The 71,804-nt window shown below is 41.2% G+C and overlaps 2 protein-coding genes across 4 annotated transcripts; one reads left to right on the top strand and one right to left on the bottom strand.

Annotated features, from left to right (window-relative positions):
- Positions 1 to 14,819: 14,819 nt before the first annotated feature.
- TMEM100 (transmembrane protein 100) lies at positions 14,820 to 20,456 on the bottom strand. 2 transcript variants are annotated; one of them, XM_017646958.3, is made up of 3 exons: positions 20,359 to 20,456; positions 17,523 to 17,634; positions 14,820 to 16,050 (listed from the first exon to the last, which is right to left on the bottom strand). In XM_017646958.3, exon 3 carries the CDS (start codon positions 15,982 to 15,984, stop codon positions 15,580 to 15,582), a length of 405 nt encoding a protein of 134 aa, XP_017502447.1. In that variant the 5' UTR covers positions 15,985 to 16,050; positions 17,523 to 17,634; positions 20,359 to 20,456; the 3' UTR covers positions 14,820 to 15,579. The 2 variants fall into 2 exon arrangements, with proteins under 2 accessions (XP_017502447.1, XP_017502453.1); XM_017646964.3 differs by having other exon boundaries at positions 17,523 to 17,620; positions 20,359 to 20,453.
- A 21,119-nt stretch (positions 20,457 to 41,575) lies between these two features.
- PCTP (phosphatidylcholine transfer protein) lies at positions 41,576 to 69,610 on the top strand. Of its 2 annotated transcripts, XM_017646943.3 has the most exons (6): positions 41,584 to 41,841; positions 60,446 to 60,563; positions 63,151 to 63,230; positions 66,173 to 66,344; positions 67,210 to 67,277; positions 68,399 to 69,610. In XM_017646943.3, the coding sequence occupies exons 1-6, from the start codon at positions 41,707 to 41,709 to the stop codon at positions 68,462 to 68,464; spliced, it is 639 nt and encodes a 212-aa protein (XP_017502432.3). In that variant the 5' UTR covers positions 41,584 to 41,706; the 3' UTR covers positions 68,465 to 69,610. The 2 variants fall into 2 exon arrangements, with proteins under 2 accessions (XP_017502440.3, XP_017502432.3); XM_017646951.3 differs by lacking the exon at positions 67,210 to 67,277 and having other exon boundaries at positions 41,576 to 41,841.
- Positions 69,611 to 71,804: the final 2,194 nt, after the last annotated feature.

Below are 71,804 nucleotides of genomic sequence, written 5' to 3'. Positions count from 1 at the left end.
GAATTCTTTGCTTTAATGTCAATCACATTACTTACTCTTTTAGATAAGTGTATATTTTGTTGTTGTGGTTGTGCAACAATTCCACCTTACCTCCTCATTTGAAGGAGAATCTTCCCATTATGTTATTCTTGGTGGGAGGTAGGGTCAAATGCACCATCTCTTCCCTCCTTGCTTTCCAGATAGAGCCCTGAGTTAGACTTAGCTAGTCAAATGCTCCCAGCCAGGACTATGAACGCTGACTGAGTGGAGCAGCTGGAATTCATTTGCAGCAGTGGTGGGTGTTGGCTGTGTCCTCTGGTTGTTGTAGCAGCATTCTGGTTAGGTTCTTTTTGCTTAAAGACCATTGTGCTTCCTGCTTCTGGGTGCTGAGGGAGTACCCTTGCTGCCTACCTTTTTCTAAGCCTGGTCCTCCAGCTTTCTCGTGGTTCTGAAAGCCACTAATATTATTGCAATACATTCCCATTGTCTTTCCAAACAGAGAAGATTTCTGTTTCTTTAATCCCCAAGAATCCTCATTTCCATATCCCTAATGTGCCTAGTTTTCACGACTGTCTCTTTGCTATGCTAATTCTGTGTCTGGTCTGCTTTTCTTACTTCTCTCTGCTTTTCCATATCCAGCCTAAAGCCTATTTTTCTCCATCATTTAACATTTTCTGCTTACTTCCTATGAGCCATATCCTGGACTAGGAATATACGGCAGCAAACCAGATAAAGACACAGCCCCTCTGCTCATTGAGATGCCACACATAGTGAAAAACAAACATATGAAGAAAAATAACATTTCAAGATGGAGATGTGTGCTATGTCCTTCATTAGGGCAGGAAGGGAAAAGTTCTTATTTACGATAAACTTCATTAAGGAGGGAACCTGGCAGCTATTGCACAGGAGAAAGGGCAGGTGCAGGCACAGGGTGAGCATGAGCAATGGCAGGCAGGTGCGAAAGGCAGTCCTGAGCAATGGCTGACATTCAGTGTGACTTGAGCATAGGCTATGAGGGGAAGGAGACTAGTGGGAAGGAAGGCTGGGGAAGTGGTTCATATCTGACAAGTTCAATGATGTGGGTTCCACCCTTTAGGCCATAGTCTCCAAACCTTTTTGATCACATCTTCCATCAAAACATGTTGAGCTTCCTTCCGAATATATATGTACATACTGATAAATCTTATGCAGCATTATGATGGATTCACATATGAAGTACTAATTATATCAATTTTATATTTAAGAGAAAAAAGTAACAATAAATGCAATACTAATATTATCTTCCTGCAGCCCAAAGATTGTCTTACTTGGACTGAGTCTGGTGTTATTAGAACAGCTGATGGGCAAAGGTATATTTGCCTTTATGTAAGATAATTCTACCAGCAGCATGGAAAAAGGACTAAAGCAAAATCCTTGAGCTTTAATATATGTAAATTCCACCTGGATTGCTTTAAAAACAAAGAACCAGAGTCCCCAGTGATTTAGTGGAACTGAGCAATGTTCATCAATAGCTACTAATATTATAAAAAGGCAGCCAGACATTTAGTGCCCCCAGATGGAAGTATTTGATACTTCATACGACCTAGGAAGTATTGTCACCAAAAACATCAAATCTGAATATGATCAAGGCTTTAATAAAGAAAGCATTAACAATTATTACATAATTATTAATAAATAATAATATAGTATATAAAATATAAAAATTGTAAAATTAATTATTATATAGCACTATTACGTATATTAAAGGAAATACAGGGGTCAAAGGACATGTTAAATGATACTGCAAGGATGTAACCAGCGAAATACAGACTGTGGGAAACTCTACAGGAGAAACAATCCAATTTCTTCAACAATTAAGGAAAGGTGGGAGGAGGAGTAGGGGGGAGAAAAAGTGCTAAGTGACAGAGCTGTCAATTGCCATGTGGGGAAGTTATTTGATTTTTGATTCAAATTGTGAGACAACATGGGGAATTTTAATACTAATTAGGTATTTGAAATAAAGGAAATGTCAATTTTTAAAGGTATAATAATTGTGTTTAGACTTTTGAAATGTCTTTATTACTTAGAGATACACACTAGAATATTTATAGATGAAGAGATATGTTATCTGGTACTTGTTTCAGAAGAATCTGGGATAAGGGGTTTAATCAAATAAGATTGCTAATCATTAAAGTTGGATAAAGAGTACATGATAGTTCATTATATTTTTCTCTTTACTTTTGAATACGCTTGAAATTTTCCTGATTAAAAGTATTGTAAATCCAGATTCCTGGAATTCATTGCCTCCCCCAGAGATTTTGATCCCATAGATTTAAGGTGGTACTCAGAAGTCTAAATTTTTTTAAAGTGTCCCAGAACATTTGAGATCAGATGGCCCCTAGACTGTGATTTGAGAAGATTAGACTCAGTACAGTGACTTAAAAGCAGGAAACAAAGTAAAAGAAACCGGCAGTGTCTTTAATAAAGTCAGTACTCAAGATAAGCATCTGACAATTTTATTTGATAATTGTTTACAAATAATTGCCCCCAATCCTAATACCGTTTGTGTATAACAACCATTCAGGGTGTGATTACTGGCACTGTTTCATGACATGGGCCTTTTTTACTTATAAGATTTTGCAAGAGTCCCCTAAATGCTTGCCTCATGAACCAAGGCTAATTCCCTGATTAGATAATCATCCTTGTGAATGCTTTCTTCCTAATCACAATGGTAGAAGAGATGTTGCCAGACCTTCCAGGAAGGGAGAGACACCCAGCTGTGACCCATGAAATTGGCACCAGCACTCACTCCACCCCTTCCAGGAGGAAAGGCTCTTAGAACCTGGGAAAGGGGAGGGAGTAGAGGGGTGACTGTCCATCCCAGTGCTGTCATGTCACATCACATCTCACACGCGCCCCACCCCTTTTTTCTTTCCACTTTTTGAGACTTTTTCAACTGGAGCGTGCTCTAGGCCCTAGAGTTGTACAGTGGGCTTGGGTGTGTGACAACGGCAGGGCCAGCTGTGTCCTAAGGCAAGCTGACTGAGAACGGGGAGGTCCTGCTGTAGCTCCGCGGAACATGAGTCCCTCTCCAGCAGTTGACCTGCAGGTGGCCCTCCCAGCAAAGTTCCCATAAAATGCCGCTGCTGGCTGACACTGCCTAGGACTGCAGGCATGCTTTCCATCCAGGCAGAGCTCTGCTGGCCCACCAGCAACAGAAAAGCTGTCTTCAGCAGTATCTCCTTATCTTATGCAGCTCCAGGCTGCACACCAGTCTGGGATCAGCTCACCCCAGGGCAGGTAGATGGAGTAGCCCGCTGCATCTCAGCCCCTCCCTGATACACTACAAAATGTCATTGTCTGCCTCTCCTGCACAATCTAGGAAAACTTCATTGTGCCCCACTGGTAAGGAAATGAAACAACACTAGCCAGAGGTGGGCACGGTCTGTATCTGATTTCATGGACAGAGATCTTCAAGTTTAAGGTCTCGGTGACTTACCCAAGACCCCTAAGCTCATGGTCAGAGTTAGATCAGATCATCTTGCTTTAGGTTTTTATGCATGTAACTGCCTCAGAAGTTCATTGTTACTGGCCTTGATGGAATCAGCTTGCCTTTAAAATCCTACCCTGTTCCTTCTCCCTGAAGGTAACCCACATTCCCACCAACATGCACTGTGTGTATTTCCCTGAACATGCCCACTTGTTCTCATATATCACCTTTTTCTTTCACTTTTCTTCTTCCTGAAATGCTTTCTTTCCCTCAACTCCAATTTCTTGAATGGAAATCCTGCCCCAGCTTCAAACCTTGCAGGATTCATTCCCTCACTGTCACCCATAACTGACATTCCCCTCCTATGCATCTTCATCCCATTCTGCTGATAACTTTTTTTTTTTGTCACTCATTTGTTTCCTTTCTTTGTATTTTTCTAATTATGGCCAGGTGTGTACTGGCTGTAAGAATCCTGTTAGGTCACAAACTCCTTGAGCCCGGTAACCATTTGTTACTCAACTTTTTACTTCCTCCATCATTTACAACAGTGCTTTATATATAGTGGGGGGTTTGGTGGTGCTTAAGAAATCTATTGACCTGAATGTATGAAATCCTGAAATGGGTATAACTTAATTTTCATTTATTAAAATATAATTAAATGTACTGGGGAGGTTGGATGCTGTAAAGGATTAGTCCTATAATTAATCCCTACACAGTTCAAACAAAAACTCCTTCAGCAACATCGTGTTATGTCTTTGCTCTTTCTGTATTTGCATGAACTAGACACATTGAGAATGAACTGTCACGATGTTGAATGTCTTGCTCCAGCTTCTTCACTTTACACAGAGCAACGGAGCTGCCTGGGATGTATACTGGGATGCTCAGCCCCAACCTTCCTTGCCTTTTTATGATTCCAGATTAGATTGCGTCTGTAGGGAGGGAAAGGGTAGCCCTCTGGAGAGATTAATAATAAGGTCTGAAAGATGAAGATCAAAGAGCAGCTTTGGCTGCAGACCACGTAGTAACCATAGTAACTGGCAGAGGTTCTCTGATCTCCACGCTCTTGGATACCCCCTGTAATCTCACACTGTGTTTTGTCCCTTTCCTGGGGTCAACACCCTTCTCAGTTACCCTCCACCCTTGTTTCTCCAAACTCCACCCTCTCTGAAAAGTTAGGTCTGTTGTTTATCTGCATATAACCTACTGCCTAGCCATCAGCACCACCACGAAAAGTTTTACAAAACTAATATGAAACCAGTTTTTAGTTGGTACTTAAGTTCAGGGAAAGTCTGTTTAAACATCTCTTAAAAAGTCTATCCAAAATGAATAATCCTAATCATTCTCCTACAGTATTTAACCTCACTAGCTAACCTATAATCAAGTTATAAACCTTATAAATGTTTGTCTTTCAAATCATCTGTTGAATACTGTCTAGGATTTACTCCCAGATAATCTGGTGGTAAATGGGAGTTGAGGGGAGATCACACCAAAACTGGCTGGCCATGAGCTGTTCCTTGTTGAAGCTGGTTGATGGGACCTAGGGGTTCATTTATATAAATCTCTCTTGTTTTAGTATATGTTTGAAATTTTCCTAATGAATTTTTTCTTTAAATTATCTATTTTGCCTTCAAGTTCTGCCTCCACAGAATCTTAGTGCGGTTAACTTTTCTCTGCTAGAAGATAGGAACCACTTAGTGAGGTCATCTGCCTCCTCTGCCTTTCTTATTATCCCAACTTGTATCATCTTCTTTCCTTGACCTCACTTAGAGTAACAGGGGTCTGTCTACTTGCTGAATTGCAAGAACTATCCACTGAGTGGCCCAAGAATCTTGGGCATTGCCAGTCTGAATGCTCAGACTCCTTTCGTAACCATTTAAAAATATGCCATGGTAGTGGTAGTTCCAAGCTTGAGGGTTTAATTTTCACTGGGGACTTCAAATACTGCCGCTGGGCTGCAAATAGAAACTAGGATGGTGTCTTGTTTGCAAAAGTTGCTGTGTTCTTTTTCTCTTTCCTCATTCCTTCTCTCTCTTTCCTTTTTCCTCTACTGGAGCAGCATCTATTGGTGGGCAGTTACCAATCTGAGGATATAAGAACCTCGTTGTTTCCTGGAATTATTTCCAGGAAATCAATAAGCAAAGCTATTGGGAGTGTTAGAAATGACACAGTAAATTGGCATCATGTATCCTTTTTTTGGAGACTTACACTATTTTGTTGGTCTGGAGGAAAACAAGCTCAGAAAGTAAATGTGAGACTGTATGAAGAGGTGACACTCAAATTGTGCTTTGCAGATGTTTTGGACCCAGCAAGTCAAACAGGGCATTTCTGTGGATCATGAGCAGATGGACTTGCCATGTGATCCACAGCAGAGCCATCATGCACAAACCACGTCCAAAAATATTATCCCTCTCCGTGGGCGATTCCCTACATCAGTCACTGGCAGGCATCCCTTGGAAGCTGCTCTCCTGTGGTGCTGCCTTTCTCTACAGCTTGTCAGATTCCATGAATCCAAAGAGGCTTCATGAGCAACCAAGAAAAACAGAATTAAAAAAAGAGTAGTCCAACTGGTTGGAACCCTGGGCTGTGGAGGAAGATGGCCAAAGAGGCTGGATTTGCAACTGTCAATCATCTTCCTCATTTTGCACTGGAAAGGCATTTCTTTAATCCACCTGTTCAGTTATTTATCATGCTATGTGTTTCCTCTTAATTGTTACTCAGGCAAAGCCTTCATGCTGTAAGGTGACACCCTAGTATTTTTTCATGACCTTAGGCAAAGTGATTGACACTAGATCCTGGAGTCAGATGTTCCTAGTGACGCAACTTGTCCTCCCAGTAGCAGAAAAGCTTCCTGCCATGATTAAGTTAGACCTGCGAAAGTGCTAAAATGTGTTGTCAGCCTTCCTCTGATGCAAGCACTTTTATTTTAGAGTCTGGTTGCAGGCGAGCAAAGCAACATAAATCTTGCCTCCAAATATTCCGTGTCTCTCTGGACTGGCCATTCTATGCAGAAAAGCAACATGTGCTGGACACTTGAAATGCCAATGATCACAGTCCCACCTTCTCCAACTTGGCGTTTTTCTGGCTGAGCCCCACCCCTTTTCTATTTCTCTTCTGGGTTCATACAACAATGTGATCACAACTGATTTATGGCTGGCAGGCTGCCAGTCTCTGAACCCTCATTAACTATCCCAGTCAAGCAAAACAAGAAGCAATCCATTCTGTATTTGAACTTGAAATGGAAAATCATCTGTGTTTGCTTTTTCTCGATAGGAGGCTGAGATGGAGCAAAAGTGTAACTATTTGTTTTGGACGTGGCCTATGCTTCCCAGTGAAAACGCTTGAGAACATGCAAGCGATGGGTGTTAGATCCACTGTGACTCCACGCTGGCTGATCCATTCCATGTTAAAACAACACAAAGGGCTTTCGCAATGCCGCCTCCTTGGGTTTTCTCTGCTACTCTTTAGAGTTCCTAGGCAAAGGGTATTTTTAGGATGTAGCGGCCTTCTGAGTGATTAGTCTCAATTATTACTGATTCATTAATTTACTGATGTACCACAAATAATGCAATGAGACCAAACGTATATGGCCTGTGAAAGTCTGTATTAACTTAGAAACTAGGAAAGGGAAACCAACAGAGAATGTGTTGTACTCTCATTACTTTTATACTCAAGACTCTAGCAGGTATTTATTCTGAATTATCATAGGCACCTTGTTTCCACTCTATCTTGATAACAGAGGTATGGGAATCCCAATATATGTGGTGACACATAGATTGGGAAATTGACCCTATAAGCTTTTGTTGCTTTTATAGAAGGTTTATGCCTAAACTACCTTAGCCAGACATATGTTAATTTAGTAACAAAATTTCTCTTTTTACTGCTTGGATTTCCAACACCTAGATATATTTAACACATTGTACATGCTTAGTAAATAATGGGCAAATGAATGAACGGTGAAGAACCCAGTCTCAGAAGCGAGCTGGCCTTAATCAGCAATTCCCTAACATTGATATATACCAGAATCACTTACAAGGCTTCATTTTTATTTGTAATGTTTCTCCAAGTACCACTTTGTTTTCTCCTCCTATTCTCTATTCTTTTAAAGTTAATTTTTGCTCATTATAATAAATCAAACAATGCAGAGGAATCTAAGGAAAAATTGTCTCCTTTTTCCTGAAGTAACTCCTGCATGGTATGCATATTCTTAACGATTCACCATGTGTTTTTCTATAATATTTCTTTGTCTAAATGAGCTCAAATACACTTCCAATTTATTTTATAAGAATGGCGTTGCATGATAAGTATTAGTTTATCACAAATGTATATCAGACACCCTTCCATATCGATATTAGTACTTATCAATCTACCTCATTCAGTTTGTTAGCTACATAGTATATGTAATACAGATGCACCATAATTCATTCAAAGGTTGTTGCATGCATGTGTCTGCAAATGCTGGAAATGCAGAAATATATATTCTCATGGTTCTATTACATCTATGAATTCCAGTAAGTTTTTAGATAGAATAAAGAACATACACATTTAAGTGTTAATAAAATATGACTGTATTACCCAATATCTTGTCCTTAACAGCACTATATTTATCAATCATCTACTTTATTATATATCTACTGAGAAATTAAAAGGTATCCTATGGTGGTTATTAATATGCATTTCCTGGGACATTTTGTTTTCTTGTTTGTAAATACAGATCCTGGGTCTAATCTATAGACCTTGAATCTACTGAGCCAGAATCTCTGGGTTCAGCACCTACAAATCCTGGTGTTCATAGAGATGCCAGGTGGGTCTGATGCAGTCAGTGCTTAAATGGGTGTTTGGGAACCACTGATCAAGATGATCTCTTGATTGAAACATAAGCTCTATTGAGACTTAATTTTCCATTATTTAAAAGCAAAAAAATCCTCAAAAGCAACAAGGGCTGGTTAGTGAAAAATATGCATTGTATAATCATGTTATATTTTCTGCGTGATTTAAAACTATATACTTATTTTAGATCTTGATGCAAATCTCAGTTCACCACCTTAGCTTTTTTTAATGTCTGTGTCCAATCAGAAAGTACAATAAAGCATAGTTATAGCCATAACCAGTTTCAAGGCTCATTGAAACATCCTTAGCTCTATGGCCAGGCAGCACAGAGCACCAAGGGAGAGCATTCTCGAGGAACGTACAATGCCCAGGTTAGTGAGGCGGCAGCAAGATGGACCAGAAAGACAGAAGACCTGGATCTGGGTGTGTGTTATTTCTATTATGTATGAACTCTTTGGTCAGAAGCAAACCATTTAACCTCTCCAAACCTCAGCTTCCTCATCTAAAAATGAGAATAATATTTCATATAGCTATGGAAAGAGTTAGCAAGGTGATGTAAGAGAAAATGCTATGTCTACATCAAAGCACCATGCAAATGCTAACTGGCCCTCTGTCAGTTAGCTTGATAGCATCAGGATTAGGTCTGAGATACGTACATTTGCATATGAATATGCTGAACATAAACGTCTGATTGAGAAAACAAAACATTGATACATACATGGATTTAGAGGGGGTGGGGTCCTGCCAGATACTGCCAGATGCAAATTTCTGTGTCAACTCACTTTCTTTCAGTGTTTGCAATTCACTCATGAGGTAAATTGCCATTTTCCTACTGATGTCCCATTTAAACTGGTTTTCTTATAGCTTCTATAGCTTTATATGTCATACAAACTCACTTAAAGCATGTATCAGCTGTGCTTTAAAATTAACTTTTAAATAGATAATAGTACCTCCTAATATGTTGAGTACCAGTCATTGACATAAATCACTTTATATCTATTAACTCAATTAATACTTAACTACAATCCAAAAGGTGCACCAGTCTTAGTCCCTCCTTTTGTTGATGTTGAAACCGAGGCACAGGGAAGTTGACTTGTACAGAGACCCGCAGCTACGAAGAGGTAAAGCTGAATTCCAAGTCCGGGTACTTAATCTTTAGAGTTCAGGCCTTCATCCACAGCACTACCCTGTCTTCCGGGAAGATAGTTATTCAGATGATGAGGCAGAGGAAGATTTAGTTATGATATCTTTTATTCATGACCTCCATAGTGTTCATCAATTAAAATGAAGGTTTCTGCTCAACTAGATGTGAACATGTGATTCTCTAGTTGTAAGTTTGAGCCCCGTGTATATCAAACTTACGGACTCTCTTTCCTTGGACCGAATTTTACAATTGGTAAGTGCTGCTTACACGTTATTTCATTCTTGCCTCATGACGACCCAGTGAGGTGGAGAGGCTGAAGGCCAGCTCCCCAGGGCGTCTCCCCGCGAGCATCCCCTGATGGTGTTCCTTCCGGGAGTTTGTTCTTCCTGACTGCCTTTGCCTGGCTCACTCCTCTACCTGCCTGGTCTTATCAAAGCCTTTTTTGATTCCCTCTCAAGTGTGTTAAATTTTCCCACTATGCACTTCTGACACACCCCGCTTCACTTCAGGCTGAGGCTGGCTGATATTCCGAATCTTGAATTTTCCACACAGGAAACTCAAGGAGGCACAGAATGAAAGTATTAGCTCTGGTGGCACATGTGGCCAGGATCCTTTGTCAGTCCCACATCTGCCAGCAGGAGGGTCTTGATATTTGTAAAATGCTCTAAATATATGGAGGTAATTATAAGACGTGGCTTCAGATAGCGAATGATTCAGTAGTCATCTACATTTTAGTCCTGGTTTCTCAAAACTGTTGAATCACTCTTCAGCTTCAGCTTAGGCTCTTGACCCTGTGTTGCTCAGCCTCTGCTTGGTGCATTCACTCTGGAACCAGGTGTTGAAAGGTTGCTGCTGTGCGCCAGGGTGAGGAGGCTCTAGCATTTGAACGCAGACCTATTCTACTGTGTGTGATCTCAATCAGTTGGTTTAATCTGTGACTCTGTTTCCTCCTCTGTAAAGGTAAGATAATAATTGTAGCTATTTCACTGGGTTGTTCTGAGCATCCAATGAGATCATCCATGCAAAGCTCAGAGCATTTTATTTGGAGCGTAGTGAGTGCTTGATAAACTCTGTTGCTAGCATTGTGAGCTGAGCTCCTAGTCTCTGGACTGGTTTCCTGGTCTTCAGACGAGAATTTCTCTCTTGCTGCTTTGCTTCTTAAAAGCCCAAATCTAAATCTTGTTTCTCCACACTCATCTCTTCTCCCATCTCTAGGCTGCTCTGCCCTATTACAGCCCAAGTCCTGGTGCTGCATGTCTTTCATGAACCTATACTTTAAAAGCAAGTGTTAAACTCACCAGAATGCCTGAATGGAAGAGATGGGAAATACAAACAAAATCAATGATGATGTAATGCCTCCCAAATGCTCTTATAGTACTGGTAGGAAAATAAATGGATTCAACCATTTTTGAAAACTGTGTACCAGTAAAGCTGAACACTTTAATCTAGGAATTCCTTTAATCTAGGAATTCCACTCTTAGGTCCATACTTAAAAGAAATGGGTACCTCTGTACACCAAAAATAACATGGAAGAAATTTCACAATAACACAATATTAGTTATCTTTTGCTGAATAACAAACGGTCCTAAAACTTAGCAACTTAAAACAACAAACATTTAGTATCTCAGTTCCTGGGTCAGGAATCCAAAAGTGACTTAGCTGAGTGAAAGGCCAGTTTATCCATTAGGCATAGAATGTGCAATGCCCAGTGCCCACAACCCTTGTCAGCACAATTTCCTTCTTGCAATAAATGAGATATATCCATCTTCCCGCATTCTTCCTCCCTCCCTCCTTTCCTTCCTTGGCCACAAAGATAAAAGTGACCAGGCCCACAAAAACCTAATCATGTGGCTCTGGCTTAGTGGTTCTGGCTGAGGGTCTTTCATGAGGTTTTGGTTAAGCTTCCCACTGGTGACACAGACACTGTAAAATCCCACCGTGTGGGGAATCCACTTTCAAGTTCAGTAAGGAAGTTGCTGGCAGGTGTCAGCTCCTCTCTGGCTGTCGGCTGGAGACCTTACCACACGGGCGTCCTCATGGCTGCCTGGGTGTCCTCCCCCCAGAGCAAGCCGAGAGAGAAGGAGAGACAGGGATGGAGGGTAGGGGGAGACAGAGGAACACCAGGTTGAAAGCCTGTGTCTTTAGAACCCAGCCCTGGAAGTGATTACCATCATTTCTGCCATGTTCTTTTGGTCAAACTGACTCTGAGATGATGTATGAGGGGTGTGAATACCAGGAGACAGGGATCATCGGGGGCCATCTGAGAGGCTGGCTACCAGGAGAACTATTTTTAATAGAAACTAGAAGCTATCCAAATGCCTATTAACAGTAGAAAAGATAAATAAATGTTCGAGTACTTGAATACTGTTATATACAAGATGAAGTACTAAAGTTAGAGAGTAGTGTAAAAGTCAAGTATAAACAAGTAATCCTTGAAATTTCCTTAGATTAGCCTTAAATTTACAGGATGCCCTTGGAAGTTCAAAAGCCAGAAACCAGGAATTTATGTCTTTTGTTTCACTTTAGCTTTCTGCCCTAATCTTTTTTTCTGTGGGGCAACTTAGGCCAAAATAGGCTTGAATGGCAGTGAAGGGAAAAAAAGGATTTTTCTCTCTCTTGGTCTTTTACATTGAGGGCACCTAAGTGAATTAAGCATACCCTTACAATGACTCCAATGTATGCTAAAGCACTTAAAATTATAACTGTGTTAAGAAAATATAAGTTATGATTCATCTTTGGAATATATGCTTTCCTTAGACTATTTTGGGTCTAGAAAGCCTTTGTGAATAATGTCAATGTTAAAGTGACTGATTAAAGCCATTTAACTAAAACAGGGGGCTGCTTGATACTTACTGACATGTTGGGACAATAAATAGAGAAAGAAACTGAAGTCAACATTAGATATTTTAAATAGCAATTTTGCAATTATGTAGTCCTTTATAAATCATTTCTTAAAAATTAACCTTATTTAAAGATGAGGTTTAACTTCTCAAGGTCACCCGATTAGTTTAAGAGGAGAGCTGGGATTCAGAACTAGATCTTCAGTGTGTGTGTGTGTGTGTGTGTGTGTGTGTGTGTGTGTGTGTGTGTGTCTGCCTGCCTGGGATTCAGAACTAGATCTTCAGTGTGTGTGTGTGTGTGTGTGTGTGTGTGTGTGTGTGTGTGTGTGTGTGTGTGTCTCTGCCTGCCTGGGATTCAGAACTAGATCTTCAGTGTGTGTGTGTGTGTGTGTGTGTGTGTGTGTGTGTGTGTGTGTGTGTGTGTGTGTGTGTGTGTGTCTGCCTGCCTGCCTGTCTCTGTCTCTTTCTCTGCCTTTTACGGGGCTGGTGGTGGTACAAAGAGGTAGGTTTGAGGATTTGTGATCTGGTTCTCCTCAGCTTACCCTCTGGCCTCAGCCACCTGCACTACCCACCTGTCCTTGACTACCTTCTCCAAGCAAGACCCCCTAAATTAGCCGAGGGAGCAAGGGAGGAAGAACTGGGTGCTCTGGTTCTCACGTAGGCAGAGACCTTGCAGCTTTGCAGGGGTATATGCCCTTTAATGTAACTGAAGGCTCCCTAAACAGGGCAAGTCTTTCTTGTCCTCATGTGGATAACCCAGAAGTAGCCATTGTGAAGTGGCTTGGGGAGAAGGGCTCCATGGAGAATCTCCTCCGATTCTTCACATCTGGGACAGAGATTTGCTCTCTCCACCGAGGATCCCATTGAAGTCCTTACAATGGAAGTCATTCCAGGGTTTCTTTCGGAACTCGGGTAGCGGCATGAGGCCCCCTGGTGGCCTCAAATAATTCATGAATTCACTTCTCAAGCATTTGAAGCATAGGTGTGGCTGGAGTAGTAAAAGGGTAAGAAATACTCACTTAGAGCTGGTGCTTTACATTAGAGGCAGGGCAGATGACCTATTTGGAGAGTTGGGAACTAAAATATTTTCTTTTAAGAGATTGAGAAAAGTGGACTTGTAATTCTAGATAAACTACTTAGAGTTTTCATTCTTTAGTTCATTTAACACTTATGGAGTACCTACTCTGTGCAAGACAATGTATTAGGCATCACAAGGGGTAAAACATTTTTCAGAAGATGCATCATGCCTTTCTAAGGAGCTTTGCAAGAGGATGAAACACTTATGACACCAACGTGGTAGAAAATGAGAGGTGCCGTCAGAGAATAAGTAAGTAAAAAACCGCTCTTGAAGGAGCAGATACTTTGAGATAAAAGGAATGGCTTCTGGGAAGAGGCTGCATTTAAATCGAAGCTCTAATGAGAAGCAGGATTTGGATATACCAAGGTGGAGAGGGAGAGGATAGCATGAAGAAGGAGGAAAGGCACAAGTTTGAACATACAAAGAGGCAAGAAGGCAGGAAAACCAAAGCCTGATCCCGGAATGGTGAACAGCCGGGTCTGGCTAACTCTTGAGGTCTCAGGTTGAAGTAAGAATGAAAGCTGGACACATCTGTTTGCATCAGACAGTGGAAAACCTTGAACATTTGCCTGAGAAATTTCTTCAAGTAACAGGCAGCCTTTGAATATCTTTGAGCAGAAAAGAGTATGTCAGAGTTCAGACCCCACTCCTGCTGAAGTAAACTCAATGCCATATACTTGCATTTGGTCCAGAGGAGTGTTGATCTGCCTGTAAGATAATCGTGCTGTATTCTGCTGCACTCAACAACTGCGGACTTGTACCATCTGACCTTCAAAGCCAAGAGAAACCAGGCCATCAAGCTATTCCTCCTAACACAGCTAGCTGAGTACCGCAAAACAGAACTAGAGGGCTCCTGCCATATTTAATTAAATTCGTTGATAGAATGCCTTTCATGGAAAGTGCTCCCAATGTCTGTTGTGTTCTACTTTGTATTTCTAAGCTTTTAGAAAAGCCTCATGGCTCTTTTCCCACTCTAGTTTCATGTGGTTAAGGACCAGGGGTATTTCTGGCTGGAGTCACAGGGTAGAATGCTAGCTGTGTGCAGAGTAGCTCAATATCCACGATAGTCAAGCATAATCCTATTTACATTGTATTAGAACTCAGTTAAGTAGCCTGAGAAGCTACACAATGCCTGGCATATAGTTGGTGTTGAAAAACATGTGAAGCAGATATTTAACAACTGATTTAGTAAATAGGTAACACACACTGAGTAACACATTATAAAGTTCCTGACCACAGGCATTGATTTCCTAATAGGGAATGACAAAGAAATCTTTTAGGATGTAGTAAACATAATTCATATTATTCTTCAGAAGTCATGGAAAAAATGATAAAATAAAAATCTTCTAGTTAAGTTAGGAAGAAGGAAGGAACCTGTCCATTTGAGAGAAATATAATCGAGATATTGCCCACGAGGCAGGGAAAGATGGGCAGTTCAGAACTGCAAAAAAACCCCAAAACTAACAGAAACATCCCTTTAAGAAGTTTCAGCAGCAATGCATATTTATTATTTTGAATAAAATGTACATTAAACTTTAATATAAAAGTCACCAAAAGTGCTATATTGGATTATTTTAATATTAATTTAACCCCCATCTCAACTAGTAGCTACACCTTTTCCATTTTTTTTCCTTTTTACACATCATTACAGTCATCTAAAACTGTCCAATGTTAAAACATAAAAAATATTAGTTTATTCTTCAAGAGGAAGTACCACTGGTGAAGAGTTACTGAAAGTGGAAAAACAGATGCCAAAGAATTGACTTACTGAAAAGAATTTATCACAGAATTTCATAGAAATATGCAAAATCCAAGGCAATTTAGACTCTCGGCAGGACGTTTTAATAATACAACTTCTTAAAAGTGTGAGTTATTTCGAGGCAGGTTGCTCGTATGTCAGAACTGTCTATTTTCTCATTTTTTTCTTGGCTACTTTCCAAAGTGAACCAAACGTTGTCCAGTGCTGTGCAGCACCCATGACCCCATTTAATGTAGAGAAAAAAAGCTGATTTTTCAGTCTTAGAAATAGCCCTTAGAGTTAAGTTTGTCATTAAAGAAGAGCCAAGTGGTTCCTGAAAAGGAGAACTCCCTTCATCCTTCCGTGCCTAACGCATGCCTGCGCCTCTCAGCTGCTCCACGGCCAAGTCCATTCCCTCCTGCGCTAGTTCTGGGCGAGCCGGTTGGCACAGTGAGAGAGGGTTTTTCAGGCTACTTCTCCTCTCCCATTTGGTCTCACTCTGTCCTAAGCAAACAAGCTTCTCTGATTTGCCACGAGAGCCGTCTGACTCTCCCGCCTCTTGACTTTCTTGCTTCTCTGTCTCACTTTCCAGCACAAGGCGCTGGAGGCTAACAAAAAGAGTCCAAGTGACAGAACGACCAGGCCAAAGATGGAGATGATGGAGCCATGGGAGTTGAAGCTGTAAGCCACGGCAGTGACCACTGTCCCCGCGATGAGAACCACCACTGCGAAGGGGATGATGCAGCGGTAGCAGGAGAGCTCGGCACCCCCTGTAGCAGCCGTCAGCTGACTCTCACTAACCAGGGGGGCTGTGGTGACCGTGACTTCACCGTTGGGGCTCTTCTCCATTGTCACTGGCTTGGGAGACTTGGGGGTTCCCAGGATCTCCTTTATGGGCTCTTCATTCATTTTTCCTAGTGGCGTTTCCTAGCTGAGTTCACGGACTAGACCTGGGGAGCCTTACCCAGGTGGAAGCTGTGGAGGAGAAGACAGGATGTCAGATAAACACATGAGAGTGGGCTGTGCAAGGAGAAGTCAAGAGCTGTGAAAACAACACGGTGCTCTCTTCTAGGAGGCACAAGTGCATATGAATATTAGCTTTAATGTTTTTTTCTAAGTGTTTATATTCTTTTTGCATTGGGCAAAAAGCAAGATAAAGCAGATAGCCATAAAGAAAGGGAAGGTATAAAAAGCAGGAAGCACTTTACAGTGTTTAGTACACCCTGGAGGTCTACAAATGTTTTACAAGCCTTTCCACTTTGTGTATTGCTTCTCTTTCCTCTAAATACACAGAAAAGCCTCAATCCTAATCCAAAGACAGCCTCATTTAAAAGGAAAATAAGCTATAAACAATATTTTGCACAGTTCATTCCACAGCTCATAGCCACTTAGACTCTGCCAGTGTTTCCGGGCATAACATGCATTCTTTCTAAACTATCACCCATTCACTGCCCACCGAGTCAGTGTCAAGGCCAGCAGCCAGCGTACAAATGATGTTCTTTTACATCAAATGACAGTTAGCAAGTCTGTATTGTGCTACTAAACACAGCACATGTGTCCCCAGACTGTAGTCCGGGCACAGTTCAGCAAAGATTCAGTGACAGTGTTAGGATTTGTGACCTGAAATGTGGCAACATCCTCCAGTGCATTTGAAAAAGGAAAAATCAGAAACAGTATCAACAGTTTTGTAAAATATGATTTTGTACTTTCTTACATGGAAGATCAACTGTTAAGAGTAATTAGCCGTCAGTTCACAAATTTGCCATTAAACTCAATAAGGAATTTTGATATTATGTGCACCATGACCTATTAAAAAATATGCATGCTAGATTTTCAGTAAAGTTTTTCAAGTTTTCTTTTTATACCCCCCTTTTCCCTGTGTACAAAATTTGCTGTGATGCATCTCTCTAAATATTTTGAACCTGAACATTTCAGGACCAAATCTGAGACTCCTGGTCAGAAGCATCTGGTTGAAATGCTCTCTCTGAGACACCAGTGAATACTCTTGTGTGCTGCTCAGACATGTTAAGTCATTCTTCTTTGTCCTCAAGAAGCAACTTAGTGGCTCAAGAACTGAGCAGTTGCCTTACAAAAGGAGCTTAACAGGAAAATACCTGAAACTATTTCAATGAGACTGATACTTTGAATTTATTAAGCATCCACTGAAAACAAACGCAAGCCCCAACCCAATCTCACAGGTTCTTCCCTGCCTTGGGAGGTCAAAATATCACTCCCTGTGCAATGAAGCTAACTAGTAGAGCTGCTATTTGCATGTAACTTTAAGTCACCAAATTAAAATCACTGCTGCCCAATGATACCCTAAATATTAGCTAATGCAGTCAAAGGATATTTGAGATTATGTCCGAAAGAAAATAATGTTCTCCCCAAAGCTGAAATGAAAGCTAACCTGAAAAGGGAGCTCTGTTCCCCAAATTACTTACACATACCTCGGAGAGAAGCACTCCATTACCAGGGAAACCTCTGGACTCGGGAGGGAAGAAACAGCAGTGTTTGAGCTTCTCCGGTCAACTTCTGGGAAAAGAGCCTGTAACAGCCCGTCTGTCAATAAAGTGTCAGAATAGGGATCTTCTCTGGGGAAGAGGAAAGATATAAAAACACTGCACTCTATGGTGTTAAGTGCTGGAGTTCCTTCTTTCCCTTTACCTCTGTTCCTGAATGACGCTTGTCTTTCCCTCTCTCTCTTTTATTTCTTCCCCCTCTGGATTGCCCCTCCCTGTCATTTTTTTATCTTCATTCTTTTCCTTGCCAGCAGATTCCGAGCTTTGGCTTCCCCCAACACTGTTCAGTGACATGATAAGTCAGAATCATTCTAGAGTCCCCAGAGATGGGAGCCAGCTTTTACTTTTATTTCTCATGCAGCATTTACTAAACAGTCTGTTTTGCATTACTCATTTTTTCCCCAGCCAACCTCCAGATCTTCCTCCCGCCCATCAGGCATTTTCATAAGAAAATCCCCGAGTCAGCGCTGCAGACCCAGCTGAGGGGACAGAGCAGAAGGGACAGATACTACAGGGCTGCAGGAACAGCTGTGAAGTCACCGGGCAGCTGAATTCAGCCTTTAAGCCAGCAAAAATCCATGTTCCTAGGTTTCCCCTGTATTCTTTATATATATATATATCCTGGCCATGTGAGGCTTAAAACCCCTCATGTTTGATGTTAATTCATTTAGGAACAAAGAGGGTGGGAGATACTAATGGATAAGGGGAGAAAACAGTCATCTTGATTTAAACGCAATTACTTATACTTATGCCAGGAGGTCAGTAACTTTGGCAATGCTGAAATCATCATTGTCATTTATGCTCATCTACTGTGGACACCTAGTATGCCCATGTAATGTGCACACATTAACATTAATTTTCACTAGTTCACTCATGAGTTTATAATTGAGTTTGTAGCTTATGAGGATCAGAGAGTTCAAGTAATTGGACAAAGGTCACAGAGAAAGAGAGAAATCCTTGGTTTGAACCCCAGTCTTTCATGGACATATGAATTATGTGGGCACACACATCAAATATAGAATCTGATTTAATAGGTGTGCAACAAGCTCCTGACTGCTGCCAATCTGTTGCTCCTTGGCCAGTTTTAAGGAGTAAGGTATCTTAACCATTCAAATATATATAGTTTCATATGTCATACTTTCAGTAAAATTAAAGGTCTAAACCCCACCTTCTCCCCCTAAATGGCCTTACAGGTTTATACTTTTTTACAGGTAAGCTATTTGAAATTTTAAAGCCCCAGATTACCTTTTGAAGGAAAAAATGAAGTAATACTGGAAGATTATTATAAGCTCGTCCCTGTACCTCTGTAGCTAAAAGTTATCCATCCTCTATGTTTTAATCTATACTACTTTTAATTGATACAGTGAATCTATGAATGTAAATTCAATTTTTAGAAGAGATTTGCTTTCCTTCTTTCTCTTGCGTTGTTAGATTTGTTTAGCTGCTGCGGAGGGCTTAGATCTTCTCAGCTACTCTTAGCCCACAAGTAGTAACAATACCTTAACAATATCTGTCATAAGGGGAGAGGTACCAGAAGTCTTTTTTTTTTCTAAAATGGAAGCTATAGGGAGGGCTTCTTCATTTAAAAATATTAAGTTGAAAAGTCCCTGAGACATTGCTTGAGTCTGGGGATCCCAGCCTACAGAGGACAGTGAGTACCTGCAGGCCCCCCTCTGTCACTGGCATCCCACTTTTTAAATGTGGGGCTTAACGAGACAGAGCCATCATCCAGGAGAAGTGCCGTCACTTCGTGTTGAAGATGAGGACACTTAGACCCAGGGCATTTCAGCACTTGCCAGCGTTGCCCTGGGAAGAGGGTGATGTTAGGGGCCACAGACACACAAATTGGAGGTTCATAAGAAGCTCTTTATAGGAGCAGCAGCCCTCCTGCCTGCAAACTGTGGGCTTTGGGATGATTCTTTCCACTCCCCAGCACGGGCCACTTCCCCCCAGGCATCCAGTAACCCCAGTGAAGCTCTAAATATCACTTTATCCTGTTGCAGAGCATGTTCCCCCATCACCAAGGTCGAAGTACAGGAATCGAACTTATTCAGAAAGAAGCCAGGGGCACCTCTTTTCAGTGGTGAGCCCGAGGCCCAATCCAGCCTAAGAGACAGTGAGGTATCTGTGCCCTAGGAGTGTGGGCGGGGCTGCCATTACTTCTTGTACCAGAGCTTTCTTCAGGCTTTTCGGGCTTCAGGTGTCACACTCACCCTAATTCTTCTTCACAGAGAGTGCCTAGATACACAGAAGTGTATTTCTAGACTGTAAGTAGGCAATTAATAAGTTGTATCGATAAATACAAAGAAGTAGAGAGCTTCGGGATACAGCGGAAAATTGTATCTGAAGAATAGGTACCCATCATTATACCCACAAGCACAGGCAGTTTTAATGTACTTTTTTGCCTCTTCAAATTGAAATTCAAACAAAGTTTCTCATGATCAATGCCTAATGTCTCTGAATGCTTTTCCTTTCTTCTACTCTGTGCCTGTAAGATGTTAAACACTCCCGGGAATTTCTTAAAAGACACCTGCCCGCAAATGCAAAATCTCATCCACAGTGCAACCAGCCTTCTTTCTACAAGCCTTCCACAGGAGAGGAAATCTTTCTGGTTCTTTTTAAAACACATGGTTGCAGGAGATTCCCTTAAGATTGAAGAGCTTTTCAGAAAGTGTCCAATGCACAAATTAAATCTATGCCTCTCTCCTCAGGCATTTAACATTTCTCTCCCAAGTATTTCCAAAAGCAAGGCAAAGATTCTTACCTTTCCCAGCCAGAATCCGACTGAGACAGCTGCCCGCTCTGGCCAACTCCAGCCAGAGAGGGGGATGCAAATCACCGCGCTAGGGACCGTAAACAAAGTACTCAACAAAGCTGAAACACATTTAAGGGACCGGAGAAAAAATGGTGAGAGGAAATCCCTGAAATGCTGTTGTATTTTGCTCTGTTTCCCTCTCTGAGAATATAGTTAATGTTTTATAAGAGAGAACCAAATTTGAAAAGAATGTCCTCCTTTGTTTGTCTCTCTTTATATCCTCATTCAGGCTTTCATTTTCAAGGATTTCCCTCTTCACAGCCCCCACCCTGACACTGTCCCTCTGTGATACTGTGAACCTGCAGAGAAGAATTTGTAATCGTTATTCTATATTTTTAGGCTGGTGCGGGGTTTGGGGTGGAAAGAGGGATGGTACGCTAATCTCTTTTACCTGTGACATGGAAGAAAAAGGACGAGTAAAGGAAGAGAAGGTTTAGCGGGTGAGAAAAGCATCTGCACCTGGTGTGGACCCTCTCCCTGAAGCTGGAGGAGCAGCCTCGTCAGCACCTTCATCAAAGGATGGCAAGACTCCGTGGGAATGGCAGTGCCCTGGAGAGCCACATCTCCGAGGAACTGGGCCAGCCGTCCACCAAAGGGATCATCGATATCAGAGCTAGGGAGGCTTGATGTTTGGGAGAGAAATCTCCCAACTTGAAAACTCTCATTTGACTAAAAAATAAGATCAGAAACAAAATTATTCCAGTGCAGGGGATACAGAAGTGGAGAAAGGCAGGGAAGATGGTGAATACCATTAGGAAAAGGAGAGTTTTGCCTTTAGTAGAAGCCAAGGTTCTGTCTCACGGTTGGCAAGGGGGACATTTTGATTTTGCCATTGAGTATATGCTATTGAAGACCTGAAAATCTCCTTTGGGAACACACAAACGGTGCATTTTGTGAAGAACACCTCGTGTGTGTTTGATTACTCCCCCATATTTACTTTCAGTTTGCTTTTGCTTGGTGTGGTTGGGTTGGCTGATTTCCAGCAGCCCTGAGATGCCAGTTCCTTCCAGCTCTCTGTCCAATCACTGCACGCCTTAGATCTCGGTCATGGCTCAGTCCAGTTGGATTCATTGAGATTTGGGAGGCTGGCCAGGTTCTCTCCTTTCCAATGCTTCTTTTAAGGGCGTGTCTGCATTTGTGTTCTGGAGTCATGGACATTTTGGAAAGTGCTTGTGTGTTCATTTGGGTTAACTGGTCATGTTATTATTGCTTCCCCCCACCCTTCCACCCAGGCACATTTCTTTGATGTCTAGGACATTAAATACAGAGATCTGATAGTGCCAAGAGGAACAATGGGTATGCCTTAGAAATAAATACACATTTTACTAATTGATGGTCAGTTTCTAGCTACCAGAAACTCATCAAATTCAGCAGACATAGAAAAGCAAATATACATATTTTAGATGCACATCCTCATCACCATTCTCTTACCCATTTTGTTCTGAGTAACTGTGAAAAGAGTATGTAAACCAAAAAATAAGAGTCGCTGATATCAAATGACCAAGTGGGACCGTAGAAGGACTGAGAAAATTATCTTTTGCTTCAACAAATACTAATTGTCACTCCAGCCTTAGACGAGATAAATTAATTTTCTTGTTTTAAAATCTGAATATGTGTGGAAACTGCTATGACCCTGATATATCCCCGTGTATCTTGCATAACCCTTTATCATTTATGTACACTATTCTTCGGAGGCCTGTGATGGGGAAGTGCAAAGGTAAAGAGTTGTAGCAAATTAGGCTGACATTTTCCCAAAACAAGTACATACCGCTCAGGTTGGCCTTCCCTAGCAGGCTGTGGATCATGTATTCAGGGGCTTGTAGTAGGAAGCCCACCATACTTGTCTTTTTTCAGGGAAATAAGGGAAGGGAAAACAGTGACCACACCTCTTTTCCATTCTTGCTTAATACCTGACAATCCAGGGCCCTACTCTGCTTTTTTTACAGAAGCAATCACCCCCTAGCCTCTGGCGACGAATGTCACGTGTTCTGTCCATAAAATGGTGTGCACATCGTGCGGCCCCTATCTACTCCTAATCGGTATATCATTTCTAGGCTTCAACACTGATCTGGTGCTGGGAATTCAAAACCACCCTGCAACATGCAAAGTTTTCTAAAAACTAACCATCTATGACACCCTGTAAGGGTCAATTAGCTTTTCTCTGTTCCTTTTTCACACAGCAGAATACACCTTCTGACCTGGTGAGGTACTTCCCGGCTGTGCAGTCCTGGTCTGGAAATGCCTCACACAGGATGGGGGCATCAGCGCTCGCCCTCTCTCGAATGATGAAAAATACAGCTGACCGTAGATTTTAAGCTCTGTGCTTGGGTAAGAGGAATGTGAATATATTTTCATGAGCCGTTTTTGTTATCTCCATTTTTTTGAAGAAAGAAATGGAGGTACAGGACATTAGCATTCCCAGGTTTGACTCCAGAGCCTGGGCTCCTTCATTCTGAGCTGACCCACAAGACATGCTCAGTTTGAAGAGGAGAGGAGCACATTGATGCTTACCAAGTGTCTCATATGAATATGTGCTATCTGCATACAGACCCTACATCAGGTATTGGTTTTTTATTTTACTGATGAAGAAAATAAACTCAGCAAGGCTAAGTTCTTGCCCAGGACCTACTACTAGGGAGAAGAGCAAGGCCAGGATTCAGGTCCAGGCATCTCTTCTGGGTCATGCTATGAGGACTCTGTTGCTAATTATTATTTATCAGATCATGTGTATAATTCTAAGTCCCACTTTCAGGATGACATATACTCAGTAGGTTTAGTTTTGGAAAAGTGATCTGTAAAGGGGTAACACTGTGTATGTGTCCCGTGTGTGTCGCTTCATATACGCCTGGTATTGACATAGAGCCATGTTACTGAGCAGGTTGGGGTAGGTTTGTGACACGGGCCTGGTACCAGTGGACTCTGTCAAAGATACCAGGGCAGTAGGGGCATTTTAGAAGTCACCCAGGCCATTCCTTTGCTTTTAGGAACATTTAATTTCTACTGATATTTACTGTACTCCTTTTGGATGCAGGAACTTATTCAATGCTCCAGCTAAATGAATGCAGACCAGTAAATAAAGCTTGGTCTCTACTCTCAGGGAGCTTATAGTCCAGGACAGGATGGCCACAGGGCAACCAATGTGGGCAAGCTTTTTACTAGAGGGAGGCCCGGGGAAGATTAAATCAGCTGAGTCAAGGTGGGAGGGAAATCTTCACGGCACACAGACCTTGGAGCATAAGTAGGGGAGGAGACGATGCAATTCCAGGTGGGAAGAACAGCTTATATAGAAATGTAGCTCTGAAAAGCATGAGTCTTCTGCAGAGAACTTTGAGTAGCCTCTGTAGCTGAGTTTCAGAGAGCATGGGGCAGGCAGAGAGAGGCCAAATAAGAATGCAAATGGTTTATGGTGAAATTCCTGTCTCCATGTCAAGTCTGGGCTGTATTTTGAGAGCAATGTGTTTTTGAGCAGGGCAGCACAGTCAGCTCTGGGCATTACCAAAAGTAGCCTAGCATTAGAGTGCTGGATGCACTGCAGAAAGTCAACACAGGTAAGGAGGGAAATATGACTGGGACACCCAGCTAGGAAACCTCTGTGATTGTCCAGGTAAGTGGTACTGGGGGCCTGTTACTGAAAAATGTATGCATCTAGGAAGTCACTACAATGGGCAGAATCAGCCAGACTTGGCAGTGAATTTCATGTGAGAGAGGTTATCACTGGAGAGGGGCTTGCAAGGATTTAAGGCCTATGTAATTAATAGCTTTGTGATACTGTCAGCAGGAATCTAAGGTGAGGGCAAGGAGCAGGTATGCAGTGGAGGATATACGCTTAGTTTTGTTAATACAGCTTAACCACTTATCCAGTAGAGAGGCAAATGCTAGAGAAAGTAGAATTACTGCCTGCCTGCTAATTTGGGAAGCATTATGCGAGTTTTCAAATAATGCTGTCATGGGCTCACAGATGAATTTTCCACTAAAATTATGAATGGATTTATAATTCACTGTAGTCCACATATCTACATACAATTGCTGACACATATACCATAAACACATATGATTTGAGATGGCTAACTTTTTGTCTAGAACAATAAAATCAGTATTTTAAGAATTCCAATTTGAGCATTTAATTGTACTAACTTCATACAAAGAATGTATTGATTCAATTTTGAAGTTCAACTTGAAACTTCTTGCAAACAAGAATGTAACTATGCAGTTCTTTTTGCATAGTGTCTACCATTTTAAAAAGTGCCCTGACCATATTTTCTGGGAATGGAAATATTTTCTTCTTCACTGATCACTACTGTAAGGTACTGCTCATGTAGAAGTATACATTTAGAAAGTTCCAATCTTCCCACATCACATGTGGAGAGCAGCCTTTGTCTTATCAAGACCTAATTTTATGTTGCTCCATGAGTTAGTACTTTTAAAAAGACAGTCCAAGTCTGCTATGGATTTCTTTAGAAAGGTTGTATTTTGGGCCTCATGCAATGTCAACAAGCCTTCATATTGGAGTTTACCAAGATAACATTGACTGGGAAGTCACCCATATCCTGAAACATAGTTTTCAGCAATTGAGAGTACTCAGAAAGTCTTTGCCAAAAGCTGAACAAATAAATAAAAATGACCCTACATTGAAATCATATATAAACTTTAAAATGCAGATCATTATTCAATTGGATGATTTCAAAGTGTCCAGTTATTTAGTGCTAAGTACATTAACTATTTAACTATTATTGGCATTCTTTTCAGTATTCTTTGGATGGTAGATACCATGTACATCCAGCCAAGGACTCCAGCAACGTTACTAGCAACATTGCCGACATTAAGGACAATAACGCCTGTTTCTTGTATAATGTATGTAAGTAAACAAGAAGGAGACAGCTTGGTACCATCTCCTTTGTGAAGCAAAACTTTAAAAATGTTATCTAAAGAAAGAAAGAAAGAGATCTGTTCTCTGTACACCTTTTACAGATGTATTATTTCATTTAACACCCACAAATAATCCAAGAGGTAGGTACCAGAAATAGTCCCATTATACAGATGAAGAGGTTAAAGGACTAGGCTCTGAAAGTCACTGTTTGGAAAATGGTGAAGCCTGGACGAGAACCAAAGCCTGTTTGACTCCAGAGTTTACCTCCTAATCCCTTTGCTATAGTCAGTGTTCTGATGATGTGCATACTTTTTGCTGCTCATAAGGAGTTTATACTTACCCAAAAACAAACTCTTAGGTTTAGAAATGATTGTTTTGCCAGAAAAAAAAATGCAATCACCTTCCCACAGAACCTCTGTAGCAGCCCATTGATGGAGAATAGAATCTGCTCAAAAAACTGGAAATATTTTGCTTGACATATAGTGAGTATTGAATAAATGAATGAATAACAGCAAAAAAAAAGGAAATATTTTTACCCACTTAAAATTCTGATGTATGTGGCGTGGGTGGGTAGTGGGAAATGGAATCATTTGCCCAGCTGAACTGAGTTCAAAATAGAACTATTTATCTTATGAACTTATCTTATGGAACAATGCAGAGAACAGATCTCTTGTTTTCTCTTTTTAGATAAAATTTTTAAAGTCTTGCTTCACAAAGGAGATGGTAGCTTGCTGTCCCCTTTTTGTTTACTTAAATAAACTAGACAGGAAACAGGCATTATTGTCCTTGTAAAAGCAACTGTAAAACGTGGTAAAACTAGTGATCCCAAGACAGTGCATGGCCACCGAATGAGAACACAGTGTTTCTTTCATTGGGCGCACAGCGGGGCATTAAGCCCGCCCTGACCTCCAACTGACCACATTCGCCTGGTCAGTAAATGTACCGTGGACAACTTTGGATGACTTCCAATTTGATGGACTTAGTAGTCTCAGGAGAACCTCTCTTCACTGACCTATTTCTTGCTATTTATTTTCTAAGTTAAACTTAGTTTCAAAACCTTTCTTACAGTGCTGCTCTGACTTGATCTTTCTTTTTTTTCTGGGGTCACAGGGTAAGGTTTTGGATTCCTTCCACAACAAAAGTAACATTTCAGACTATCCACTCTTGTTATGCAATGAAAACAGCCATGAACTGAAAGTCAGGAAACTTGGGTTTGAATCTTCTTTCCTCTCAGGCCTGGGGCAAGTCACTGAACCTTTCAGAATCCCATCTGTCGGATCTCAGGGTCCTATCTGAGGATCCTCTACTATTCTTTCTTTTATTTAAAAAAAAGTCCTATTGAACTTACAATATCAGAGAACTGAGACAAGACAGCTTGGGGAAACTGCTAACACTACTACCCAAGCTACCAGGACAGCTGGAGGAAGACTCTTTTAAAAAAATATATTCCCTGGAGCAGCATCTGTCAGCAAAGCCCCTGACCCCTTACCATGGCTCTTCATCTACTTCCCTGTGAAGAGAGCCGCAGGCATCTGGCTCAGACTGACGGCAGTGCACAGGTTTTCTTCAGCCCCTATCAGAAATTCTAGGTTTGCAGTGTTTGAACACTAATCTCCATAGATGCTAATCTAAAGCCAATGCCGTAGAGTGTGGGGTGTCCAGAGATCAGTAGCACAATAAGCAGTCAATGGAATTTGGGAGTCAAGCAGCAAGGACCAGAATTCCCACCTGTGGAACCTTAGTCTGCTGAAGCTGACATGGCATGACGCAGGTCAGAGACCTCAGTTCACAGTTTTATGTGACAGGAGCTGCCAGTGTTAGGGAAGACAGGTAAGGAAAGCCCAAGGGTGAGTCTCTCTGGGAGCAGGCAACAGGTGCCACTATACCAGCAAGGCTTTAGGACAGAGAATTTTGACAGGTTTGTAGAAGCCATTGGGTTCTCCAGAGGCTGCCAAGAGGCTGTGCGGCTGTCCCCTGGAGAAGGCATTACCTCGGTGCGTCTTCCTCCCAGGACACAGAATCCGAGCAGCCGCTGTGCTGCTGGGCGACCTGCAATAATGCTGTGGATTCCTTCACATACACCCAGTTCAGAGCCTCATATCCTGGACTAGAACAGAGGAGGGAGAAGTCTGTGTATTCCTCTCTTTCTAAAGTTCCTTTTTATTTTCTTTGTGGGGGGATCACGGTCTTACCATTGTCAAATATATTCTGCACATCATTGAGGATTTGAACTGCCTGAATCAAAAAAGCACAAGATGACTTGTAAAAAAATACGGGTTTCTGGGCTCCACCCCAGACCTACTGCATTAGAGTTTCAGGATATTGTGGGAGTTGGGGACAGCAGTTCTAGAAGGTCAGGAATCTGCATTTTTATACACATCCCAAATGAAGTTTGAGATCCTCTACTAATACAGCAACCGACTGAGTATGTGAGCCTAAACATTCCACTCCTCCGGTTAAAACCCATCCGTGATTTCCCTTTATCAAAGGTCAGGAACCTCAGTATGACACACAAGACCCCCCTTGAGCTGGCTCTCTGTCCAGCATCACCTCCTGCTTGGATCAAATTACAAATTAGAAATACAACAAACCTAGTTCCTCGGGCCTTATTGGTTCCTACTCTTGGAGACTCCAGATGTTGTCCACTCATCTTTCCTGACTACCCCAAGTATTGCCTACTTCCCTGATAAGTTTCCTCATCTCCAGACCCAGCAGGCTTGAGTTCCCTTCTGCTCTGTCCCTGCACCTCTCAACATCATAGTTACTCAACCTAGGCACATTTGACATTTGGGCCAGATGATTCTTTGATGTGAGGGCTATCTTGTGTATTGCAGGCTGTTCGGCAGTGTCCCTGCCCTCTACCCGCTAGAACCAGGGGCATCGCCCAAGTTGTGAGAAGCAAAAATGTCTCCAGACATTGCCAGATGTGCCCCAGGAGCTGGGGCCAAATTGTATCTGGTTGAGAACACCACTTTATGCTTACATATGTCATAGTCCTCACCAAATCATGTGGAAAGTAGCTATTTGCTTATTTCTTCTAGGAGTCTGAGAGTTCAATAGTAGGGGCTATCTAAAATTTGTCCTTGTATCCCCTGTGCTGAAGCATAATGCCTGATGCATAGCAGACATAAAATATACATTTCCTTAGTAAAACCTTACTGAGGAACTAGGTGTCGGGAGACCTAGATTTTCACTTATCTTGGTTGGCTCTACTGCTTAAAGGGTTGCTGTGGACAAATCAGGTAGCATCTCTGGGCCTCACTTTCTCTCATGTGGCAAATGGGAATGGTAACACTGGCCTTGCCCCTTTGGGTTGTTATGTGGGTGGAACAAGAGTGGGTATGTGAAAAACATAACATGCAGAAGAAGCCTAGTTAAGGCAACATGTCCTAAGGAAGGCTGCTGGCATGTTTGTGTTCTCTGGGTACAACATCTAGATAGCATGGCAGTCCAGTTCTACTCAAACAATATTATCCTACAACAATATCTGGAGGATTTCTTTATTGTAGGACATTATACAACAAGAAACCTTGCTGAAAATGGTTGAACCACCAACATGGAATGAGACTGGCATAATTACTAAACCGTTTTCTTAAGCACAATGCAGTATAGCACCTGTGGGTGTCCTGAGGGACAGACACTCAACTCCCTGCCCGGAGTGCCTCCATGGGCCAAAGAAGACTCAGCCAGGCCTAAGAGAGCCTTCTGTGCTCCAGGTCCTCAAGATGCTGCCCATCCCATTCTTTGTGCCCTATTCTGTGCTGGTTCTTTTCTGCTCTGTGCTGGGATGGCTGCTTCCTTATTTCCTGACCTTCAATATCAGTCACAGGAAATTAAGCAGGTTTTGCATCTGCAATTGCTCAGAATTCACTGTTGGTGTCATCCACTCTACAGGATGATTTTTTTCCCCATAATGCACACTGTGAAATGCCTCTTTGGTTATTTATTATCTTCCAGAAGGGCTTCCCTCTCTCTGCTCACTTACATTATGACTTCCTTGTGCACTCGGAACATTCCTGTACACCTCGTACATCACTGTTGCCTCTAGAGTTTTCCCAGAACTAGGGTGGACTGGTTTATATACCTCCCTCTCTCCTTTGAGCAAAAAGAATTAGTTTCCAGACTGAATTCAGCTGAGAAGAGCCCCAGTGCATAGAATTGTGGGCTGTGATACTCCTTGTGTGTCCACCAGCTCCCCTCCATCTGCGGCTGACTGGGGCTCCCCCATTAACCATTTCACTCCCTCAACATGGAGGAAGCAAATTCACCTGCACATTTTAAAGTGCTATACACAGGAGTCAGGAAGTCCCAGACACATATCTTTTAGGACTGTAAGAGGGGTTGAAAATTATCTAGTTTAGCCATTTCATTTTAAACTTGAGAACAATGAGGCCTGGGCAGTTTAAGAGACACATTACTATTTGCAGTTTCTATTTCAAAAGTCAATCTGAATCATTCTGTTACTTTCTTAGCACACCACAGTTTGTCATTACTTCCTAACTTTTCCTATACTTCAGGATCCTGTCTTTAAACTTAAAATAACAATTTCTTTTCACTACAGCGCTTGGGGACTCCTCATCTGAAAAAGGTGATAGTTGCTTGTAAAATAGTGAGTTCTGTGCATCTATTTCTATAGTAGCACATGGTTTAGAGCAGGATTTTTGTTTTTGCTTTTTTCCTCCACTAGACAATTATTATCCTGCAAACTGAAAATAGGTCTATTCTATTCTCCCAGTTTTTTTCTTCTTGTAATTTCTTTTAAAAAGTTCTTAGGCAGATTACCAGGATTTGTTTGAAAAAGACTGCAGTTGAGAAAATTTGCCACTAAAATTTTCTCTTGGAGTATTTTGGAGAACTGGCAATATGGATGCACCTGTCTGTCAGTTTACCTGAATAGTTCATGGACAGCTTTTAGAGAAGTTTGGCAGCCTGCTGCAGCCTGAGAGTCCAGAATTGCTCATAGCTGGCCAAATGCACTTCCTTGGTAATTCAATGAGTAAAAAAGTAAAATGCATGGAAGAGATTGACTAGGCTCTCAAGTACTTAGAAAAGAAGGCCACCGTTATCTCTAGCTGTGATTGTTTCTTCAAAGAAAGAGTACTTGTACTCCAGGATGAAAAACGAGAAACAAAATATAATCCAATCTCCTACACTGGTTAATGTTTCACATTTCGAGTGCATGTCTCCAAACTGACATTTGGAAACCACCAAATGCAGATTAATTAATCCCAGAACCAGAGATGTGAATTACAACGTTAAATCCTATAAAAAAGAAAAAAAGGAGGACCACAATTCTTTGATTTGTATTGGTATAAGTATTGCTCATACCATGTGGTTCTCTAGCAGGGCCAAGGTGTTATTTTTGTTTGAAGATTTCTGTTATTAAAGAAACAACATCATGAACTTAGTATCCAGACACACACGTCTGGCTGAAGTTCTAAGTGTGCCACACTCCCTAAAACAGGCTAAATAAACTTAGCCTGTTTATTTCTTCATCTTTAAAAGGAAGATCTATTTCACAGGAAGTTATAAGAGATAAAATAACAAAGCATTTAGTAAACTATAAAGTGGTTTGTGACTGTGAGAATTTTTTATGGCTCTAAACTTTGTGGACTTTTACTTTAATTAAAGTCTTATCAAGGCTGTGTTAATTTGTCTACAGTGTCTAATTAAATTTATCAAAATAAATTTTACATAAGAGACTACAGTTATATAAAGTCTCTGTCAGTGCCTGGCATAAAATAGCCACTCAATTATTTTTAATTTTTTTTACCCACTAAAAGTATGTGTTTTGATTCTCCAGATAACATAATGCCAAACATTTTTTGCAATGTGATAGGCAAACTGCAATTATGCATCTATGAACTTTTTGAAATTTTCTTGGATAAATGAGCAAAATGGAAATGAAAATAACCTTCATGTTACGAAACCTTTCAACCCATCTACACACGTTTTTCACCTCACTTCCTTCTTTCTCTCCTCTGCGCCCTCTACCGACCAAAAATCTGTATTGAATTAGCAAATTTAATTTGAACAAAATGATCACAATTTTCTCCAGTCTGTGACTGAACGTCTAACACACAAATTATCACTTTAAAGAATCACGGTGTCTTCTTTCTTCCTTTTTAATAACACCAGGAAAACCTAACCATAATGTAAAAATTAAATCTGGATAGATTTAAAGTAGATGTAGAAATCGAAAGTTTTCACCTTCAAAAGATCTATCAACATTTTACTGCACCTTTACCACATGTATTTTCTCTACATAACGTGTGCTTTTTTCTTACAAAAATAGGATCGTGGTGTGTATCATTTTTATAAACTTGCTTTTAGCACTAATCATATGCCGCAAACATCTTTGCCTTTGTGAGGACTAAGACTGCATGGTAAAGAGGTCCCATAATATCCTTACATATTTATCAAGTACACATTCAGTCTGCTTCCAGCTTTTCTTATTGCAGTGTTTTCCTCTGATGTCTCAGATTCTTCCCAAAGATGTGTCAGAAGCTAGAGCCACCATTGTTAATACTCCATAATCAATATTGGGGACTAAAAATGATACATTAGTAATCAAGATGTCAATATTCTGTACTGTCAAATATTTCTCCCACCCCTTTCCATTTCCTGCCCTGCTCATCCTTTTTTATGAAGCTGTATTAAAATATATTTGTCATAAGCAAAGAGCAAACATATAAAAAAGATTGAAAATCTTTTCCCAATGAGATTCAACATGTTTCATCTCCAGAATGAGAGTTGACAGTCTTGAACAAGGAAAGATCTGAAGTCTGGAATAACTGGATAAAAATGGGAAATCCATTTTCCATGTTCAGCTGTCAATCAAGGAGTGAATGTCCTAGATTATACTAAAAAAAATACAATTAGTGAAGCTGAAGATAAATTTGAGAATTTTCTCAAAACTCTAAATAATAAATAATTGAAACTAATGAAAGAAAAGGAAAGTGAATAGGAGTCCAAATGATGTAAAGTCTATGCAGAGTAGGAATTCCAAAGCAGGAGATGGAACCAAGAGAAGCAGAAATGAAAGCAACAGAAGGAGAAATTTTTGAGTTAAAGAAATATTTGAATTTGAAGCTTTAAAAAGGTTCACTGAAAATAAATGAAACACATGCCTAGGCATAGCCATGCAAAATTCTTGAATATACAAGACAACTCAAGTTTTCGATAAGAATTGAGGTTGAGGCTTTTAAAATACGTATTTATAAATATGTGTTCAGAGAGGAATACCAGTCAAGCTATTCTCCCTAAAGCTAAATAAATGCCAATCCACCATATTTACAGAACTTTGAGGATGAATTGAAATTAAGAATTCAAGAATAGCATGGGCATAGTTTCAAAGTATTAAAAGTGATCAATGAACTCATGCTTTTAAAACATTTTGCAAATGTAAAAATATCATTCTTTAAAGAGAAGATGCATGTCGTAAACCAGAATAATAATAATCCAGGTTTTCATTCCAAAATAATATAAGCAAACCTAGGAATTAGAAGAGGTTAGTGAGAGGCAGTATAAATTTGCTATATTTTTTATTTTACACAGGGGAACCAGTAATAGTTGCTTTGTTCTTGATACTGACACATATGGTATGTGTATTCAACAACTTCACCATTAGTAAGATTTTCTTTTCTTTTTTTCAGTTCTACTTCTCCTTCCTTTGTAACACAGGTGTATAGGATGTATGTCTTCTGTTTCAGTTTTCTATTGCTGCAAAACTAACCACGCCAAATCCTGGTGGCTTAAAACAAAACTGTTATTTATTTCCTTTGTGAATCTGCAACTTAGGCAGGGCTCACTGGAGACAGTTCATCTCTGCTCCATGCAGTGCTGGCTGGGGCAGCTAAATCAGGTGTAGTAAGGGTAGGCCAGAGGATTCACTTTCAAGATGATTCATCGCATGGCTGGCAAGTTTGTGCTAAGGACTGACTCGGAGCTTAGCCAGGGCTGTGGGCCAGGGACTTTGAATCCCATCCAAGAGATCTTGTTCATAGGATGCTTGGGCTTCCTTATGTCATGGTGTCTGGGTACTGAGAGCGAGTTCTAAGAGAAACAGGAAGCAGTACTGTATTCTATGACTTAGTCACTGCTGATGTGGTGAGAAGCTTATTCTAATTCAGCAAGGGGACAGAGACTCTATGAGTCTTGGTAGAGTATCAGAGTCATCCAGTCCATATAATAACATGGGAACGGAAAATAATCGGCATAGCTACTGGAAAAGCTACAGTGAATTTATCTTTTTTTCCTCCCCTGACAATATGATTGTCTATATAGAAAACTGATGAAAGCATCTTAAAAACTATTGAAACTAACAAAAAATTTAATATGGTGGCCAATTTATATATTTTTATGTGTGTGTGTGCATACATATGTATATTCATATGTTATATGTACATATATACATATATACAATTCATATATATGTATACATATATATGATGATCAGCAAAATTCTTATATTAATTCACTCAAGAGATACTTATGTGCTGGGCATATGCCAATAACCAGGGATACAATGATGAGAGGGATGAACAGGTCTTTGCTGGTGATCTTATGCAATGGAGGAGATAGATGCTCAACTAATTTAAAGATCAATCCCAGCGCTGGAAATCAATTGGCATTTATTTATTTATTCTTTATTATTTTCCTCCTGCCTCCAATGGGGTGCAGGTCCGATAAGAATAGAAATAAATTCTATACAGGGAAACAAAGCAGAAGCCTGAGATAGCAAATAAAAGAGGGTGGGGGAGGGGAGTCTATGGGAGGAAGATTGAGGCTGATACAGAGGGACAAGAATGAGGGATGAGTGTGGGGGAGCAGCAGAGGCAGAGCAACCAGTAGGGCCATGTGTCTGAGGCGAGGAGACACTTGGCAGGACCCAGAAACTAAGGACTAGCAGGCTGGATCCCGGTGGGTGAGGGCAAGGTGGAGCAGATGGGCGTGGAGGTGCAGGAAAGGCCAGTCAGATGGCACAGGACTCTAGGACTCCGTTGGCTAGGGTAAGAACTTTGAATGTAATCTACTGCATCCTAATGCCAGAGAAGAGATGTCAGGAGGAGTGACAGCATCAGCTCAGCATTTTAATACAGCTCTCTCTGCCCCTCTGGGTGGAGAATGGACTCCAACAGGAGATTGACAGGTTAGAAAGTCACCTGGCAGTCAGGGGAATAGTCATGGTGGCTTGGGCTCACTGGGCTACAGATAGAGAGAAGTGAGCTAATTCAAGCTATGTGGGAAGCAGAAATACCAAAACCTGTTGACAAATTACATATAGGGTTTGAAGGGAAGAGCAGTATTGTATCATTGTAAGGTTTTCAAACTTCCAAACAAGTCCGGTTTGTTCTCATGGACGCACAACTCTAGTGAGATAGCAAATAGAGGTGACCCGAATGAGTCCTTTTTCCAGGTGCAACTGGCCTAAAGTCGGCCGACATCAAGAAGAACTTAGTTTACATTCCCAAAGAAGAGCCAGATTTCTAACTCACACTTGAGACCTCCACTGTAGGAAAGGATTCCAGCTGTACAGAAACAGAGGCACCACTATTTATGCTGAAGAATATGAGTGCAGTGTACAGTCTGGGGATCATAGCCCAAGTGAAACCCCAGACTTTGGGTTTGAAATACCTGAGTGCTGAAATTGGATCTGCTGTGATGATCAGTCAGGGCAGCGGAAGGGACTTCGTAATACAATACTTCCAGCCTGCCTCTAGAATCCTGACTGGAAGGAAGGTGGTTGATGACTTTATTCTCTGATTCCTTCCAGGATTCAAACACCTGGTTTTCTTAACTGTCAATTTTAATAAAGTTCACTCAAGGTATCAGTCTCAACAGGCAGAACTATAAACTCATTTTTCTTAACACCTGATTTGCATGCCTTATTTTGCTTTGCTTATATTATCTGGCTAAATACACTAAGGACCCTCAGACTTTATGGATCTGTGACAACACAGCTTGACTAACTGAATAACAAAGTTATTATCCAAAGTGTCTCTTTTTGCTTTGCCTCATCTATAAAATAAGAAGTGGTGGAATAGATAATATGTAACACATACTTAAAACCATTTCTCTACTTAAGTGCATTCATGTGTTCATGTGGATGGAAAGTAAGGCTAAGAATATGCACCTTGTATGCTACAGTAGTTGTTACAGGCCATAAAAGTACATACAATCTCATATTTAAGGAAGATTCAGATATTGCCTTTCATTTATTCTTTTATCTATTAATGTACTCACTTGTTTGATAAATATTTATCAATGATCAGTATGTAGTAAATGAGTACAAAATAAGTAAGAGAGCTAAAGATGGTATCTAAATGCTTTTTCAGTGTTTAATTGTATAGTTTTATGGCTATAATGGTTCATAGAAAGTATTTTAGGAGTGACAACCTTTACAAATATAATTGAGTTAGAGCTATGTTCACCACATCACGTCTATAGATCCTGCATTAGTAATAGGTGGCCTAGACATGAGAGAATAGGCTTTAGAATCCACCAGAACTGGCTCCAAGCCTTGGCTCTGCTTTGACCTACCCATGTGATCTTGGACAAGTTATTTCACTTATCCAAACTTCAGTTTCTTCCTGTGAAATCTGGAGATTATAATGAACTGATTTCAGAGTGATATGTAGGGATAAAATGGAAACAGCATATTTTCTGGGTCATGAGTACTTGACAGGCTTAAATCATTATTAACTGACTTGCAGGTTATTGTTTTATAAGCTTTGGAGGCCAGTCACAGAGTCAACACTAATTTGCTTCTCCATTGCCCTAGTGAGATAAAACTCTTGAGCATTTTAATAGCAGCATTCAACAGTACAACTTGAATAGAATAGAACTAAACTGATTTAGATGGCCATCGCCACAGATTAAAACCAACTCAGCTACAGAAAGAGATATCCACTGAAACAATACATTCCATAAGAGTTCAGTTTCATTTTACCAAGCTCTTTTATTTGTATTATCTGCTTAATCTTCTAGGCAAATCCTTGAGGTAGCTATTATTGGATTTATATGACTATTGAGTAAACAGGTTTAAAAAATTAAAGTGATTGGTTTGGTCCTTAAAGTGACTAGAATCTACATCTTCTGATTGCACAGCTAGTTTTTGTAACCACAGCTCTATCTTGGGAATCCATAAACCAAATTAGGTCTGTGCTGTGAAAAGTATGTCTAAAGAAAGTGAAAAGTTCTGATTTTTACCCAGACATTTTATCTGTGATACCACATATTTCATTCACTTCTCAGTTGCTTGGTGCCTAGCAGTTTTTACTAGTAAATAAGAACAGATACACTTGTAATCCACCAATTAAAAACAACAACAACACTGATCAATCACAACAGGTGATCCATAAGTGTTCTCTGTGCAAAGTTAGGCATTTGTGAGCATTTATTATTCATTCATTCAATTATTCCTTTTACATAGAATTCTAGAATGGTATTTTCTTTTTTTTCTATTTTTAATGGCAATTATAATAAATATTACACCTTTATTAGAATTAGTTCTTTTATTTGCTTAAGTTATGCAAATTTCAAATGTACAGAAAAGGGCACAGAATAATATGATGTTCATGAACCCACACCCAGCGTATCTACATTAATATTGTTGCTTATTTGCTTATATTTTTTAAAAGAAATAAAATGTTAGTTACTGTTGAAGTTAGCGTGAATCCTTCCCATTCACTTTTTGAAATTTTCAGGGTATATATAGAGCCCATAAACACTAGAAAGTATCTTCCTCTATGCATCCTTCTGCAATATATCATATATCATACCCATGATACACAGGTATCTTTTTTAATTTCAAAAGCTACTTAATAAATATACCACAATTTACTTGTTTGTTCTCTGGTTGATAGATATTTATGTTGTTTCCATTTTTGCCACTAAAACAATGTACACCCTTATGCATTATTAACAATTCTCTAAGGAATACTCACAGAAGTGGAAGTGCTGGACCAGCTGGTATGTATATCCTTAAATTTAATAGGTCCTTTCAAGCTGTTTTTCAAACCATCATCTACATTTTAACAGGAACATTTTATGTCAGAGTTTTCATATTTCCCTGTAAATTCAGCAATACCTTATTTTAGAGGTTGTGCCAATTTAATATAAGTGAAATAATTTTCTTCTTTCTATCTATATATCAATTGCAAAAATTTTTTTTCTTATCTGAATGTAAATTGCACATACTATGCTACTGCACTCCTGAACTGAATTATTTGTGTTAAATTGCATGCATTCCATTGTGTATATATATTATATATATGTGTAATACACATATGTATACACACCCTCATATATATATATTTTAATCATTTAAAATTTTATTGCTGGGTAGTGTTTCATTGATGGATATATCACAATTTGTTTTGTCAATTCACCCATTGGAGGATATTTTGGGTTGTTTCCAGTTTTTGGCTATTACACATTAAACTGCTACGAACATCTGTGCACAAGTCTACATATAGGCAATGCCTTTTCTTTTTTCTCTCAGGCAGATACCTAGGATGAAATGCCTAGATTGTTTGGTAGGATAACTTTTGAAGAAATTGTCAGTTTTCCAAAGTGTACCATTTCTATTCCCACCAGCAATGTAGGAGAGTTCTCTTTCTTCCACATCCTTGCCAGCACTTACTTTGGTCAATCCTTTTAATTTTAGCCATTATAATAGGTATAATAGGTGCATAGTACCTCATTGTGATTTTAATTTACATTATCCTAATGACACGATGTTGCATATCTTTTCATTTCTTATTTGCCACCAGTGTATCTTCTTTGTTGAAATGTGTTTAAATATTTTGCCCATTCTTATTGGTTTCTTATTATTGAGTCTTGAGAATTTATTCCTTAAATTTTAACATGCATAGGAGACTAAAATTAATCAGTATCGCTTATCTACACCCTAAACAAAACTTTGACCTTGCCCTCCTCTATTTTCAGTTTTTGCTGTTTAGAAGTTTTGCTCCACTTTGTTTTTATATGTCCATTTATCTACTTCCTCCCCACATTTATCCATGCCATCTCCTACCCTCTCTATTCTCCTCTTTTGGAACTCCAGTCAGAGATATTTGACTTTTCAATGTATCCTTTGTGTATCTTAATCTTTCAATGTTTTCTTTTTCTATGTATCTCTGGATTCCTTTCTGGGAAAAATTTCTCATAAGTCACCTTTCTATTCACTTATTTCTCTTGAACTACAGGACAGCTATTTTCTCTCTCAAGTTTTGAATTTTAATGACTTTATGTTTCATTTGCAGATCTATTTGATTCTATTTCAAACTCTGGTATCTTTTTCTTAAGAGTTCTATTCTTTTACCATGGTTTCTAGACCTTCTTTTATTTCTTTAATTATCATAAATATTTAGTAAATAATTACTCTCATCTTGATCTGGTATCTGTAGTTCTTGGCTCTGATCATCCTGTTTGTACATCTGCTAACTCTCTTGGATGCAGAGCTGTTTCCTCAGGTCTATGTAGCTCATTTTTTGTATGTGGTTTTCTTCTGTGGGTGTCATTTTCTCTTGGGTAATTCCATGCGTCCTAGTTGTGAAAACCAAAAATCCCTGTTTTTGATTCTGGCAGGACCCCAGGGATTTCAGTGGTCCTGAGTTAGATTTGGTATTAATTTATCTCCTGAGGCTCCCATACAGTGCAGGTGGTAAAAATTTAGATTCTACTTCCGGCATATGCTTAGAGTTTGGTTTCTCCTAGATGCCTTTTCATTTCTTCTCACCTAAGGCTGCAGGAAGAACATGAGCTTCCTTGAGGGATCTGTGGTCTAGAGGCTGGGGATTTTCTAGTTTCCTTGGACTGGAAGGGGCAGCTCTTGGAGAATCCAAGCTTTGTGAAGGAGTCGGCAGTCCAGCTTCCCACCAGGTATGGCCCAAGGCCATGTTGTCAGTCCATGTGTGAGTATTAGAATCCCAAACCCTAGGTCTTCAAGCGTCTGTCTGTTGTGAATTTAAGAAGCTCCACATATAACATTCTTCTCTTCTCCTCCTGTGTTCTGGATCAATTTACAGATAGACGCTAAAGTTAGACAATGGAGATTAACATTTCACCTTTATCACAATAAAGCTGTTACAGAACAGAGCTTGGTTCTTGGCAACAAGAGAATTATAACACCTGTAATCAACCTTGCTCTTCAGGCAAGGCAGCATTGGAAAAATATAAATCCTAGTAGCAGAGCCTGCACTCTTGAGTTTATTATACAATCTAGGGCAGATGAGAATGAATATTTTCTATAAGTAGACAGGTACCAAAAAGTAGCCAGAAGTGGCTGATCCATACTTGCCCTGGAAACAGACATGCCCTGGGAGAGTAGTCCCTTCTTCCAAACTCATCAACCATTTAAAACACCCCTCTTCTGAGAAGGAGTGAATGAGTGAAGCCAAGAGTATTTCTGTAATGGAAGTACTTGTACAGAGAAACATGGGGTGGGGGGAATGGGATGGGGTGTAGTCAATCCCTTCTAATAATCTCCACGTATTTGTGTCTTCAGCTTTCATTCTCTTTCCTTTCTGAAATTTGAAGTGTACCCTTTCTTTGCTTTCATTGAACTACATATTTAAGACTTTTTGATATATTTTACCTGCACTTCTATGTTTGAGGCCAGGAGCTTCAACTGTCATGTTGCTGGAAGTTCCTCTAGAAATTGTTTTTCACAAAGGAAACAGGGTGACCTATTAAAATTGGCAAGTTCTGAAGGAGAACAGGCCTTTGTAGACTCTTTTCCAAGACTTTTCTAGACCTTTGCACAAAATAAAAACTATTTCCTGATACAATTCTTTCTTTCATTAACTGAAAATAAGGATGGGGGTAAATCACAATATACCCAAATATTTACCTTCCAAATTTAGTAGGTAAATGCACTTTTAAATACATGCAATATATACAGTTTAAATTTCCTGCCTTAAATCTTTTATCTTGGATAATGACATTCATACTCTCAGGCTTGTCTTCATTAATCTATTGCTATATACTGAAAGAGGTGCAACTTCATCAAAGCACATCTTTACAGTGGGATTTCTGGAAGATATCTGAAAATACTTCATAGACATTGTTGATGAGACTGCTTTTTTGAGCAATTGAATTTTAGTTTACATATAACATGGTTTTTGTAAAGAAGAGAGAACATTATAAAAACAGCAGGAAAAAAAAAACAGCAGGAAAGCATGTCTCTAATCCCTTGTGCATTTAGTCTAGGAAAATACCACATCCCTTTTTCCATCTTCATAAAATAAAACAGAACCAGCATTGACTGAATAAAGAAGTAACTTATCTATGCTGCCAAACCTGATCTTATTTCTCTTTTTTGGAAATTGGCATATAGAGTTTGCCATCAGCTCCAGTGCTTTCTTTCAGGTACAGAAGGAGAAACATTTCAGTATAATAATGCAAAGCAAGAGGACATTTTTATTGAAATTCACTTTGATAGACACTGAGGAAACATGCTCTATATTTATTTTACGTAGTCACCCCCTCAATTTTGACCAGTTGCTCAATTCTTACCCCATTTTCCAGCTTGGAAAACATGGGTCTCCAGAGTTTATTGGCACCCATGTGTTGGCACCATTGTTTTGATGTTTCAACCACCTACTTTAATCAAAGCCAAGTACAGTCTGCTGACAGGAAATATAGTAATACCCAAAGGACCTGAGGGAACAAAAAGATCTTTGAGTTGCACAAGGATCTACATTATGCAAGCTGCAGAAATCCTGGGTGGATACTATGATACCTTTTAGATCATCTTTCACCCTCCAGAGTGGCCAGTTACCTTGTAGATTCCTTATGGATTAAGGTTCTTAATTTTTTTGTGCCATGGACCCATTTGGCCTTCAGGTGAATTCCATGGACCCCATCTCAAAATAATGTTTTACAATGCATAGCAGAAAGAATTGATAAGATATTGAAATACAAATCTAGCATCTGACACTGAGGTTGTCAAGCATTTCTAGTCTGTCCATCTCACCTCCCATGTCTACCAAACCTTTCCTATTCCTACCTTCTTCAAAGAAGGTAAAGGACAGACAACTCAAGCAGGTTTCCAGGGTATGGGGCTGGGGAGGAGTATGAGATGGGCTACTGAGATATTTCTGTGATGACATTGGTGTCTTCCTTGTCTTCATAGAAGCCTCCTCATTTACCTCCATCTTTCCCCAAATCAAGTCCAATTTTTCTCTAGTTTTACTTCTTTTCCATCCTTCCCATCTCTTGCTCAGCCCCGCCCACTTTCCTAGGCCCGCCCCTCCGAGGCCCCGCCTCCGTATAGGGTCCTCCTTCTCCACAAGTGCAGCCAGGTCCCCTATCGCGCCTCTGCTACCTGCCAATCACGCTGGCCCCCTGGCGCCCCGCCCCGAGCCCACTCCCTGCCTGTCCGAGGCCCTCCCTGCCTGCAGAGGAGCTCTGGCTGCAGAAGGATGACCGCTGCGGCCGGTGCCTTCGAGTTGGAGGAGTTCCTGGAGGCCCTCGACGAGCTCCAGCAGCCGCTGGGGACTGACTGGCATCCGCTGGTACAGTCCGAGGACCTCAACATACACCAGCGTCTGAAGGAGGTAGCGGCCCGCCCACCGGAGGGCGGAGAGGCTGCCGCGCGCCGGACCAGCCTCCCGGCGGGGACTGAAAGGCTGCAGCCGCGGAAGCCGGGGGCGGGGCGGGTCTACGGAGCCGGGAGGGGCGAGCGCGGGGGCCGTGTCTCCAGCCCACTGCCCCGCGCCAGGCCCGCGAGCGGGGAGGTCGGCCGGGTCTGAGGCCCGACGGGCAACGGGTTTGTTAGATGTGAGCTATAGAGTTCAAAAGCGCGTCCGCTGGTTCTTAGCCCCGAGCTCTTGCCTGCAAGGGATGTGGTGTGTATGGGGGAAGGGGAAGTATACTAGGGTTTGCATGTAGGTGGAAAGAGACCGAACTTTTCAGAGACTGGATGTGACGGAGAGAGTGTGTGCAGGGAGGAGAGTGGCTGAGAAGGGACTGCTGTTATCTCTAGCCATTTCAGTGACTTGCCCTTTTTCGGCGGCTGCCCCTTCCTGATAAGTTGCACTTCACTCTGGTTGGAAGCTTACGGAAGAAAGATGAACTAAAAGGGGAGGCGGAGTGGAGTTGTTTATTAAGTAAGTCTGGGGGAACTCCTGGAGACCTTCAGAACCAGGTGACAGTCTAGGGAGAAACCGCGTCGCCCCTGAAGCCTGTCATCGGTTATTCTGTGTGATAGTAGCTGCGTAGCAAGTAGTTTAAAAGTCACTTTCAGGCATGGTAAGTGAAATCAAGGTTTCCTGGCAGAAGACCGGAGTGTTATAGTGTTACCAGGGGAGGACCTCTACATGTCTGTGTGTACCAGGGCTACTGGGTATAGTTAGATGAACACGAAGCTTACAGACTAAAGCAGGCAGAATTAATTTCTGAGGGTAATTTCAGGAGGTACCTCGTGGCACAAATGGACATTATCTTCTCTCTGACCATACCATATTCCCTAGGAACCACATCCAGGCATATGCCAAGTTTTGCCAGTTTGACTGCTCAGACACACCTGACGGCTGGCCTGTTTCCCTTACCTTTTCCCCTTTAATTTGCCACTTTGGGTGGCTCCTCTCACCTAGTATTGCTGCCATCTTTAACATCACCCGGACCTCCACCTCATCGACCCCTTCTGTCCTACACATTACAGCCCAGTGGAGAGTATGAAAGAGAGGCTGTGACCGCTCCCCCTCCAGTGGCACTAGTAATAATAATAAGTGCTGTAAGATCTGACACATCGCATGCTTGCTTTTGTTCCAGGCACTGTATTAGTGCTTTGCAGGTATTGACTTACTCAGTCCTCACATCAACCTCATGTAAGGTACTACAGTTATCACCTTTTTACCTATATGGAAAGGTTAACTTGATCGCTCAAGATTGGAAGTAGGATAGGAACTAAGCTGCGTAGCTCCAGACCTGTGGACGTCCCTGCGTTGACCCTGAAAGAAGATAAATGCTGCTGGGGGCTGTATTGAACTGGTTTGGTCCCAACTCACATTTCCAGCTTTATCTCCCATGATTAATCCACACACCTCCTGTCCTCCAGCCAACCCAGACCATCCCTTCTCCCCATGGGTCTGCGTTGCTTTGCTTTTGTGCCTTTTACCCCTACAAGATCCACTGTCTGTGAGCAGAGACAGTGACTGGCTTTGTATTGTGTATTGTTTACACCGTGTATTGTTATGTAGCCAGGCACACCTCCCTCCTATGGGGAGAACGTGAGGGGTATTCAGAACAGTTCCTATTCCTAGTGACTGTACTGTAAGATGTCTCATTTCAACCTGTTCTGGGAATGAGGGTAGTCATGGTACACTGATGTAAATGATGAGTGCCTCCAGAGAACTTCCGTAAGTCTGGGGGGGGACCAGAAGATGCCTGTAGGTGTGCCCTTGAGCCTCATCTGCTAGGATAGAGAGCCACTGCCCCGAGGTCACTGTAGTTTCTATTTGTACTAAAATGTTAACAGGCCTTGTTGGGTCAGAGTACAAGCCCTTTCCTAGAAGCCTACCCTTAGGTTCTGCCTCACCCACTTGGCTAAAACTTCATTTTGTTTCCAGGTTGAATCCCATCCTTTACTTTCCTCTGGGAAGAGAATGCTTCTAATCTCTAGCATTTTTTCTTTTTTCTTCTTTATATTGCTCTCTTCAAAAGTGAAATCAGCTTGTCCCACATTATGCCTAGCCCTGCAGTTATCTCCCCTGAAGCCCTTTTCTGTCTTGTGGGCCAGTATTTAATCAACCATACATGTTACCATTATGGGTCTTTTCTCCACCCCTTAGTCATTTTATCCACACATGTGCATATGGCCTTGGGTCCCCATGTCCCCAACTAGGGGTGAGACTAGAAAATCCTGTTCCCTCTGTCAATCTTCATCTTAATCTACCTGACCATTGTCACAGGTGACTCTAGGTAAGGTTTCTCGCTGTAGGCTTTGCTTTCTGGCTTTTTGAACTCCTTCATCTAGGATAAATAAAGTGGACTTGTTTGGGGCCCCTTAATGTTGGGGGCCTAGCAGGAGGTCCCACTGATCCACCCAGCTTTTTTTTTTATTTAAATATCCTTGATATACAATCTTATGAAAGTTTCACATGAACAACATTGTTGTTTCAACATTCACCCATATTATCAAGTTCCCCCCTCCACCTCATTGCAGTCACTGTCCAACAGCATAGTAAGATGCTATAGAGTCGTTACTTGTTTCCTCCGTACGGTACTGCCTTCCCCGTGACCTTCCTATATTGTGATTGGGAATTATAGTGGCCCTTAACCCCCTTCTCCCTTCCCATCCACCCTCCCCAAACCCTCCCCTTTGGTAACCTCTATGATCCAACCAACTTTTTTTCTTTTTCTTTTTTTTAATTTTGTTATCATTAATCTACAATTACGTGAAGAACATTATGTTTACTAGGCTCTCCCCTACCCCAAGTCCCCCCGACAAACCCCATTACAGTCACTGTCCAGCATAGTAAGATGTTGTAGAATCACTACTTGTCTTCTCTGTGTTGCAAAGCCCTCCCCTTTCCCCCACCCCCCACATTATACATGCTAATCATAATACCTCCTTTCTTCACCCTCCCTTATCCCTCCCTACCCTCCCATTCTCCACAGTCTCTTTCCCTTTAGTAACTGTTAGTCCATTCTTGGGTTCTGTGATTCTGCTGCTGTTTTTTGTTCCTTCAGTTTTTCCTTTGTTCTTATACTCCACAGATGAGTGAAATCATTTGGTATTTGTCTTTCTCTGCTTGGCTTATTTCACTGAGCATAATACCCTCTAGCTCCATCCATGTTGTTGCAAATTGTAGGATTTCTTTTCTTCTTATGGATGAATAATATTCCATTGTGTATATGTACCACATCTTCTTTATCATTCATCTACTGATGGACACTTAGGTTGCTTCCATTTCTTGGCTATTGTAAATAGTGCTACGATAAACATAGGGGTGCATCTGTCTTTTTCAAACTGGAGTGCTGCATTCTTAGGGTAAATTCCTAGAAGTGGAATTCCTGGGTCAAATGGTATTTCTATTTTGAGCATTTTGAGGAACCTCCATACTGCTTTCCACAATGGTTGAACTAATTTACATTCCCACCAGCAGTGTAGGAGGGTTCCCCTTTCTCCACAGCCTCGCCAACATTTGTTGTTTGTCTTTTGGATGGTAGCCATCCTTACTGGTGTGAAGTGATATCTCATTGGGTTTTAATTCGCATTTCTCTGATAACTAGCTATGTGCAGCACCTTTTCATGTGTCTGTTGGCCATCTGAATTTCTTCTTTGGAGACCTGTCTGTTCAGCTCCTCTGCCCATTTTTAAATTGGATTATTTGCTTTTTGTTTGTTGAGGTGCGTGAGCTCTTTATGTATTTTGGATGTCAAGCCTTTATTGGGTCTGTCATTTATGAATATATTCTCCCATACTGTAGGGTTCCTTTTTGTTCTATTGATGGTGTCCTTTGCTGTACAGAAGCTTTTCAGCTTGATATAGTCCCACTTGTTCATTTTTGCTTTTGTTTTCCTTGCCTGGGGAGATATGTTCATGAAGAAGTTGCTAATGTTTATGTCCAAGAGATTTTTGCCTATGTTTTTTTCTAAGAGTTTTATGGTTTCATGACTTACATTCAAGTCTTTTGATCCATTTCGAATTTACTTTTGTGTATGGGGTTAGACAGTGATCCAGTTTCATTCTCTTACATGTAACTGTCCAGTTTTGCCAGCACCATCTGTTGAAGAGACTGTCATTTCCCCATTGTATGTCCATGGCTCCTTTATTGAATATCAATTGACCATATATGTTTGGGTTAATGTCCGGAGTCTCTATTCTGTTCCACTGGTCTGTGGCTCTGTTCTTGTGCCAGTACCAAATTGTCTTGATTACTATGGCTTTGTAGTAGAGCTTGAAGTTGGGGAGTGAGATCCCCCCACTTTATTCTTCTTTCTCAGGATTGCTTTGGCTATTCAGGATCTTTGGTGTTTCGATATGAATTTTTGAACTATTTGTTCCAGTTCTTTGAAGAATGTTGTTGGTAATTTGATAGGGATTCCATCAAATCTGTATATTACTTTGGGCAGGATGGCCATTTTGACTATATTAATTCTTCCTAGCCAAGAGCATGGGATGAGTTTCCATTTGTTAGTGACCTCTTTAATTTCTCTTAAGAGTGTCTTCTTCTCTTAAGAGTGTTTTTCAGGGTATAGGTCTTTCACTTCTTTGCTTAGGTTTATTCCTAGGTATTTTATTCTTTTTGATGCAATTGTGAATGGAATTGTTTTCCTGATTTATCTTTCTATTGGTTCAATGTTAGTGTATAGGAAAGCCACAGATTTCTGTGTTAATTTTGTATCCTGAACTTTGCTGTATTCCGATATCAGTTCTAGTAGTTTTGGAGTGGGGTCTTTAGGGTTTTTATGTACAATATCATGTCATCTGCAAATAGTGACAGTTTAACTTCTTCTGTAGCAATCTGGATTCCTTGTATTTCTTTGTTTTGTCGAATTGCCATGGCTAGGACCTCCAGTACTATGTTGAATAACAGTGGGGAGAGTGGGCATCCCTGTCTTGTTCCTGATCTCAGAGGAAAAGCTTTCAGCTTCTCACTGTTCAGTATGATGTTGGCTGTGGGTTTATTATATATGGCCTTTATTATGTTGAGGTACTTGCCCTCTATACCCGTTTTGCTGAGAGTTTTTATCATGAATGGATGTTGAATTTTGTCAAATGCTTTTTCAGCATCTATGGAGATGATCATGTGGTTTTTGTCTCTCTTTTTGTTTGTGTGGTGGATGATGTTGATGGATTTTCGAATGTTGTACCATCCTTGCATGCCTGGGATGAATCCCACTTGGTCGTGGTGTATGATCCTTTTGAAATATTTTTGAATTTGGTTTGCTAATATTTTATTGAGTATTTTTGCATCTATGTTCATCAGGGATATTGGTCTGTAATTTTCTTTTTTGGTGGGGTCTTTGCCTGGTTTTGGTATTAGGGTGATGTTGGCTTCATAGAATGAGTTTGGGAGTATTCCCTCCTCTTCTACTTTTTGGAAAACTTTAAGGAGAATGGGTATTATGTCTTCTCTGTATGTCTGATAAAATTCCGAGGTAAATCCATCTGGCCCGGGGTTTTTTTTCTTGGGTAGTTTTTTGATTACCGCTTTAATTTCTTTGCTGGAAATTGGTTTGTTTAGATTTTGTGTTTCTTCCTTGGTCAGTCTTGGAAGGTTGTATTTTTCTAGAAAGTTGTCCATTTCTTCTAGGTTTTCCAGGTTCTTAGCATATAGGTTTTCATAGTAGTCTCTAATAATTCTTTGTATTTCTGTTGGGTCCATCGTGATGTTTCCTTTCTCATTTCTGATTCTGTTGATGTGTGTTGATTCTCTTTTTCTCTTAATAAGTCTGGCTAGAGGCTTATCTATTTTGTTTATTTTCTCAAAGAACCAGCTCTTGGTTTCATTGATTTTTTCTATTGTTTTATTCTTCTCAATTTTGTTTATTTCTTCTCTGATCTTTATTATGTCCCTCCTTCTGCTGACTTTAGGCCTCATTTGTTCTTCTTTTTCCCGTTTTAATAATTGTGATGTTAGACTATTCATTTGGGATTGTTCTTCCTTCTTCAAGTGTGCCTGGATTGCTATATACTTTCCTCCTAAGACTGCTTTCGCTGCATCCCACAGAAGTTGGGGCTTAGTGTTGTTGTCATTTATTTTCATATATTGCTGGATCTCCATTTTAATTTGGTTGTTGATCCATTGACTATTTAGAAGCGTGTTGTTAAGCCTCCATGTGTTTATGGGCCTTTTTGCTTTCTTTGTACAATTTATTTCTAGTTTTATACCTTGGTGGTCTAAAAAGTTGGTTGGTAGAATTTCAATGTTTTTGAATTTACTGAGGCTCTTTTTGTGGCCTAGTATGTGGTCTATTCTGGAGAATGTTCCATGTGCACTTGAGAAGAATGTGTATCCTGTTGCTTTTGGGTGTAGAGTTCTATAGATGTCTATTAGGTCCATCTGTTCTAGTGTGTTGTTCAGTGCCTCTGTGTCTTATTTTCAGTCTGGTGGATCTGTTCTTTGGAGTGAATGGTGTGTTGAAGTCTCCTAAAATGAATGCATTGCAGTCTATTTCCTCCTTTAGTTCTGTTAGTATTTGTTTCACATATGCTGGCACTCCTGTGTTGGGTGCATATATATTTATAATGGTTATATCCTCTTGTTGGACTGAACCCTTTATCATTATGTAGTGTCCTTCTTTATCTCTTGTTACTTTCTTTGTTTTGAAGTCTATTTTGTCTGATACTAGTACTGCAGCACCTGCTTTTTTCTTCCTATTGTTTGCATGAAATATCTTTTTCCATCCCTTGACTTTTAGTCTGTGCATGTCTTCAGGTTTGAGGTGAGTCTCTTGTAAGCAGCGTATAGATGGGTCTTGTTTTTTATTCATTCAGTGACTCTATGTCTTTTGATTGGTACATTCAGTCCATTTACATTTAGGGTGATTATTGATAGGTATGTACTTATTGCCATTTCAGGCTTTAGATTTGTGCTTATCAAAGGTTCCAGATTACTTTCCTTACTATCTAAGAGTCTAACTTAACTCACTTAGTATGCTGTTACAAACACAATCTAAAGGTTCTTTTCTATTTCTCCTCCTTTTTCTTCCTCCTTCATTCTTTATATATTAGGTATCAAATTCTGTACTTTTTGTCTATCCCTTGATTGGCTTTGGGGATAGTCAATTTAATTTTGCATTTGCCTCACAATCAGCTGCTCCACCCTCCCTACCATGGTTTTACTACCTCTGGTGACAGCTATCCAATCCTAGGAACACTTCCATCTATGGCAGTCCCTCCAAAATAGACTGCAGAGATGGTTTGTGGGAGGTAAACTCTCTCAGCTTTTGCTTATCTGGAAATTGTTTAATCCCTCCTTCAAATTTAAGTGATAATCTTGCCAGATAAAGTAATTTTGGTTCCAGGCCCTTCTGCTTCATGGCATTAGATACATCATGCCACTCCCTTCTGCCCTGTAAGGTTTCTGCTGAGAAGTCTGATGTTAGCCTAATGGGCTTTCCTTTGTATGTGATCTTATTTCTGCCTCTGGCTGCTTTTAACAGTCTGTCCTTATCCTTGATATTTCCCATTTTAATTACTATGTGTCTTGGTGTTGTCTTCCTTGGGTCCCTTGTGTTGGGAGATCTGTGGATCTCCATGGCCTGAGAAACAATCTCCTTCCCCAGATTGGGGAAGTTTTCAGCAACTATCTCCTCAAAGACACTGTCTGTCCCTTTCTCTCTCTCTTCTTCTTCTGGTATCCCTACAATGTGAATATTGTTCTGCTTGGATTGGTCACTCAGTTCTCTCAATATTCTTTCATTTTTAGAGATCCTTTTTTCTCTCTGTGCCTCAGCTTCTTTGTATTCCTCTTCTCTAGTTTCTATTTCATTTATTGTCTCCTCCACCGTATCCAACCTGCTTTTAATACCCTCCATCATGCTCTTCAATGATTGGATCTCCGACCTGAATTCATTCCTGAGTTCTTGGATATCTTTCCGTAACTCCATTAGAATGTTGATGATTTTTATTTTCAACTCCCTTTCAGGAAGAGTCACGAGGTCCATATCATTTAAATCTTTCTCAGGAGTTGTATTAATAATTTTACTCTGGATAAGGTTCCTTTGGCATTTCATGTTTGTATATGGCGCCCTCTAGTGTCCAGAAGCTCTATTCTGGGGCTGCTCAGCCCCTGAAGCAATGTTGGGGTTCACAAGGGAGCGGTACTGGTACCTGGGGGGAGGAAAGAGCTGTTCACCACCTTCTGGCTGCTGTGCCTGTCTTCATTGCCTGAGCCAGTGGGCCGGGCACACAGGTATGTTTTTGTCCCAGAGCAGCCATATATGGATCCCTGCTTTCCACAAGCAGCCAGAATCCCAGTCTCCCCAGGAACTCTGCCTGTATTAACTTTCCAACGCGGTAGTCATGCGAGTCTCATGAAAGCACCATGAAATGTAGGTTTGTGCTCCCAGCGCAGATCTCCAGAGCTAGGTATTCAGCAGTCCCAAGCCTCCCTGCTCCGTTTGTCTTCCTCCCGCCGGTGAGCTGGGGTGGGGGAGGGGCTCGGGTCCTGCGGAGCCACAGCTCTGGTACATTACCCCGTTCGCTGAGGTCTGCTCTTTTCTCCAGGTGTGTGCAGTCTGACGACGTCCTCTTTCCTGTTGCTCTCTCAGGATTAGTTGCGCCAATTAAATTTTCTGATTGTATCCAGTTTTAGGAGGAAGCCTCTGTCTCTCCTCTCATGCTGCCATCTTTAATCCCGATCCAACCAACTTTCCATAGTGCTGCATAAAGACTTGATTCAACCCCATCAATATCTGCCTCATTCATCCTATTTCTTAATAACCGTCTAAAGATTTTCACTGCACTGGGATGAGTTTCTTGATTCTCTCCTCTCTCTCTACCCATTTTCTTGTTAATGACTTTAATTTTCTCCGTATCAGTAAGACGCATAAGAGGAAACTGAGACAGGTAATCTGATAAGGTTTCTTGGATTGCTCTGTTTTGCAGCAGGAAGGTTGTGTGGTGTCCATACAAAAGGGGTCCTCTTCATCAGAGTATTTACTATGATGTGTGTAAGGAGCATATTCAATGGATGACTATCCCAGGAACGATAAAGCCAGTCTGACATGGCTTGCATACAAAGCGTATTAGCCTCTTCATTCAGGGGTATCACTTGGAATTTATAGGAAGAATCAGACAGCTTCCTTTCTTAGGGTAAACAGACTTTACAGTGACTGTTATCCAGGCTGGCTGTCACCTCATGAATAACATGCTGTGTGTCTGGATCATGCACAGCCACCTGTGACTGGTACATAATGAGCCGTTGTCATCATCTAAATGATGCTGTCACAGCATTATATGCTTTGAAAAGACTGAAATAAGTGTAGAGGCACTTGAGTTTTTAATGTAACAAGTTGTATTTTAAAATAAAAAAGATTGTAGGTTTTTTTTAGTAGACAAATAATTCTGTTTGTAATTCTAAGAATCATGTTTTTGGACAGATGGCTATTTTTGATATGCATATTGTGATACTTTTTCATTTTCCCTTTTTCTATTAAATCACACAGTGCCAGAGAATTTTGTTTCCTTCCTCTCTTCTCTTTTTCCTCTCCAGGTTGAAATGATAATAATTTACCTTTACATGGTGCTTTAATTTACAAAATGCTGTCGCATATCAGTTTCATTTATCCCTCTAAACAAATCTGGAAGATAGGCAGGAACAGGCTTATTTTCCTATTTTATGGATGGAAATAAGCCCCAGAGAAATGTGCCAGAGAGTGTTTCCCAAAGCATTGGCACATTAAAATCCCCAGGGAAACTATAAAGACATCACAACCCCAATCCTAGAGTTCCAGATTTAATTGATTGGGGGTGGGGCTTGGATAGTGTTTTTGAAAAACTTCCCTTTTGGGTAGGGGTTGATTGTTCAGTTCTCTTTACTTTTTTGTGTGTTTGCAATGATTCATAACAATGTTTTGTCATTGTTTTGTTGCTTTTATTTTTTAATATTGAAGTCTCCCAGGAGAGTCAAATGAGCATGTCAGATTTTAACGTCTGCAGGAGAGGGAACATGAAGTGCTAAGGCCCCCACCCAAGCTGAGCGATCCTGTGTTCCAGAAAGAGCCAGAAGGCCACAGGGCTGGGGTGACACAGGGGCTGGAGAGTGGCCAGGGGCCAGGCCCATTTACTAGTGGGTTGCTATCGCCAGTTACTTTTCATTTTGAAATCTCAGTTCCCCCATTTTCAAAACAAGGATAATAGCATTCAGGATCATTGGCCTCTCAGCACTCACCAGATGACATGGTCTTGGGCAGAGTGGTTCTCACACTTGAGTGTGCATCTGAATCACCTGCAAGGCCTGTTAAAATTCAGACTTGAGACCCCCTTCCAGATTCTGATGTTGGATGTCTGGTGTGAGGCGTGAGAATTTGTATTATATTTCTTTTCTTTTTTTGCATTTTATTTCTGATCAGTTGCAAGGTGATGCTGAAGCTGCTGGTCCAGGGGCCATACGCTGAGAACCACTAATGTATGAGGAGCATCTGGCCTAGTGCTCAGGGGGGTTCTGACATGGAGAGGCAGGAGCATGTCCTACAGATGAGAGGCGATGGAAACAGAAAGGCTAGGCGAAGGGAAAGAATATCATCAGACAAAAGCAACGCTCATTGTAAGACTCACTCTTCCTGATTTTTTGGTTAGTGGCCACTTCAGAGCAAATTTGGTGCCCCAAGCACTGCCAAGAAGTCTCCCTGGTAGAAGGGCCATAGGTCAGTTACCAAAGCTTTCCCAGTGATCTGCAGGCAGGCCTGGCAGGAGCTTTGGGCTGTATCACCAAACCTGTAGGCGGTGTGAAATGGGCGTGCCGAGGCTCATGTCTTCAATTTGGGCAGGAAAGGCTGAACCGAGAAGATCTGGCTGATGGCTTGACGTCTTGCCTTTTTAAATCTTAATGTCTGGGCTGTGAGACAGGGCTGCCTACAATGTGCTTTTGTGCTTTAATAGGTCTTCCAAGCAAAGAGTTTGGTGAGGGAGAAACAGTGCTTGCCCAGGGCCTGTGCTTTCCATGCTGTGGACCTGCTAGAACACCTTAAGCTGGGCGTCACTAGTCTAGCCAGGCTGGCCTGGGCGAAAAGTTGGGCCTCAATGAGAGAGGCACAGATTTAACTCCCAGTGAGAACAGACTTACCTCAATGGGTGAGAATTTTTTACTTATAAACCTGTTTGCATCATGAGCATCCTCACCTCAGGATTACAGGACTATTCTCCCCCTGTCCACCCATCTACCTCTCTCCTAAGGGAAGAGTGGTCACCAGTGGGATGGATAGAACAGTCCGTGAATCTAGGACACATACTGAGCCATATTGGACTAGTGGGCAGGGCCACCATACCTTAAAGCTGAGCACCCGTGTGTGGCATTCTATTTCTTGCCATAGACCAAAGCCAGCTCTCTTTCGCTCCCTCTCATAACCTTTTTTAATTTTGATAGTTTTATTGAGGTAGCATATAAAATTCATTTAAGTGTACACTTCAATGATTTTTAGTAAATTCATCAAGTTAGGCAACCTTCACCACAGTCTAATTTCAGAACATTTGTGTTACCCCCAAAAGAAACCTTTTGCCCATTTGTCATCACCTCCTAGTCCCACCCCCCATCCCAGATAACCACCAATCTGCCTCCTGTCTCTAAAAATTTGCCTTTTCCAGATAGTTCCCAGGATTTTGTTAAGCCTCAGTTTCCTTGTCTGAAAAATGGGTGTACTGATGGTCCATACCTCATGTTATCATTGTGTGGATTAAGTGGATAATCCCTGTAAAGCACTCAGCCCATGCCTGATGTTTAGTAAGCATGCAGTAAGTATTAGCTATCATTATTATTTTACCTAGCTATCTGCAATCCTTAGGGACTAAACTTACCATGTTTTCTTAGATCTAAAGTGTTCGATCAGATTTAGTCAGTCTTCATTCAGTCTTGGCATGCACTTCCCAGTGGCAGTTGTAGCTTTGACTCATGCCATTCAACTGATGCTCTTTGGTGAAAATGCTTATTTTCCGTACTGAGTCTTGCTTTCCACAGAGTTGCTGGAGTTGGACAGTTTGCATAGTCATAGACTGGGGAGGTTTCCTGTCTCCCTAAGGAATGGAAATGAGCTCTTCTGTGAGAGGCATAGAAAATTCAATGTACACTCAAGTGTGCATGTACAAGACTAGAGAAGTGTGATTCAGGAAGGCTGTCTTGTAGTTAGTGATGTAAATGCAGGTAAACACCATGAATTGAGGAGAATGAGTGATGCCTTTCTCTGGATCAGGTTGGGGGAAGGTAGGGAGTGTCTACCAGGGATTACTCCTCTGCAGGGACTGTAAATGCCTAGTGCAAACATTATGACGTTTTGAGATTTCTCACACATAAACACATAAGCTCTTACAGAATTTATTCTGCTTACGACAAATAGGTGTACTATTAGCAGTAGCGTCTCAAAATATTTTAACCCATGAATGCAATTGAAAACAAATTGTACAGTTTTTGTATGCATTTGAATCACCATTTCTAAGAAACATAACAGCTTGATATTTAGACAAGTTAGCCGGAATAACAGAACATCTCAAAAAATAGTGATAGCAGTAGCAAATTGCCGAACCATGCCTACCCCTACCCTCATTTCTTCAATTATGAAGTGGAGATAATGATATGCTTACTTCACTGGATAATTCTAAGTATTAATCACCAAACACAGTGTCTGGCTTAGAGTAGGCACTCTATAGATGTTAGTTTCCCTAAAAATGTGCATTACATTACAGTCCTGAATCCTCTGTTCTTTAATCTGGGAAAGGACATCATATGTACCTTATTGATAAAAATGCTATCTAATATTGACTAAGTGCTTACTATGTACTGGGCCCTAAGCTAAGAATTTTAGGTGGATTCTCTAATTCAATCCTCAAAATCATTTCCTTAGATCAAAACTCTTATTAGACCTATTGTGCTGCTGAGGAAGGCAAGGCTAGCAGGTGGGAGAGCTTAGACCCCATGGGGCTGACTCTAACCCATGTGGTAGCCACCATGCTGTATTTTCTGGCTAAATGTGTTTTTTTTTTTTTTGAGAGGGCATCTCTCATGTTTATTGATCAAATGGTTGTTAACAACAATAAAATTCTGTATAGGGGGGGTCAATGCTCAGTGCACAATCATTAATCCTGACTAAATGGTTTTTGAGACTACTCGGAATAGTGTATGGAAAGACAGCATGGCACTAGTCTGTTGAAGTGATAATATTCATCCTTTCTCCATTCCTGCTTTTTCCCTGGTCCTTATCTGGACCCCGTAGAAGCAGCATCTAAAAAATACCTCTTCTGGCTACTTGGAGGCCTTCCCGACACACACACCAGTCTTAGGGCCTCGGGAGCATCTCAGTGGGAGGTCCCTACTGGGTGGTCTAGGGCAGGAGTACTGGCTTGAGGATCAGAAGGAACAGGTTTCCATCCAGGCTTTGCCACAACAGCGTCATCGGCTGACTTGTGGCAAGTTACTCAACGTCTTTTACATAAGGATCTAAGGGCCTTTCCAGCTCTAAGATCCTATGTGATGAGGCTTCCTTACCTCAATCATTAGCTTGTGGTTTGGAACAATGGTTTGGAGAAAATGTGCACTGAGAATAGCGCTAAATGGGAGACACTGTGGGTAGTAGAAGGGACTGGTATCATCTTCTTTCTGGCTGTCCCAAGTCCTAGCTGAGTCCAAGGACTCAGGCAAGCAATTTAGCCTCTCTCAGCTTAATTTCTTAATATAAAGATAGAGATAACACCAATGTTCCTATTTTTATCACAGGGCTTGGTTAAAAATTGCATTCGATAATGAACAGAAAGCTGGAGATGGAACTCTGCTTAGAGAAACAATTACTAGTATGATTGAAACAATTACTAGTATGATTGAAATAATTTATAGCAGGTCAAAGTAGTTGGATAGCTTCTAGCACAGAACACATGGCTGTTGAGTGATTCCTGACAGGTCACCAAGGGGAAGTACATGTCAAGCTGAAAAGCCAAATATATCTCTGGTTTGACTTCTAGAGCTAAGGATGTAGTGGATCCTAGCAGGTTTATAATTTTTTTCTTGAGTTCTTTAGTGGAAGGAGGTGGTACTTCCTATAAGAGAGTGTGTGGAGTTTTAGATATCTCTGTGCAAAATTAAATATACTTATATTTAATATCCATTATCTCAGACTTCTCTTCCTTGATGCTGCATTTTAGCAGTGCTTATGTACTGCTGTGCTGTTTTAGTGAATTTACATATCATCATATTTCCTTGTAAATATTCATTAGTCTTATCAATGCTATTCTGTCTACTTTTTTACTTTAATGTCAAATAAAAAACAAATCTGGATTTAGGGAGTAGGGACTTTTATTCAAAGGGATTATTGCAAACTGGAGGGAGAGGTTTTAGTAGGGAGAATGCTTTGATCATAGTACTTGTCAGTGTCTCAAGGGTTAGGCAAAAAGAGTTTTTCAGTTATAGAGATGAGTAAACAAAGCTAGAAACCATGTGTGGGGAAGCAAGATGAAAAGTGACATGAGTGGATAGATCAGAGAATATTTTACCTTGATGTCAGTCTGTTCTCGGGAGGGATTGTCTGCTGGCTCAGGCTGAGGTGAGCTAAAGTTTAGGGGAGAGAAGCTTAACCAGTTCAGTTAACAAGTATTTTGTTCTAATTGATCAGTGGGGATAAGCAGTTCAGCTAATTATTTATGAGGCAATAAGGAAACTTAGAGGGTCTGTGTCTGGCTGTCATAGGTAAGGGGGGGCTTCTGTGAGTCTTATCTAAGCCATGGGAAGTGGTACTTCTCTGCAATAAGCTCTTCTGGAACACAAAGTGTGGAGGGATTTCTTAAGCTTCCCTGTTTTTCTAGATCATAGGGCTGAAGTAAAATTCATTGTTATGAAAGATCACTTGTTTCAATTAGGCTTGTATTTAGCTGCAAGTAACAGAAAGCTGGACTAATAATAACTTAAAGAGGAGTTTATTTTTCTCACCTAACAAGTAGTTCAGAGATCAACAGTTGCTGGCATTAGTTTAGCTGATTAATGATGCCAGTGTAACTCTTTGAGTCTTTTTACTCTGCCTTCTCATGTTTGTCACCTCATCATCACAAAATAGCTGCTGCAGCAATAAACATCCATATTCAAAACAGAAAGGTGATGTCATATGGCTAACTCTACCTGCATAGGAGACTAGGAAATTAATTAGCTGTATACATTGCCATAGTGGCTCTCTTAGCAAGGAAGAAGGGAGTATATGCTATACCAAATCCTCTATTTCTTCTGGTAATTGTATTCTCAAGATGTTGACAGATTCTTTACCACAGAATAATTCTTTTATTATCTGAAGTGTGGGAAATTAAATGTCCTATGATGCATTAGAAAAGCATACAGTGTGTTTTATGAAGTGATAATGAAATGGAGCCATTCTTGGAAGTGGCTTTCTGGAGTAGCTTTTGGAAAAGCCAAGAACCCCCTGAGTAAACTTATTTGGAGTCATTTATTAAAATGGTGTTGTGTTAAGTGTAGAAACATCTGTAACAAGTCCTACAGAGAGTTTATATCTCTAATTTTTAGGAGATCTTACACATCAATAATAAAAACTTTTCCCAAATCGAGCTAAAATTTATGCTTTTTTCTTTCAAAGTGTTTGTATAAACAGTGGTACCTAATCCTGGTGAGATGCTCCTTCGCTACTGGTGAGAGTATAAGCTGATAAAAACTTTCTTAAAAGTTTATAAAACCTTACAATGTTAACACCCTTTACCCTAAAATTTATCTCTAAGGAAGCTTTCCTAATGAAAAAATTAGAATTGTGAACCAAGTTGATTCATATAAAATAATAGATTATTCTAACAATACTTACATTTATAAAAATATTTGAAAACATGTAAGTTATGAGAGTAATTAAAAGGTGTGATCTCTCCATCGCTTTAATGTAATATTGTTAAAAAATAAGAATACAAGCTGCTTATACTATATTATTCCCATTTTGTAACATATAGAAGTATTTATTTACTTAACAGAAATATGTCAAATATTCCCAATAGGTATTTGTGGATTATGGGATTACATGCCATGTTTGTTTTCTTTATTCTTTTAGGCATTTTCCAATTTTTCTATATTGGAAATGAATTATTTTTATATCTATAAAAAATATTTTTTAAAAGACAAAATAAAAAATGTGAGTATGTTTGCTGAGATCTTTTTTTAAGAGAAATAATGAGTGAGAAGTACTTTGATCCAAGAATTTGGGCAGCTGTTGAGCACTTGAAAAGAACATTTTATTGATAGACTAGGAAAGGTGTTACCAAGTGTTTTGTGCCTCTGGAGTTCTGGCATTTCTCAGTCCTGCCATGAAGGGAATGTTTAAAGGAAGTTGTCACAATAGTTCATTCTTCTGTGCTCACGTAAATCACATTGGTCTATTTTTTTCTTCCTAGAGGGCTTTCTGTTTTTCTTTTCTGTGATATGTATAGGACTGAGGTCACTAAGGGCTGTAACTACATTCAGGAGGGGAAGGGAAACAGTTTAAGGAAACAGTTTGTCTTAATTTATCCAGATAACCAAAGCTAACTCATGTAAGGTTGGGGAGATCTTTATCTCAACACATAATTACCCTGTTTGCTTAATATGTATATAGAAAATAACCACCCAATATTCCTGGACAAGAAGCTAATTGTTTCTCTTCTAAAGTTGATTAAAACATGTGGGTGTAAATGTGTGCGTATGTATAAACCCTCAATGTCTTCCCATACACGTGAAAAGAGGGTCAAAGGGAGACATTTTTCCCTAAGTCTGCCCTTCCAGTGGGGCGTCCATTGCACAACACGTAAGGGGTTCAGATCTACGTCTGTCATTTGCTTGTTGGAAATCGTTGATATAAAGTCAGATACTTTTCATGTTGGAAGATCTTAATGAATTTGATTTCAATTTTACCTTCCATTTCTTGCCAGGTACTTTCACATATATCTGAGATTCCTAAACTAGGATGTGTTTATCCTTGGGTTATGCTTCTTGAGCTAAGAGGCCTTTGAAGCCTCTGGATCTCTAGAAAGTTCAGCATGTTTACCCACTGACATCACATAAGTACCTGGCACGGTGTTTAAGAAGATGTTTTATTCATATTTGATTAGCAAGTACCTGGCATGGTGTTTAAGAAGATGGTTTTATTCATATTCAATTAGATATGAATCTATCTAAAAGCTTTATTTATATGTGTTCATTTTGTCTGTTTGCTTTTGCATTGAAATTAACCTAAAAGCCATTGGTTCACTCTTAACAATCTAACCTTTGGTCAAGGTGAGGGTCAGAAATTGTTAGTTACCTCTGTACAGAGAGTGAAATATGTAGTGTGGCCAACTCCAGCCTTGAACCCTCACAGACAGGGCTGTGACCTAACATGAAAATAAGAGAACTTTGTTGTTGTGCTGTGGAATCTAGAAATGGTCTTTTTCTGAATAAAAGGGACTTATGTTTTGAAGCTGGTGTTTTTCCTTTTCAGTCCTTTATCTATAAGTTCTTTATATAAGAAAAAAGAACAGCTGTTGAAAAACTCTTAGAATTAATAAAACAGTATGTTGGGTTTCATTATACCCCATGGATGTCTAAATGTCCCCTGAATGCTAGCCGTCTGTGACACCCTGATGTGGATGTTTACATAGCATCTCAAACTCAAGTAAAACGCTGGATTACCCGCTCCCATTTACCTGGTTGTTCAAACAAAGGTTCTTAGATTTATCCTCAATTCCTTGCTTTCTCTTTCCCCACAGCCAATCTGTCAGCAATTTCTGTCGACATTACTTCCAAATTATATCCCTAAATCACTGATTTCCCTCTCTCATAGTTGTTACCTCCCTGTTCGAATCACTGTCATCTCTTATCTGGATTATTCACTGGTCTGCTAACCCCTCTCCTTGTTCCTGTGGTCTGTTTTCTAGGAAGCAGCAAGAATCATCTTTTCAAAGCCTTCCCCTGTTTAAAGTCGTTCACTGGTTCCCCATAGCAGTTAGAACAGAATCTTTACCCCTACCCTGGTTTACAAAGCCTTTTGGGGTCGGGCCCCCACTACCTCCCTGACTTTAGCCCTTACCACTGTCCCCCATCCACAGTTGCCCAGACCCCCTGACTTTCTGTTCTTTGAGCATGCCAGTCCATCACCTGAGGGCCTTTCCCTACCAGGAATGGGCTTTCCTCATCTTTCCATGGCTGGCTCCTTCTAATATTTAGAACAAGATGTTCTAATAAATGTTGTCCCTTATACAGGCCTTTCCAGACCACCTGATTATGTAGGACACCTGCCTCCCCCAACTGGGCACCGTTTATCATGTAATGCTTCTCATATTCTGTTTAAATTATTTGGATGGTGTTTATTGCTATCACTACCACCAGTGCCTACAGCCAAACATAGACACATGAGAGCAAGGTCCTCATCGGCTTCACCACTGCTTTATGGGACCGCAGGGGAGGTGCACAGTTGGTGTTGCATCTACAGCTGTTTTTCACAGGCTGTGTAATACAGCTCTCTTTCAACTTGGGAACCAATCGGTTGTTTCTGCCTGTTCTGTTCTTACAGCGGACTGGACTTTATGAATATAAAGTCTTTGGTGTTCTGAAGAAGTACCCACCGAGTCTTCTTGCAGATGTCTATATGGATTTAGCCTACAGAAAACAGTGGGACCAATATGTTAAAGGTGAGTGACATCTCCTATTAAAAAAAATCAATTAGAAAGTATGATCTCTTGTTATTTATTCAAACCAATAGAACAACAGGTTTAATTCTACTGTGTTATGTTTCATTATTAATTTTGATATAAAAGTCTTAACTGTTAGGCTGAAATGTGCCTTTGCTATTCCTAGGGCTTGTTCTTTGCATAATCTTAGATCCACTCTCCAGTTTACTCTGAGGGCTACTTTGTTCTCACTGTGAGTTCATTGTCATGCCACATAACTAGGTGGTCATGAAAGCCTTGGAGTAGGTGTCCAAGCTTTGTTTTAGAAGTTGAACCAAAGTTCTATAAGCAAGAATACATATACGTGGAGGTGAGAGAGTGATGGACTATGTGATTTGAGGGCAATCGAGGCCCAGGGAACAGCATGAATAAAGTGAGGAAAGCATGACACAGAAGTATGTTAAAAAATTGTGAGTGATTTGGTGGTGTTGGGTGGTTGGGGTAGCAGAACCTGGAGTAAGGATGGGAGGAAGGTTCAGGTCCCCAAGGGCTAGCCTAGCCACCAGGCTACAGCTGTTAGATTTTACCCTATAAGTGACAGGGAATCATGAAAAGAATTCAGCAGGGGATCCTCCTGCAACTCAGAGCTGGGAGTGGTTTCTGCCAATCAACCACACTGGAACAGAACTGTGGAGTTAGACAAGGGGTATATAAACTCTGAAGGACACTTTCCATAGTCAAGACTCCTGGTTACAAGTAATAAAAAGGTATCAGATGCTAGTGTAAGAGAAGGAAAAAGAGTTTATTGATTCATGGCAGTGAAAGTTCCATGAGGTTCTGGCTTCCAGGACAGCTGCATCCAATACTTAAATAATTTCTTCATCTCAACTGTTTTCTTCTCATTTGACCCAGTTCTTAGGCAGGTTCTTATGTCATTGTGAAGACGACTGTCAGAAGATCCAGGCTTATATTCTGACTCTATGTATAGCCCCAGAGGAACAGGAATGAGAATTCCCCTTTCCTACTGATGGCCTCCAGAGTCCCAGGACTGGCTCTTATCACCTTGGTGTGGATTACATGCTTACTTCTGTGGACGTTTGTCACGGTTTCGGGTTACTTAAATGGTTTCACATACCCTTCCTGTCTAGCAGGAATTGTGATGTTCACTTATTCGAGGGGAAGCCAGATGCTCCCAGTCTCCCTAGCAGCCGTGGTTCAGTCATGTGATACAGATGTTGCCAATAAAACATCCATGTGGCTTCAGTTTGGGGGACAGCAACTTGAGAACGCTGGCAGCATGCAAAACCCATTTTCTGGTGACAGTCATGGCTAAGACAGCTGGCTTTGTGGGGAACAGTCGCAGAGCCTCTGACATTTGGTCCTGGCATCAGCAGTTCATGCTAGTGTCCAGTCCAGTGGCAGCAGCAGTTTGGCTTTTTGGAAACAATCCTAAGGCTAATCCTAACTCTGATCCTCCTAGATGCCTGTGATCTACCTGAGAGCCTTACTGAAACGCCTTTTGGCTAGCCTAAACTTGCTAGAGTGCCGAGCTAAGCCCATGGCCAGTTGCACCATCCCTGAACTAATCACAGTGGCCATGCCTTGCTCCTTCTCCCAGCCCTGAAATTAATGCCGAGTCCTTCATGCCTAAACCAGAGTCCAGAAAGAGGGGAAGAGTGATGCCCTGAAGGAGAATTGAGATGCTCCCAAGTCAATGCTGAGCAGGCAAAAGCAACAGATGTCCACTCCTTCCCTACTTTCAAGCCTATCTTCAGCCTCCTGTGGCACCAGTGGGCTGGCAAGCTCTTTAATCCAGGATCTGCTTCTAATAGATTTTTCTGTCAAAAGCTGAATTAAATAGTACATTTCCACTATCAGCTTCCCCTCAAGGGACTCCCTTGGTCACTCTAGTAACCTTGGCTGGCTTCTTCTCTAAACAGTTAGTAAGAAGCTTACTGCACAGCTTGGGGTCAGAAGTGTGCATGCCATTGAATTCCTTTGCTGTCTCCCTCCAAGAATTGGCTGCTTTTTGCACACAATGGTATTGATGGAACATTAAGGAAATTTGGTCACTTACAGCTGTGGTATAGTGTAAAGAAACGTGAGAGAGAAACAAGAAACAGGGTTAGTCACAGTTATGCCACTTTCTGGCTGTTTAGGAAATACACTACCCTTTCTGGAGTCTTCGTTCCCCAGCTGAACACATTAGCCTGGGTGGCTCAGTTCCAGGCTAGCTATACTATGTCAGGAAATCTGAACAGGGAAGAAAGATCGCAAAAAAACTATTGGTACTCTAGTGACATCTGGTGGTTACCCTGATTTTAAAACCTGAGAGTTTATTTTTGGATGCCTGATTTCACTGCGTTCCGAGAATCTTGTTTGTGCTATACAATAGACGTTTATTGGGCTCTTTTAGTTTTACTGTTGTTTTTGTATCTTCTCAACACTGTTCCTGAGCAACAGGCTTTCAGTGGTTTTGAATCTTTTTCTAGAACTCTGTGCCTTATGAGTTAGTGGTTTATCATATCCTGAAAGGTCATGATACTTGGGCTTCTTGTTAATGGAACCCTAAGAGGCTTCCAGATTCATTAACTTTTGTTCTCCTTAGAACTCTATGAAGAAGAATGCAACGGAAAGACTGTGGTCTACTGGCAAGTGAACTACCCCTTTCCCATGTGGAACAGAGACGTATCCTTTCCCAAGGTGTATCATTTCTTGGCGTTCTAAGGGTTTCTGTGCCCCTTGGCCATTGCCCAATGGTGGTATGTTAAGCAAGTATGAACAACATTGTCTTTGCTTCTTGGAGAAGCATCTGCTAAAGCTGTTACTTCTTGTGTGGCTTTTGGACACCTCAGAGTGTGATTTCTGGACTGACCACGTGGGGTGTCTGTAATTTTGGTTACTGGAGGGCAGCTCATACTTTTCTGAGTTTTCTAGGGCTTGAAATAGTTGGGCTCCAGAATTGGGGACCTGGAAAGAACTTTTTATAAAAAGTATTTAATACACTCCCTCAACCTATAGAGGAGAGAGTGGGGCCCCAAAGAGGTAGAGTAGCAAGAGACATACGGAATAGTATGAGTGGGATTATTGGCAGAGTGGGGACTGGAACTCAGCCCCATGGTTCCCCTTTCCCCTCCTCTTTCACTCACCCGGCAGCAATCCTTCCTTGACTGTTGGCTTTGGACATTGGGTATTTCTTCCATTCAAGTTCCTCAGTTATGATCTGAAGCAGTTAAATGGAATATGGGGTGTTTCAGCTGGCACTCCAAGGTTCTCAGAAGCCACTGGGACTATCCTGGGATAGTGGGATGGAAATGTGCTGGGTGGCAAAATTTTGACTCCTTCTTTGTCCTCTTCAGTCACAGAAGCTGAGTATTTTACACACTGAATTTACATATATGATCCTTAAACGGTCTTGTGGATTAAAAGAAAAGTCTGGAAATGGAAAACTATGAATTGTGTGATCACTGGGATCTTTTCTAGTTCTAACATTCTGTAAGTCTGTTTGTTCCTGAATATTCTCTAGAAGGAGAGGGAGTGTGCAGGGCATGTGGTGTGTGTATTGTTTATGTGTGCTTTTGTGTCTTAAGTGTATGTGTCCATCCTGGCCCCAACTAGATTATAAACTCTATAAGAGTTTAGTTCTTGGCACCATTCCCACATACTGCTAGATAGTTTGTGTATACATGGTATGTATTTCAATAAATTGTAGATTACTTAATCCCTTAGATTTTATGTGGTTTTCTCTAATCCTGACAACAATCATGTAAGGTAGATATATCATCATCCCTATTTCACAATTAAGGAAATGGAGGCAAAGAGAAGTTTAATATGTTGCTCAGGTTCACACAACTAGTGGGTGGCAGAGGCAGGTTCAGGACCCCAGTCCAGCTGTTTCTAGAGATGGTGACCTTGACCAGGCATGGTCCCCCCTCTTTAACATCACAGCGACACTAATGGGTAGGTAGTCTCTGGAGTAGACACTTGGGGCTCCTTCAAGTTCTATTTCACTGGCTTTCCAATGCCATGCATTCCCATAATGAGTTTCTTAGTCTTATATATGCACATATGTCTCTCCAATAAGGCTTGTTACATTTTTTAGAATAGAGAATTGTGCAGTAGAAAAGACCATTAATTTTGGAGTAAAAGATCCCAGGCTGAGTGTGAGCTCACTCCCTAGTTTGCTGTGTGACCTTGGAAAAGGCCCTTCACTTCTCTGGGCTTCAATGAACTGGTGGCTCTCCAGTCACAGGCCACATGGCATCCTGGGCCTTCTAACCCTTCAAACAACTGTACCAAATATAGGCAGTGTATCAAGTTAATTTTGCCTCCACGGAGTGTCAGCTGATGCCGATTCCATGAACTGAGCGGGTTGTAGGAGACAATGGGGCAATATTTGCCATGAGGAAAAATTAAAAGACTTGGGAGAAAGGAAAGCCAGAATCAAATCAGCATCACTTCTTCCCTGAAACAGTTCAGAATGATGCTCGTCAGTGTGGAGAGAGCAGAGGTAACAGACCTTCCCACGCGGTGCCCGAGGGTGGGACAGCTGTGCGTGCTGTGGGGGCTCTCAGGTGGCAGGGACCTGAGTGTGTTGCTGGGACACTCAGTGTGATCGTGTTATTCTTATGTGATGTTATTTTTTTGTTGTTTAGGCTTTGAATTCCTTTTAGTGTGAAACTTAAAGTCCTGATGAGCCCTGTCCAGCTATGAAAGCCTGATTAGGTTTTGGAGCCGGATCTGGGTTCAGGTTCATTCACTTCAGCTGGGCAACTTTCTTTGCCTCTCTGAGCCTCAGTTTTGTTCTCTGTAAGACGGAGATTCTTAAGCTGAATTCACAGGGACTTTGTCAGGATCAAAACTGATGCTATATGTAAGACACAGGATGTATATTACATGGTAAGGGTAAGCGGTGACTCTTACTGCTTCTTAGGATTTAACTGTCTTCCCTAGAATAATGCCACAGCCACAGTGGTGTTCTGTGTTTGTTGAGATGAAATAGCTTTGTTATTCTTGAACCAAGGTTAACTCAGAGAGGACAGCTGCCTACTAAATATTCATGTTTCTTCCTAGGATCAGTAGGTGTAGCTGACATTGCTTGATTATCCTCTGTGCATAGAAGTCAGTAACTAGAGCTTTGCGGGAGGGCAGAACAAAGCAGAATGGCCCCATTGTTTATCAGTTGCTTATTTTGCTTCAGTCTTTCTCTAACACCCACACCAAGCCTGCCTGCTGGGCAGCGCTGCCCCCTTTTCCTACCAAGGGATACTGAGCATCAGAAAGGTTGAGTAACTAACCTTGGATCACATAGTTAAGTGAACGGTCCTCTGCTATCTCTGATATCTTAGTGCCTTCTTGGAGAAAGGAGAAGTGGTTTCCCACATAATTAAAGCATCAAGGTAGGTAATCATTAACAGGCAGGGAATGCATGCTCTCAAATGAGAACACCAGGTATGAGCACAATCTTGCAACACAGGTAGGGGGACCGGGCAGGTAAGTGAAGTTACAGCACAAGGGGGCAAGTGCCAGCAGGAGGAACAGAATCATTTCTCTTTGCTTCTGGTATGTGGGCTTTCCTTCTGCCCTTCTGAACTGCTGGCATCGAGGCCATGCCTTAACCAGTAGTGTAGTATGTGTACATCCGGCAGCGGCGAGAGCTGAATGTGGAAGGGAAGAAGGTCCACGTGATCCTGGCTGAGAACGTCTCTGTGCCGCAGTTTCCTGAGAGGTCTGGCGTGGTCCGGGTGAAACAGTACAAGCAGAAGCTGGTGATCGAGAGCGACGGCAAGGAGGGTAGCAATGGTAAAGCATGAGGGCCACCCTGAGTGTGAGGCACAGAGAATGCACCATGCTTATTCCCTGAAGTCTGAGAATGGCTGTGGGTGCAGAACAAATAAGGGATCAGCACCTGGGGAGAGACTGAATTCACCCCAGAATTGAGGGCTAGAGGGCAAGGTGGATGTTTCGATCTGAGTCAATCCATTCTTTGTTGACTCTTACATTTTCCAGATGAACTCACAATGAACCCAAGTGAACCAAAGGGCATAGAAATCCACCTCAGTCTGGTCTTGGGAATACATATGGTGGGCCTAGGGGTGGGCAAGGAGGCTGGCAGGACTGGCTCTGAGGATGCAGCTCCTCCTCAGCAAAAACCCAGAGACTCAGGACCTGCCTGCCTTGAATCCCAGCCTGCAGGAGAAAAGTTGCAGGCAGAGCCAGGCATGTGGCCACTTGCTGTACGAAAATCATGTGACCTTGTGTCTGAGGCAAAATCTGAACCACAGTTCTGACGCTTGGTAGATCCGTCACCTTAGATGCATCACCTAACTTTCTGAATCTCCATTTTACCGTTTACAAATGGGTTTAATTTCATAAACTCCTAATGATTGTTAAGATAATCACTGAGAGAAATACTTAAATGAGAGACTATAACCAAGTGTCTAGCACTTGCCAGGCATTTAATAAATATGTGCAGCTGTGTTTTCAAAAATATTTACATGTAAATATCCTGTAAGATGAGGCAGAGGAGCGAGGTCCACCTGAATCACATGTTACCTCCCTTCTTATACTTTCAGGGGTTGCATATAAAGGTGGAAGGTTTGCAGGGCTTGTTGCTGTGTCTTTCTGACATTTTTCCTCCTGAACTGTCTTTTCTTTCCCCTTCTAGTCTTCCTGTATTACTTTGATAACCCGGGTGGCAGAATTCCGTCCTGGCTCATTAACTGGGTCGCCCAGGTGAGATCCCGGAGGCAGGAAGGGGAAGTGTGTTTGACAAATGTTGACTTAGCCCATGGGGCTGTCAGATGGAAGAGACGTGCTGTCTCAGGCCTAATGAGGCTCTTTTATGAAGCAGCTTGGTTGAGTGACTCCGGTTAGCCCTGGGGTTGCCAACACTCAGGACAGAGGTGGGGACAAAAGACAGAGAATCATTAGCTGGAATGCCAGCCCCTCCTTGCTGGTGCCCCAGACCCCACCAGGATCATTCTCTGGAACCTGCAGATAACAGCCTGCTCCCTGTAGGAACCGTGGCGACTTTAGACCCTCTCTCTGTGTATAGTGTAGTAAGAAAGGCCATTCTGGCTCTGGAGACAACCAGACGTGTCCAAAGCTGGGAGAAGCCCCCAGTTTTGTTACTGTTGTTTTGTTTTGTTTTTGTGTAAGGAGAGGGACCTGCCATGGTAGCTGGGATCATTACAGGCTGTCTAAGAGCCTGGTATCATGGAGACCATTCAGCTTGTTCTGTGTAAGCCCTGCTTCCTGGCTGGAGGGCTGAACAGATTCCCTGGGCAAGTGAAAAAGCACATGTGATTTTGAGCCCTGGCCCTGCTTCTGACTTCTGTATAATACAGAGAAGCCATCAATTTCTTTCTTTTTAGAAAGGGAGATGGATACCTACCCCGTAGAGTAGGAATAAATAAGGTAATATTTGAGGAAAGCCTTACACAATGCTCAACACTATCTCTATAATACATCCTTGCCCCCAAATCCTTACATTTTCTCATTCTGTAAAGCAAGTCGTCTCTTAGTTCTTTGGAACAATCCCACAACCCAACCCAATCCTATTTCCTGTGTTTTTTCTTTTCAAAAATCGATGTCTCAGAAGTATCTTAGCCTTTTATTAGCAAAAGCCAAAAGAGGAGACAGTATCTTGCAACAGTGGCCCATGTTGTCTAGTCTCACCTATGCCCTGGGTCTTACCTTTTGTTACTATCTATGGCAACACTGATGAAATCAGGTCAAGGGCCCTATTTAATGTTCATTGTTCCCAAAGCCATCTTTGCAAAGGCATCCATATCCCAAGGAATCAGGAGTAATTGTTATGAGGACATGGAAGTGACCATCTCCTTTACTTTCAGAGTGGAGTTCCTAACTACTTGAAAAACCTGGCAGAAGCCTGTGAGAAATACCTCGAGAGGACCTAAAGCCATGTCTCCAGAAGTGCCACAGCCCCCCAGGACTTGCCGTCCCTTTCGCTTTTCTGTCTTCAGAGGCCTGCACGCTCTCCAGCATGTTGTTCCCAAGTTAGCCTGACGCCTGGCTTCCTTTCCCACTCTCCCCACCCCGGCCCTGGCTGCCTTCTTCCACTATTGAATATGGGTCAGATTAGGGAAACCTTTGCTTGTTTGTTTTTAAAAAGGGAAGTCCTCACCAGAGAACTCAGTCGTTCCATTGTGCCATTTTAGGGAGATGGGTGGGTGAATGAACGACAATAAAATGTAAGAATGACCAGTCCCGGCAGGCTGGCTCCTTCCCAGAGGTGATGTCTTGCAACCCAGCTGCCAGATACCGCACCCCCTCCAGAGGGGACCCCCAGAGCACCATACCTGGAAGCTGCATGCTGATGCCCATTTGCCTTCTGCTTTGGTGACTTGATTTGTTTGGGATTCCAGGTGACAGTCCAAGAAGTCCTTTCCCATTGCTACATGTGGATGATCACAAGTTGACTTCAAACCATTTGAAAACCATTACAGGCCTAAACACTTAATGTGATAACCACTTCTCAAGTCTGGGTTCTTCTCTTTCCCATATGCTTCTGGGGAAAGGTTGTCCATACCTCACCAGCTCTGCCTTTCCTTGGAAACTGAGGCATCAAGATGGCTTGGCTGTCAGCAGAGTCAAGATGCTTTGCACACAGCATTGTGACAAATATCTCTGTATGCAGTAAGATGAATTTCTTTTCTAGAGTGATTGAAGATTTTGAAGGAATAATAGTTCATAGCCAGGGAAATATTAATTGATGGCTTGGTTGACTCTCCACCTGTTTCTCAGGAATTCTACCTAAGTTGTCTACCTCTTTCACCACCAAAAGACTTCCAGTCTGCTACATTTTCTTCTGAATTTTGGCAGGGAAGATACTATGTGGCCAAAGGCACAGCCTTGATGATCTCAGGGAAAAATTTTAACCACTGTGATTGACGGCACTGAACTTTAATTAGCAGGCATAGAAATTTGGGATGCAAAGCCAGAAGTAGAGGATTTATTAAAATGTGATCCCTCAGACTGTATATTTTCTCTCTGGGAAGGACAGTGTGTTGAATACTAAATAAATACAGAGTGATTATACATGTCCTGCTTGCAGCTTTCTTCCTGCTTTGTATCTTTTGTGAGAATGAATCCTTTAGGTCTCTTTTTTTTTACAGATCACATCCAACCTAACTCATGGACTTGAACATACAAATAATTTTAGGCTTACTTACATGCAAGGCCATGTGTAGAGTGTCCTCACATAGGGGCTGATGCAGGTACTCAAACTGACATTGGAATTCAGCTCTGTTCTTTCTCCAGTTATCTGTGGTGTTTGGTGGCAGGATTGCTGCTAGCAGCAAAAGGTAGGATTGCACCTTCCAGGTTCACACTGAGCCAAAAAGCGACAGCATTTCTTTCCAGTAGGTCCCATGATTCCCTCTAACCAATGTACCTATCCCTGCTCCAGTCATGTGGTCATATGGATAGAATTATGCAAATAAGCAAATACCTCATAAATTTGTCCTTAAACTATCACTATCAGTAGTGTAGCTGGAATTTTTAGATAAATGAAATCTAAATGTCTCAAGGAGATATCAAATTGAAATTTTATGGATAGAGTCATTAAAACATAGCACTAAAATTATAGTCTTTGAGCAGAGAATCAGCATGAATGGTGTCGTGCAAACCATATCTATAGACACTGATAATTTGCTAAGAACTCAGAATACTAAGAATACTGTGTTTCTAAGTAAGGTAGTTAGAAAACAAAGTCACGAAGTTTGCTAACATTACTAGAGCCATGGCTTTCTGTATTTATACTTGCTGATTTGGAGAAGAAGATGGTCCTATGCAGAATTGAAATTGGAGGTTCTGTGGGCAACTGAGAACCCTGGAGCCAACTGTAAATGCCAGGGCTTCAAAAAGTGTAGAACTGATGCCTTAGAGGCTATACCTGGCTCTTCAAGCATTCCTCTCCACTGGGGCTGGATGAAGCATTTGCAGTTTGAGAGTTACAAATAATGTCATTGCTCTAGCACTTTGTTTCTCTTATTTTTCCCATGTCTATCTCTCCAAGTAGACAATAAGATTTTTGTGGGTAGAAATAGTCACCTTGCATTGATTATTAGCCCCAAGGATACTATATCGTAGATACTGAGGTGGAAGCTAAATGAATGACTAACTAAATGGTTTAGGGCAGATTGACCAAATGACACATGCTCAGAAGGCTAAACCCATCCAGATATGAAAGTTTAATCTGATTATATTAAACAACAATTTAATATTATTTAAAAATCTAATTCAAGCCAAATTATTTCCTCAAGCCATCATTTTGGGGGGTTCTAGATTCCTCAGGTTCCCATTGATCCTTCCTTGAAAGTTTAAGGTCCTTTCTTTGATAAGGGGCGGCTTTGCTGGTGTAACTTCGGGTTATGGTTTAATGTTACGGAGCTGGAACCGTCTGGACCCAGTCCAGCTGGATTAGTCAGGATTTTAGGATTTTAACGACAGAAGTAGCACTACTGTCAGAGCTAATTTTTTCCCACAGGCGTATTATTCACACTGTTTAACAATGCATCATTATTGACTCCCTTGGAGCTGGAGAGTTCCAGCAGAGGGTCACTTCCCTTGAAAATGTTCCTATTTCACAGTGAAAGTCCTGGCCTGGTTCCATGGATGAGATTCCTCATCCAGAATCCCCATCAGTGATGCCTGCCCTTCAAACCTGCTTTCCATCTGGATTTGAGAAAGACAAAGCAGGAAGAGCCCATTTGTTTACTGTGTTTCTGATATTACCACCCAGTCCGCTCAGAGAATTCTTTTTAAAAACTTTGAGACATGTATTCACTTAACAGGTATTTCTCAAGAGTCTGATGTCCTTCTGTCAAGGGGACGGGCATGGCAGTTCCTGGGATGAATCAGGCTTGGTGTCTGCCTTCAAGGAGCTTATGGTATAGTGCAGAAGACAGTGAACAGACTGTGGGAAAGATGATGAGTTTTGAGAAAAGGCAAATAAAAGGTGCTTGAGGCTGAAACATGGGGGCACTAACCAAGTTTGAGGGGTCAGGGAAGAACTTGCTGGAGTTGCTGGTTGAAGATTAGGGAAGAAAATGGTTCCATGTGGAAATAATCATTTGCATAAAACCCCTCACAGAAAAGCCAGTCACATCTGAAAATCACCTGAAGGCCAGTATGGCTGGAGCACTGAAGTGAAGGAGAGGCATCTCATATGTGGCTGAAGAAGTAGGCAGACAGGCTGTAGGTGATCCTGAGAGCCATGGCAAGGATTTTGAAGAC

The sequence above is a fragment of the Manis javanica genome, chromosome 4, assembly GCF_040802235.1.
Source record: "Manis javanica isolate MJ-LG chromosome 4, MJ_LKY, whole genome shotgun sequence".
Classification (NCBI taxonomy): domain Eukaryota; kingdom Metazoa; phylum Chordata; class Mammalia; order Pholidota; family Manidae; genus Manis; species Manis javanica.
This window is presented reverse-complemented; position numbering and strand designations above follow the sequence as displayed.

Excerpts from the sequence above, each read along its gene's own strand:
- PCTP (XM_017646943.3), top strand. The coding sequence starts at position 41,707 with ATGACCGCTGCGGCCGGTGCCTTCGAGTTGGAGGAGTTCCTGGAGGCC. Across the intron at positions 63,231-66,172 it reads TTCCCATGTGGAACAGAGAC|TATGTGTACATCCGGCAGCG; the intron begins GTATCCTTTCCC and ends CCAGTAGTGTAG. Across the intron at positions 66,345-67,209 it reads CGGCAAGGAGGGTAGCAATG|TCTTCCTGTATTACTTTGAT; the intron begins GTAAAGCATGAG and ends TTCCCCTTCTAG.
- TMEM100 (XM_017646958.3), bottom strand. The coding sequence starts at position 15,984 with ATGAATGAAGAGCCCATAAAGGAGATCCTGGGAACCCCCAAGTCTCCC.